A 72,089-nucleotide genomic window follows, 5' to 3' on the forward strand; every position below is an offset into this window, starting at 1 on the left:
AGAACTTTCAGTGAGTTTTTCTCTTCTTTTGCTACTGAAAAATTGCTATTTTCAGGAAATAATTACTGAAGATGTTTTAGTTCATTAAATTTAATGCATCATATACTTACTGTGGGTTAGGAAGCATGTTTTACTTACATTGCTTCATACACTTTTTAAGAAAAATAATATCTATTATTTATGAAGTCCAAAATATATTCCAGATATTTCACCTTTTTTATTTCTAATTTTCATAAAACCCTTCCAGATACGCATGTTATCTCCATTTTGGGTTTAGAAAGGCTAATTTAGAAAGGCTGAGATCAGAGCTCAGGTTTGAGTTCTCTCCTCTACTCCAGGCTGTCTTGGAATATTTGTCAACTTGATGAATCTGAATTCTTGATTACATAGTTTATGTCCCTCATCTCCTAGAACTTCTGTGGCCATCTCCAGAGCCAGCCTTCACAGGAGCCAGAGAGAGAGAGAGACCCACATTTTGTGCCTCCTCATTTCAAATGAGAAAAACTTCAGTTTCTTTCTTTTTTTTTTTTTTTTTTTTGGTTTTCTTCTTTCTTTTATGCCTTCACTATTCTTTGTCCTTTTACTTGTTCATAAACACTTATTTATTTTTAAAAATAAGTTTTCAATCCTACTTCCCACCTCCCTGATGTATTTTTCTATCAGTAAATGCCTGGTCTAATCTGAAAAATTTCCAAAGGCTCTTTAGGTAACTAGCTAAATTCCAAAAAGTTAATTTGTTCAGCTGGGGCTGCTAATTTGTGTGGCCTTCCTATGGGGGGTGGGGGAACATACATACAGTTTCTTAGAGTAGAAAACCAATAGATTCCAGCAAATTTATTCTTGGAAGAAACCAAGCTAATCTGTATGCCCCAGACAGCTCTGAGTCTTCTGATGGTCATGGTCATATGCTCGTACATTATCAGGTCATCAGAGACATGGTGGTGGAAAGAAACTATTGAAAACAGGTTTGGGGATGTATCCCAGGGATCAAAACTATGTACTGAGTTCTCAGTGGGTGCTACATGCTTTGTAAAGATGTATATATATAATATATCATATATAAGAAATATATAAAAAATATGATATATATATAATATATAATAAATTATGGCAGTAGGATGTGATCAATGCTGTATTATTCAGGGCCTGTACCGTGTGCTAGGGGAGCCCAGAGAGACCCATTTGACTGGGGCCCTTGATGACTTGATGAGGGGCCACCAACAGGGAAGGTGCGGTGGGCATTCTAGGTAAAATGAACAGCTAGTGCATAGCACAAGCCAGGGAAAGAAAGGAAAAACAAAGAAAGTTTGTGAAGTGCGTGATGTCTGCTTACTCTGGAATATTTCTCAAGTATGATAATCAGTGCTTGCTCTGTGTCAAGTCCTTAACTTGTGCTATTTCATTTAATCTTCAGCTAGGAAGTTAGTTCTGTTATTATTCCCATTTTACATTGTAGAAACTGGGGCACAGAGAAATCAGTAACCTTGAGAAAGCCCATGCTTTTATTACACCGTTAATAAGTAGTAGAATCAGGCTGTCTGACTCCAGAGGCTGTGTGCTTAACCCCATGTTATACTCCCTCCTACCAGGCCCTTCCAAGTGTTTGTTGAACTAGAATTAATATTAGTGTGGTTCCTTCTATGGGTGTGGTTCCTTCTATATTTTAATAGCACTTCACAAAATCTCCTGAGGAGAAACAAAAAGGAGCAGAGCCCAAAGGAAATGAAAACCCTTAAAGGTGGAAGAGAGAGAGCTGAAAACAGACTCAATCCTGGATTTAGTTATAGGTCTGAATACCGTGGTGGGACAGGAAGTGGTAAAGGTTACATCCTTAGTTAACACTAGAAGGGCAGTGAGTGCCAAAAAACATGGAAGGCGAGATTCAGACAAAAACGTGTCTCCTTCACGGGGATTAATGTGCCAACTTTTATAAAAGGAAGATAAAGGATCCTACTAGGGTTCAGGTAATTCGTTTCTTTTTGTGTCATGTGCAGCTTGTACGACTGTCAGCTGCCTTTAGGAACTTCATATATTCTTGGCTTTATTATTCACAGAGGCGATCTACATGGATCTGAGGCAATAAGCACATGTTGGAGCCTTGGATTCCAAGGGCTTTGAGCGAGCAGATTTGCGAGAAAAGAGTGAAAAGGAAACAAGGAGGAGGATGTTTATTTTTCATAAAGAAGCCCTGCCCTCACTTCCTGAACTCAGACCACTCTAGACTTTTTTCCATTTTGCACAATGTTTGCAACACGGAATAAATTTATTAAAACCAAACAAACTAGGCATTGAATTTTGGCATTGAGACTCAGACAGAAATAGAATCAGCTGCTTTTGAGTCGAGTCTAATGATTGATTTACAAACCAGTGGTAGATTAAGGCTGTGCTGGAATGAACTGAACCAAAGTTATTTTCATTCTGAGAGGACGATAGGGAGGCAATATGTCTGTCCTGGCGCCCAGGACAGGAACTAGTTAGTCAGTCGGTTCTGCCCTCCTTTTCCTTCACTTTTCAAAACTGAAAATGTTAGTTCAAGGAACCCTTACAATCACTTTTCCCACCACCTTATTTTATTTTATTTTTTTTTTGCGGTACGCGGGCCTCTCACTGTTGTGGCCTCTCCCGTTGCGGAGCACAGGCTCCGGACACGCAGGCTCAGCGGCCATGGCTCACGGGCCCAGCCGCTCCACGGCATGTGGGATCTTCCTGGACTGGGGCACGAACCCGTGTTCCCTGCATCGGCAGGCGGACACTCAACCACTGCGCCACCAGGGAAGCCCTCCCACCACCTTATTTTGCGTGGCGGAAACTGGGACTCAGAGAAGTAAGATGTCTTCCTCTTCTGAGCACGGGATCAAACAATACATCACACAGTTACCAGACAGTACCTACAAAGGGGGATTTTCCGTTTTGGCTCTTCTGGGTTGAAAACCCAATGTGGGAACAATTCAGTTTGCACACAGGTGAGCACACATTCTGAGTCAACTCTTTATTAATTGATAGACTCTGCGTTTAAGGATTCTCCTGTTTTCTCCCCTCTACTTCTCAGCCATTCGAGGCTGCCTTTTATGGTGCATCTGGACAAGGGTGTGTGCGTGTTTGCGCAGGACTAGTTCACTGGAGTTTCTTAGTCCGGGCCAAAGTCAATGTGTATTTTTATATCTCAGAATGCTTTCCATTCTTCATCTCATTTTACCCTGACTGTATACTTGTGAGGAGATAGAAAGTTACGATGAACTCCATTTTACATGCAGGGAAAATGAGACCGAGAGATGTTCTCAAGATGACATGCTGAATTTAATGGGCAAGTCCAGATTCAGACCCAAATGTCTCCTCTCTCACCTCAGTTTTCCTAACAGCAGGCCTCTCTCCCACCATTCCCTCCCATTAATATGAATTAGAAAAGTGTCTGATAAAGGAAGACTGGAAGGTACGTATGCTCCTATGCTCATTTTCACAAAAGATGCTTCTGGTTAATTTGTCCAATATGTTGGGCTAATTTTAAAGAGTGTTTGGATTCCTAAGAGTCACTTCTTTTTTGGACTTTGTTATCGTAAAATTTAACTTTCCATGTCTACACTAAAAGAGACAGATCCTTTCACATGCTTCTTTGGGGACAATCCATGCCCAACCCTTCTAGTGGAAAATCATTTTACTGTGACAGATGATAAAAGACTAGATGTCTTAAAAACAAAACCCATGACAGTCTTTTAAGAGCTGAGCAGAGGAGTAACTCTGATGGAAGGCACAGCTGCTTGGAGAGGTGACTTTTTCCTTAACGAGATTCCTATTCCCTTGGAGTTTCTTCCCTTTCATACAACTGTGACCACTTCGATCAGATCTTAAAGGCTCGATCTCTCCATAGGAAGAAAAAAAATGAAAGCTTTTATCTTGTTGGATTTTTGAGTATCTGTTTATTTAAGGATAAACTGAAACATGGTCAAGAATTTGTGGAGGTGCATGAGAAATTAATATTGGCTTCACAAATGAAACAGCCTTTGCTGTGGTTTGGGTTCTATTCCATTTTTGGTGACTAAGAGCTGTAACTATTATATGGTCTGTTCTAAATGCATCCCTTTTAAGATCTTGCTTAATGATTATCACAGCTTTCCTCATTCGTTCTTTACTTATCTAGCAACCAAATCCTTTTAAGTTTATTCTTAAAATTTTATCTCTTCTTGGAACTTGAGAAAGTTGTGTTTAAAATCGGATGTCTTGAAAACTATGTGAAAATTGTGTTTGTGACTTTTCGGAAATGGCTTTTGCTAAGATACTAAAATGTAACCAGAATCACACAATTAGAAAATGGTGACTCTCTCCCTGAGGAAACGCTGATGAACTTGAATATTTTGTAATTTAGCAAATTGGAAAATGAGACAGTGGAAGGAGAAATAGAGGGTCATAAGTTGATGACAATTCTAAAACTGTCACCCTTAGTAAGTTGCCATTTTAAGACCTGGTCTAGCTTCCATAATTATATCCAGTCTTAACCTCACTGACTGCCATCCTTTTCCAAATACTAGCTGGCCCCAACACAGCAATAGTTCTCTGACCCTTTAGCCCTTGCCTTACAAATCAACATCCCGTCATTGGCGAATACCACTCTTGCATTTCACAATCATGTAAATACCTTACCACAAACCACCTGCCTGCCCACAAACACCTAACATTTCCACTTACTGACTGACTTAGCCTCTTCCCCTCTCCAGCCCTGGTATATTACTAGTGGTGTGAAGGGAAAAGAGCAGGTGGAGTGAGCAGAATGAGTCAATCCAAGTAATTATTTCCCATTTTCATTCTGTGGCATGTTTGTTTGCTTAAGTGCAGTGGAGTGCCCTCTGGGACCAGTAAGATTCTCATGATCGTGGTGATAAAAGTGGAGAGTGCAGGACCAGGCCAGAACTTTCAATATACTCTTCAGTATGTATCTGCTTCCTCCTGGATACTTCGTTCCCTGACTATGCCCCCTTGTGCTATCCCCTCCTACTAACTCAACCTGCCTCAACATCTCCCCCATGTCATCACCCGGAGCAACATCCTAAGAAGAGGTAAAGATAGAGGGAGAAGTAGAGACAGAGACCATGAATTGTAGGAAAGTCATAAAGGAGGGACATCAGGGTTGGTAATTATTAACAAGAAAGTGAACATACCAGAGGGAATGAGGAGCAGGAAGTGGAGACAGGAAGGTAAGGCACCATTGACTCTGAACATAAGGGAAAAGATATTTAATAAGTGATATGATAGTGTTTACGAAATTGAGTTGGTATAAATAAGCATTATGGTCAGAACTGAGAATTAAATCTAATGTTAGTTTTTGCTCACTCACAAATTACTATTCAAGTCTTCGCTTTCCCTTTGTTGAGTATACATCATCATCATCTTTAAAATATTTGAATACTTACTGAGTACATTAGAAATTCAGACCATGTTGGAAGGAGTCATTGAGAGGACATTGACCTGTGAGCTGGACCTGGGCACCTGGAGGCTCCTCACCCACTCCCCTGTCCTTAGAAGGCACGTTCTGCCCACTGTTCTCATAGCTGGAGCCATTTCAAGGACACGGCCTTGAGAGAGTAACGTGTTGTTGAGGCCATCTGGACAGTATACATGACTGAACCCTGTTAAGATCTCTGTATAAACTTTTAAGATTCTGGTGGGCAGGTGCGGAGATCTACTAGTCTCTCGGCCACCCTAAACAAGCCTTGGATGAAGTCCCCTTGCTGATTAAAACTGCCACCTACTGACCTGGAGTGCTCTCTTTCTTCTGTCTCTCCTTGCTCTTAGTGTGCAGGGGCCAATTTTAGGTTTCACCTGGGGAGCTCTCAAGTTTGAGAACCAACAGACCAAATTCCCAGTCAACTTCATATTTGTCCTCTACTGGGAAACCAGATGGCTGGGGATGGGAAGGGGTGAAGTCAACATATGGGGTCTAGTCTGTTTCCTGAAACATCTTCGCTGCATGGGAGACACAATAAATGCTTGATGAAAGGATGAATGGGTGAATGACTATGAGAACAAGTCACTGGAAGCCTGCTCTAACCCTTCTTCTGAAGATAACATAAGCAAACGTTCACCCCCAATCCCAATTCAGTGAAGTAGCTATATATTTTATTTGATAAAACAAATTTATTATTTCCTCATTCTTTTGCATAGCATTGGTACAATGATTATGGTAGCCTGAAAGAAGATACTGTGGTGAGCAGATCACCCCCAACTTCTTTAGATCAGAAGCACTCTTCCCGTATGTCTGAGTCCATTCAGGCTGCAATAACAAAATACCACAGACTGAGTGGCTTATAAGCAACAGAAATTTATATCTCATGGTTCTTGAGGCTGGAAGTCTGAGACCAGGGTGCCAATATGGTTGAGTGAGGGTCCTCTTCTGGGTGGCAAACTTCTAATTGTATCCTCACATAGTGGAAGGGGAAGGAAACTCTCTGGGATCTCTTATAAAGGCACTAATCCCATTCACAAGGGTTCCACTCTCCTGACCTAATCACCTCCCAAAGAGCCCATCTCCTAATACCTAATCACATTGGGTGTTGGAATTTAATATATGAATCCTGGGGTCACACAAACACTCAGACTATAGCAGCCCAGCTGCTGGGTGTGTTGACAGATGACAGTTCTCAGCAGAATTCCCACTCACTAACTTCAAACCCAGAGATTGTCCTCTGCTAAGGAGAGTCATCTTGCCCACAATCACACCCTTTCCTGTGTGTGGCTTGCATCAAATGATCAACATCAGGGTATAAAGGCCCCGCCCCCATTCTCCAATTTGGGATAATTCTGCAAGGACATTTCAGCACCAAACAGCCCCATGGGATTATCTGGATATTGTGTGACTATATCACATCCCAGCTTTTCCTTCTGCCCAATCCTACTTTCTTCATTTCCTCACAGGTCCTAAGAACACCCCCCAATAAACTTTCCGCAAGGAAATTCAGTCTCAGAATCTTCTTTCTGGGAAACATGACCTGTAACACTACACTTTAAATTAATTAATTGATTTATTTGTTTATTTTTGGCTGTGTTGGGTCTTCATTGCTGCGCACGGGCTTTCTCTAATTGCGGAGAGCAGGGGCTACTCTTTGTTGTGGTGTGCGGGCTTCTCACTGAGGTGGCTTCTCTTGCTGTGGAGCATGGGCTCGATGTGCATGGGCTTCAGTAGTTGTGGCACGCGGGCTCCGTAGTTGTAGCTCACGGGATCTAGAGTGCAGGCTCATAAGTTGTGGTGCACAGGCTTAGTTGTTCCCCAAGATGTGGGATCTTCCTGGACCAGGGCTTGAACCATGTCCCCTGCATTGGCAGGAGGATTCTTAACCACTGTGCCACCAGGTAAGTCCAACACTACATATTTGTTAATTTTTAAATTCTTCACTACAGCTGGAATTAGGTCAAATCTCATCTATTTTTTCTTCCTCAAGCCCAGGCTAAAACCATGTTACTGTATTAGGACTAGTAGATCTAATGTAGAAATTGAATCCTGCTATTAAGACTTAGTGCAACTGTTTGGACAACGGCACATTAAAGTCTGGATTCCACACAATTTTTCAGAACCTATACATGTAGCTTAACCCCCTCATCCTTCACTCTCTCTTACCTTCTGCTCCTAGAGTCACTCAGATATTTCACTGTGAAGCTCACAGAAACAATGACCTCTGGTTGCAGAATGGAAAGAAAAAGAATGACACCCTGGCCTATCTTGGAAATGATTTGAATGAGGGTGAATGTCATGCTTGTTTACAAAGGTATGACTTTAAAATTCATTTGTTTCTTTGATTTCTTGAGTACCGTTTCTTCAAAAGTTCAAAACTCAAAAGAAGTTTTAAACATCCTTCTTTTTCTATTCTTAGGTCTCTGTATGTAAAAGTGCTGTAATTAGGAGCATGCGTCAGATATATCCCACTTCCTGTTCTATTTTCCTTGCTTAGGAAACCAGATCCTTCCAGAAAGGTGAAATAAATAGGACTGGTTCCAAACTCAATTGTGAAGTAAAGTTTGTCCATGATGAGCCTCTCCCCTTTCGTGGTAGACTCTGTCCCTTTGTTGTTCCTCTTCCCCAACTCTGGGGCTCCTCAGCCCACTGCCAGCCTCCCATCCATCCCTCTCCACAGCACCCCCTTCTCATTTATCCAGCTTTCTCTGTCCTAAAGTTCTCTGAATCAGTCTGATGGCTTCCATGCTGCCTGTTGTCACTACAACTGAAACTTCCCTGTTCTATAGCTCATCACCCAAGGCCAAATTTTCTCTCTTAGGAGGCAACTTTACCTGACATCCTTGTAGTTGATTAGTAAGTATTTAAATGAATGAATGAATATATGAATAAATGAACTGTTCTCTAATAATGCACCACTTGGTACCCATCTTATCCCTCCACACCCAAGGTATACGTGTGTTAATAAGGGTCTGATGAAGACAGTATGCCTTCCTTTGTAGTATGACCAAACTAGGTGAGTTGGGAGAGAAATCTCATGACGGGTGAGTGTGAGAGGATTGTATTAACCGTATGTTTCTGATGCTTTGACATCTGGGGCCTTGCTGACCCTGGAGAGATTGCTCCTCCCAGAGCTAGCCAATTCTAGAGGTCGTAAACAACTCATCTGCTAGTTTCTTTCACATGCAAATTAACAAGTCCATATTCTGTACCCATACCACCTCCTTTACTGAACTCTCACAGGGCTCTTACACTCTGGGACAAAATCCATTTGCCCTAATAACACCAGGGCCATGTTCAGGGCAACCAGCGACAGCTTCTATGGCCCAGAGTCTGCTGAAATTATTCAAACCAGCCAATCCTGCTTACCCTGCCTTGACTGTTCCTTCCCACAAAAGCCACAATGAAGGCTCTTGCCCATATTTCCTCCTTGTTTCTTCTGTCTCCTGACCAACGCTGGTGTTTCCCCATGTGGCCCTTTGTGACATGGCATGTGCCCTCCTCTTGGGAACTGTGAGTAACAAACTATCTTTTCAATGGCAATCATCTCCTGATCTGTTGGCTTCACCATACATGGATAATAATAAAGCCTACATTCAAAAAAATTATTTCAAAGAAGGAGGGGGTGTAGCTCAGTGGTAGAGCACATGCTTAGCATACATGAGGCCATGGGTTCAACTCCCAGCCCCTCCATGTTTGATTGATTAACAAAAACACAAAACTTTAAAAGTTATTTCAACTACTTCTCCTGAAGGAAGACTTTCCTTTGCCATAAGTTCTGACAATTGGAGAAATGACCATTACCCAGAGAAGACAGGGTAGCATTAAACCAAAAAATAAAAGTAATGAAAAACTTACTTAATATGTATTATCACTCTGGGATTTCAAAAACTCCTATGAATTATTATTGTATTATCTTGAGTGAACTGAAGTTCTAAGATAGAAAGTGTTTTTTCCAAGGTCACAAAGCCACAGGCACAGAAGAGGTGAGACTCAAATACAAACTTTCCTGGCATTGCTCTGACTCATGCCCTCCTCCCACTCCTGCCTTCTGTTGTAGTCTTCCAAACCTTCTAATAGATTTTACAAAGTTCTATTGTATAACATCACCACTTCCTTCATCCTCTAAGGAAAAAAGTATGGCAGTCTTGCCAGCTAGGACCAATAAATGACTCCACAATGAAAAATAGCTGTGATATATCTAGATATTTCAACAATAATATGGCCTTGGGAAAATGAATCTAGAGTCTTAGGAAGATAGTACTCAAAGACAGAGAAGATCTAAAGATGACAGAAGCTTATAATACTAAGTGTGATATTTAGTGAATGAATGAGAACCTTTATAAATCTCTTCTTTTGAAAGAAGTTCCATTCTTTGGTCATAACTCCTGTACAAAGAACAAGATTGACTGTGAAGAAGACAGACAAAAATATCTTTCAGTTCTGGAGAAACATAAACTGAGAAGGAATAATTAAATTAAATACCATAAAGATAAAAAGGCACGTACAAAGTATGTGTATGTATACTATGTTTACTATGTATATATGTTTACTATGTATAGTAAAATCACTATCTGAAGGTAATCAAGCAGAAAAATGCACTGTAAAAATGTAAGACCTATGGTCAGTGGTGACCATAGTTATTAGGGGGAAGACTTCAAGTAAAATATTTGAAAAATTAACTCAATATTGAATAAAATATAGCTCATGGGAATTTATGTTTTAGCGTTTACCAAATTCCTACGATAGTCTGGAATCCCATTATTTTAAGCAAAGAAAGAGGGAACTTTGAAAAAGAGGGAAGAGAGAAAATAATAAAGTCAATCAAATGACTTGGAAATTTTTTAAAAAGGTGAAAAGTTTGGATTATGAGTATGGAGGAAAGAGGATTAGATGAGAGGGCTTAAGACCAACCAGCAAGGAGTTAAAGGTACCATTTAGTGATGGTGATTGGCCGCTGTTAAGAATTTCCACTCAGTACAGGTAAGAAGAAACGAGCTTGTGTGGCTACTGGACCTCAGCTGGATATCAGGAAGAATTTCCTGACTGTAAATGTCAAGAGTTCTGGTTTGCAGTATCAAAGGGAGGCTTCTGGGATGTGCCTATCCCAGGAATATTTTTCAGCCTTAAGCAGGAGACTGTTTGGGTGGTTTTCAGTAGACCTGTGGATGGATGGGATGGGCTTCTCAGAATCTACTGGTCTCGTGTTGCCGAGGGGTGTACCATACACAGTTGCTTTCACAGAGTCCATGCCAGCAGCTGACTCCCAGCTCAGTGGCCATGGAGATTTCCCCCCAGGAAGGAACAACTAAGTCTTTCAGTCTCTGTTCCCCACTTGGACCAGTCCTTAGGTATACACTGTAGTTTTTCAGCTCTTCAGCACTTAGGTACTTTGCTTTGGAGCCAAGAGCCTCCTGGGAACAATGTCTCATCTGTGTGTTCACAGTAACAGCCTGTGGGCCAGAGACACTCAGCCAAACTCTCCCTCCATTCCACAAGGGCTGGATTTCACACTTCACCTGCAATAATCCACGTTTAGCCAGCCCCAGCTCGCCCCTGGGGCCAAGCTCCCCCCTCCTACCCCTTCTCCAACCTTTTACCTAATTTGATTCCCATAGCTCCTCTGCCACATTTATACCAATCCTCATGCAAAATGGTCTCTACCAGCTCCCATCCCACCCAGAGTGAACGATAACACATTAGTGGCTCATGGCCTGACTCTAACAGTAGATACAAAAGGGGGAGGTCCATTCTGCTGAGCTGGGTGGCGGGATATTTATAAGGGATTTGGTCTGCAAAGAGATGCCAGTCTTTTCCTATAACACGATGGCCTTTTATTTATCATGCAGCTGTTGATTTATAGGGGGAGTTAGGAACTTGAAACAAGAATAGAGTTTTTACACGGTCTGTTTCTGCTGAGTTCAGAGACTTGGAAATATCATTTGACTTCTGGCAAAAAGACAATTTCAGAAAGGCATTTAAAACCATCTTTTTGTCCTTGACCCTGAGTCAGAGAGGGACATGGGCTTATGAGGAGAGCAGAGTTTCAACCCTTAGACAACCCTACAAGATGTTGTGTGTAAGTCGCGTGCTGTATAGGAATTCAATATCAAATGATACACCAGAACAATCTCCCTCTAGGAATGTTGTCACTTCATAGCAGTAGCGCAGTATTTCTCATAAAGCCTGCATCCAGTGGTATGTATGACAGTGCATGGGCCTACTCAGTATGAATGCAGAAGAGAAAATCGGAAGGGTAAAATTTAAAAGAAAGGGAAAGTAGAGTCAATGAGACTTTAAGGAACAAACTGGAGCTGTGCGTGCACGCGCGCGCACGTGTGTGTGTGTGTGTGTGTGTGTGTGTGTGTGTGTTTGTGCATGTATGTGTATGTGTGAAGTCTGGTGATCCTGTTTACTGTCTCTGAGGTTTGGGTCACCCCTTTTTATTCGGCATAAAGTAGTTACTTTGTCCTACGCAGAAGAAGCAGGGAGAAATCAGAGTTCCATCTTTGACATCTTTTCTTCTGATTCATGATTTTCTCTCTGAAAAACACCATGAGACTGATATTCAGGTTTGGAGTCCCCTCTTGTTTTTGAACTCTGAGATTAGAAAATTGAGCTATTTAATTCCTCCTGAAAGTCCTAAATCCATCTTCAATTTTTATCTCATGAATCCTCATATGGAATTTACTTGTTTCCCATTGATGTTGTACACAGAATGGTAAATCCAAAATTCAGCTCCTTTGAATATGCAAGACCTTTCCAAAACTGTTTTTGGAGTTCTGTTCCCATGACTACATCTCAAAAAGCATCCCAACTCTGACCACCGTATCCTCCTATCCCTTTACTCTTTTCTTTTTTTACAGTGATACCATTTTTTCGCCTTTAATATTAATAAAGATCAGAAAGCTTGAGAACACATTGTGTGGACAAAGTTTGGGTAAAACAGACTTTTGTTTATATTATTGGGGGGTAAGAAACAGCTGGAAAAAAACTGGAAACAATCTAATCAATAAGAGAATAGTTAGATAAATCATGGTCCATCAATACATTAAAATTCCGTGTAGTTGGTTAATAAACTATAAGAAAGGTTTTCACATATAAACTGATACTTCATGTTAAGTAAAAGAGTCAAGCTGTACAATGATATACAATAGTGTATAATACTCTATCAATTATGCAAAAGAAGAGGCTGAGTGCATGTATTTATATGCACATTTCCTATCCTTTTACTCTTAATCAAATCCAGTGGAGGTCAAAGAATTTTTATTCAACAGGAAATTAAAGGGACCAAGAGGGGAGACAAACCTCAACTTGCTTTACCTGTAGTCTCACACTTACCAACCTCTTCCCTTTCAGGAATCCATCACAAAAGTTTTGCACGTGCTCTACTGAGACTTCCGTTATGGGCAGTGTATCCCACACATCGTCCAGAGTCTGGTAAATTGCCAACGCAGGCAGCTGAGCCTCCTTTAGTTTGAAAAATGATATCACCTTCCCATTTGTCTTCACACCACTGTCCACCAGAATAAAAAGAATCTGCAGTTGGAGAAGTTTGGAAAAGAGAGATCTCTCTGAGGCTCTGGGGAGGAAGAGACACCTTGTGATTGTTGGAGTTTACACTGATGGAATTTAGGGTCTGTGCCACACAGTTTAAATCTTCATTGAGTTAAAATGAATTTCTTCTTATTTTGCATTGTTTTGGTTTTTTATCCCTTTGATTGGGTTTATTTAATTTTAAGACCGTAGAACTGGAAGAGACTTTAGGGGTTAGCTAAGGGAGAAAGTATGGCCTATTGGCTAAATGTGGAGAATTCTTTTTAAATGTTACCTGTAATACTTTCCAGCTGTGTGACTTTGGGTACATTACTTAGCTTCCCTGAGATTAGGTGTTCTCTTTGGAAAAATGGGCTTTTGTTGGGGGAGATTGAATGAGAGAATGGATTTAATATTTCTAGTATAGTTTTTATCCTATAGTAAGTGCTTGAAAACTGTTAACTATTTTGTATTATTAAATCAAACCTTCTGTCCAAAGTGGAAATCTTCTTGATAATAGTCTAGAGAGTTATTTATGTTTAGTAACACTGAAAACTTCCAGTGCTAGGGAAACCAGAAAACCAGAAAGTCAGCTTGTTTTATTACCAGACAGCCCTTGTCATCGAGGCCTCTAATTCAATGCAGTAGCCTTGAAGTGGTTGAAGTTTTACTATTTCAGTAACATAAGCAGAACTGCACAAAGTAGGGAAGGGAAAGAAAGAAATATTTATTGGACATCCAGTGGGCCCACATCCAGTGGGCACTAGATACCTGACAGGTGTTTTAGATGAGAAATAAGTCCTGAGCTCTAAAACTTCAGAGTTTATAGCAAGGAGTAAATAAATCGTGACTAAAAGGTGATTTTAATTTTCAGTTTCTTTGGGTCTCTATTTTCTCTGCACCCATCAAGGCATTAAAAAAAAGAAATAGACTTACTGCTAATGGAAGATATGATTAAATACATCTTTAAGAGTATAAAATACATCTTAAGTTTTAAATCAGAGTAATGGGATTTATTATGCCCCAGTTCTCACTTTGTTATCTCTTAACCTGATGTATTTTCCTCATTTATCTCACTTCCCTGGTCCCATCTCCCTTTTTCTAGTGTCTTGTTGCTGAGTATTCAAAAAGGTATTTCCCAGTCCAGACTTACCTTCCCCTGGAAGAGCTTAGCTGCTTCCTGGTATCTGTGCAAGCTTTCTTCATACTCTGGGGAGGCCTTGTTCATCATCAGTAGAAGATGAATTGGAATCATACTATTAAATAGGCCAATTACAGTCTGGGAAATTGAAATGTATTGAAGTAGAATGAAAGTGAAAAGGAGGGAAAAAAAACATTAGTGACAACCGGTGAATAGGTACACTAGCACATAAATGAGAGCTGTCCATTCATCACATCAGGGGCAACTCCTCCAAGATGGTGCTGAGTCAGTCTCACCCTCTGGTTTTCATGCAACTGTGTAGTTTTCTCCTCCCCACACTGAATAGGGCTGAGCTGAGTAACCAAAGGGACGTTGCAGTAATGCTGGAGTGTGACTTCCAGGGTTAGGTCATAGAGGACACAGTGGCTTCTGCCTTGTTCTCACTCATATCACTTACTCTCTTATACTGGTCACTCAAGCAGTCTTATGAAGAGATTCACATGGCAAGGAGCTAAGGCCTCCTGCCAACAGCCAGCACTGACTTGTCTGTGATTGAGCCATCTTGGAAGCAAACTCTTCAGCCCCAGTCAACCCTTCCCATGCCTGCCTCCCTGACCAAGGGCTGCCACTTCACATGAGCCCCCAGATTTGCAGCACCTAACCCTAGCCACTCCCAAACGGTGGACCCACAGAAACTGTGCGAGACAGTCCATTTTTTTTCTGTTCTAAGTTGTTAAATTTTGGAGTAAGCTGTTATGCATCAATAGGTAACAAATACACCATGGAACATTTTAGTCACCTTTTAAACCCCTTTTCATGTTGCGAGAGGAGCCAGATGCACTTAAAATGTGGACTTTGCATGTCAGTAGTGTATACTTTTGAGTGCTTATGATGTGCTGGGCACTGTTTTCAGGTCTTTACGTGTAATAACTAATTTAATCCTCAAAGTCCCAGTTTTATAAAAGAAGAAATTGAGGCCCAAGATCTCCTAAAGTCCTGAAAGTGTTGAACTCCAGAGTCCATGGTCTTAATCAGCGGGATGTACTGCCTCATACACAGCTGATGGCAAATCCTCAACAAAACCAATTCAGCCCTCAGCATGGTTGAATTAGAGCACTTCAGGTCAGCCATAAGGTAAGCTCTTCAGGAGACCAGAAGCATTGGCCCTTTTTTGCTGATTAGAGATGGTCATTCCCCAGGAAGTTGTCGGTGATGGAGGGGAGGGGACAGCTGTGAACCAGAGGGAGGAGAGAAGATAGAGTGTAAAACTCTGGCACTGGTTCCCTTCATTTCCCTTTCCTGAAATAGTGCTGCAACTGTCGCTATTTTAGACAAAATCCCATTCCTTTACACCCCTCCCTTCTAAATACAGAAAGCACTGCTGTAAAACTAGGATGTGCACAAGAAGAGAGAATATGGTGTGTTAAGGAATCTTTGGGCAGAGTCCCAGGGTGGTGGGAGGGGGAGCAACTAGGTAGGATCCTTCCAGAAGCTACACACTCCTCTGTAGAGATTTTTTTTTCAGCTCTACTGACCAACATGTAGGTAAGGAGAGTCCAGTGAGTTCTTTCCCCAAACTTTCCCCCTGGAGTTTCAAACCAGGTCTTACATTTTAAGTTTGGGAGATTGGATGCTAAATAATTGTCTCTTGTTCTACTAGATCCTTCTACTTAAATTTAGAGCATGCATCTACTCTCCTAGAGTGCAGATGGAGAATAAAGCTTGAGAAGAGTCAAAAAATCAAAGCTGAGGAGTCAAATGATATAGTTGTCTTAGCAGAAGGGATTGAACACAGCAGAAGTGATTAGTTTAATTCTAGTAGATTAAACAGCTGGATTTTCACCTTGAAGCCAAGGATTGAGTGTGTGCCTTAAAAGTGCACAGGAGGCCAACTACATGGCTATGAATTTCTGCCCAGTTGCTACTGATACAAACCTCTGTACCAGCAACAGATGAGAAACAACTATAGTAGTGTGGGCAGGTCACCAGTTGAGAAAAACTACTTTTCGGAAATGTAAAAGTCACAATAAAAGTTGAACTTGCTTCTCTGAAGAAATTCTTTCATAATTTCTTCTTGATGTGATTTGCTGTCACTACTAATATGGAACTTAACAAATGTCATTGTTCTTTAAGATGAGAGATGGACCAGGCATCAGAGCTCAGGAAGGCTAGTCCTTGCGTCTGCCCTCGTTCGCCTGCAGAACTCCAGGACCCTGGACCATAAGCTCAGGGACCGGAAGATCATCTTTCCTGGTCACACATGCACTCCTGGCAGCTTTATAGACACAATGACCAGAATGATGATGGTCTAGGAGAAAAATGCCTTTTCAATTATTGCTGCCAACACCCCTGCGGTGCGTGTGTTTGGAATCTTACCAGAAGTGGAAATGGAGTCACCATTCCATGGAGAAAAACATGGTGTGAGAGGCGGACAGGAATTTAGTCAACAGGAAAAGGGGTGTTTTCTGTTGAAGGCTATGTGCGGCAATGGAAAAACCACAGGACCCAGTCAGACAGACCAGTCATAAAAAAATCAGGGACAAGTGGATAGTGCTGTCACTGAAGCTCATATGGCCTTGAGGAAGTTACTTCACTTTTCTGAACTCCCATTTCCTCTCCAGTAGAACAGAAATAGACAATATGAGCTAATGCATCATCAGTTAAATTTTCTGACTTAAAAGATGCCTTTTCCACTTACTGTGTAATCTTGAATGTTGTTTGGAACTTGAGAGTTCTCTATAAAATGGACATAATAATTTCCTCTCTTCTACCTCAAAGAATCTCTGTGAGTATTAAATGAGAAAATGGTGTGAAAGGGCTTTGTAAGTTCTAAAAAGCATGACATGCATATAAAGTACTGTGACTAGAGAGCGCATAGCATTTCTGAGCTGATGTAGATCACTGGAAGTCAACACTCCATCAGTCTACGATTTACGTTCAGGAAGGCAAAAGGCAGGACATGCAAGGTAATTCTATAAGCTGTAGAGTGTTAGAAGGCCAGCAGGACAGGTGGACCAGCAGCTTCACCCAAGTTTCAGGCAGCATGCAACACCCAAAAAAGACAAACCCAGAAAGAAACCTGAGACCCCTTGAGGGTCTAGGCTAGACCAGGAAATGTTAGTTACTAGTCCACAAGGAGATAGGCACAGAAAATGGGAATAGGTGTATAAAAACTTTAAAAAAATTTTACATTGTTGCGACATCCAAATAGGTGATCGGTGGGCTTTGTTTTTCAACATTTCATTGGTCTATTAATTTACTTTTATTGTAATTTACAAAAGTATTGGTCACCAATGCTTTAGGAAAACAAAATGGACCTTCAGCGTTTTTGCAGTTGTGGCGAGCTCACAATCTTGTTGCCTTCACTGAACTCTCTCAGGCAACCAAACTCAGAAGTTTTGAAGTAGTCACCTCAGCACTGCACTCTCTCTTTCTTACTAGTCATGTGACGTCATTTAACTTTTCTGTTTCTTTCTTTGTTGGGTAGGGACAAGTCTATCAATCTTAAGGGTTGTAGAGGGATGGCAACATAAACAACTAGGTGTTCAATTAATGGTGGTTAATATATATATATATATATATATATATTTTTTTTTTGTGTGTGTGTGTGGTTAATATTATTATTGGTCAAAAGATCAGGACTCCTGGAGGAAAGGATTTCTGCTATGAAGGCAAGTACCCTCCCTGACATAGGGACTTAAGGGTCTGCGGACAGGGGCTATTTACCGTAGGGTTATACTCTGTCACCAAGTGGAGGTTGTTCCTCTGAATGAAATGGCTTAACTTGGTAGCATCCATGCTTTCAATGTCTTCACTCTTTAAATCCAGTTGTTTGTTATCCACCTGGGTCACACAAAAAGGATAACATTGTCACTGTCTTCATTTATCAGTAAATGTTTCTAGACTACTTACCACATGTCAGGCACTAACTAAAGCTCTAAAGACAGAAAGGTAAATAGGAAATGTTCCCTGCCCTCTAGGAACACACTGTCCTGTGGGACACAGAGAAGTAAACAGAAACATCACACAGAATGCGGCTAGTGTCATCACAGACCCATTTGTCACCTAAGCAAGAGCAGAAAAACTCCCAGGAAGAGGCAGCTCCTGAAGAATGGCTAAGACTTGTTCAGATGAATGAGGATGGGGGTGGGATTTTGAATAAAGAACAGCATTTGCCAAAGACAAAATGATGCGAGATGCCCATTCTAGAAGCTGCAGTTTGTTTAGCTTGACTCTAGCAGTAGATGTTAAGTGCGGGTAGAAGAGAGACATAGACAGTGAGGTAGGCAGGGTAAATTCCCAAAGAGCCTTGAAGTCAAGGTAAGTAGATTAACCTGAGGGCAAGGGGAGACACTTACAGGATCAGATTTATGTTTTATTTATGTACCCTTTGAATGTGAAATAAAACACACATATAGAGAAAACCACAAAACAGAAAATATAAACCTCAGTAAATGATCCCAGAGCAAACAACTGTGGAACCACCACTCAGGGAAAGAAATAGAACATTGCCAGAATGCCTGAAGCCCTCTGTGATCCCTTCTAATCAATAATCCATTAGTTTTCTGCCAAAGGGACCATTATCCTGACTTATGATGACCTTCTTCATCCTTTCCTTTATAGCTTTACTTGCTTAAAAATGCATCTCTTAATGTTATAGTTTAGTTTCATCTTTTTAAAAACATTATGTAAGGGGAAACAAACTATTTTTTGTATGTGTATCTCAATTCTTTTGCTTAAAATTTTGTTTATAAGAGCCATCCATGTTATTGCATTTAGCTATAGTTTGTTCATTTTCCTTGCTCTATAATATCTGATTGTATAAATATGCAAAGCATTTATTCATTTTACTACTGATGAAAATTTAGACAGTTTTCAGCTTCTGGTTATTAAAATAAGGCTGCAATGAACACTCTTGTTCATTTCTCTTGGTACTCATGTCTCTATATCTGTTGGGCATGTATCTAGGATTAGGATTTGACTGTAGGGTATGTGCATTTTTTTTGTTTTTTGTTTTTATGTTTTTTGTTTTTTTGTTTTTTGTTTTGCGGCATGTGGGCCTCTCACCACTGTGGCCTCTCCCGTTGCGGAGCACAGGCTCTGGACACGCAGGCCCAGCGGCCATGGCCCACGGGCCTAGCCGCTCCGCGGCATGTGGGATCCCCCCGGACCAGGGCATGAACCCGTGTCCCCTACATCAGCAGGTGGACTCCCAACCACCGCGCCACCAGGGACGCCCGGATATGTGTATTTTTGACATGTATTTTGATGTCTGTTTGGGAGACAATGTCAAAGTTATTTTCTAAAATGGACAATAATGTACATTTGCATTTGTACTGTTGGAAATGTCCCACTGTTCCACATCCTTGCCAACACTTGGCATTATCCACCTTTCTAATTTTATTCATTTTGGTGAATATCTGGTAGTATCTCACTGTGGTTTCACTTGTATTTCTCTGATTAACTAGTTGTATATCCATTTCTTTGAAGTCTGTGTTCAAGTCACTTGCCTATTTTTCTATTGAGTTGATCCTTTCTTTGCTGATTTGAAGATGTTTTATATATTCTGGATATGGACCCTTTGTGGTTTTATACTATATATCTTTTCTCACTGGGGACTTCCCTTTTAATGGTGACTGCATATGAACGGAAGGTAATTTCAATGTAGTCAAGTTATCAACCTTTTCCTATAACTCGTGTGTGTTTTTGTTTTGTTTTGTTTAAAGTGCTTTGACTACACCAAAGTTTTGAATATATTCTCTTATTTTATCTCCTAGAAACATTATTATTTTGTCGTTCACAATGGATCTAAAATCTACCTGGGACTCATTTTTTCTTCCTTCTTAAAATGATGCTTAGATTCTGATTTTTAGCATTACTCTTCTCTAAAATACATGTTAAAAGCTCCATATTTCCCGTTATAAGGCTATGGATGCCTTCTACATTCATAAACTTTGTATGTATGTTTTATTATCATTCAATTCAAAATGTTTTCTAATTTCTGTTCTTATTTCTTCTCTAACCTATTGGTTATATAGAAGTGTATTTTTTAATTTCAAAATGTAAGATTTTGGGGTTATATGCTTGTTTTTGATTTCCAGCTTAATTTCTACATTTTATTTTTATTATTTGTCAACTTCTGTATATATGATATGTGTCCTTAAAATTATGCATATATTATAGTTTTTGAATACAGTATTCTGCATATGCTCATCAGGACACTTAGTTAATTTATAATTCAAATTATATATATATATATATATTTTTTTTTTGACTAGCTTATTCTCTCAATAGGGGAGTGTCAAAATCTCCCAGTATGATTGTGGATTTAACCATTTTTTCTTACAATTCTGTCAGTTTCTTCTTATATATTCTCAAGTCATGTATGCAGATTTAGAATTGGTAAATCTTCTGGGCAAATTAAAATTGTTGTCTTTATGAAGTGTCCTTCTTTATCCCTAGGGATGCTCATTGCATAAAAGACTACTTTGTTCATACTAATATACTTATACCAGCATTCTTTTAGAAGTGTTTACATGGCATATCTCTATCCTTTTACTTTCAACCTATCTTTATACTTTACATATGTCCCTATTTTTTAAAACATTGTATCTCTTGTAGAAAGCACATAATTTTATTTTTAAATCCAGTCTGATAATCTTTGCCTTTTAATTGGATTATTTTTATATAATGTAATTACTAATATATTTAATTAAATATGCATTTTTCCATTGGTTCTGCCTGTTCCAAATCTCATTTTCCTTCATTTTTGGCTTACTTTGAATCCATTGAGCACTTTTTATTATGCCTTCTTTCTCTTTTTTGACTCAGAAGTTACACACGCTATAATTATTCTCCTAAGGATCACCAGCATGTGTTACAACATGCATACTTTACTTATCAGAATCTAATATTAGCTGGCAATTCTACCTTCTTCTTGGATAATGCAGACATTAGAACATTCTAATACACTTTACTTCCTTCCAAATCAGTCCATGGCCCACACTCAAGACCTACAGGCCATTATTGTTCTGTGTGTTAATTCTAAATCTCACAAGACATTATTATTATTGTTATATAATCAATATACATTTACATTTATGCATATATTTACATTTTAGTTTCTCTTCATTTCTTCCTGCATTTTTGAGCTTCTATCTGGGAATTTTTTCCCTCTGCCCAGAGAACACATTTAGTATTCCCTTTAGAATGAGTTAGATCTGTTGGGTGACATATTCTTTCAGTTTGATTGTTTAAAATATGCTTATTTCACCTTTATTTTTGAAGGTTATTTTTGCTGGGGGTAGCATTCTTTGTTGAGAGTTATTTTCTTTCAGTTTTTGAAAGATATAATTATTTGTATTCTGCATTCCATTCTTTCTATTGAGAAGTCATCTGAGAATCTTAGTATTACCCTTTGAGCTTACTTTGAAGGTAATCTTTTTTGTCTGATTTAAGATTTTTCTCTTTTTCTTTGACTTTCTGTTATTATACTATGGCATGGCTACGGGTAAATTAGATAGATGATACATATATATAATTATATATGTGTGCAGGTGTATGTAATGTGTGTGTGTATATATATATGTGTGTATGTGTGTGTGTGTGTATTTATATATTCATATATGATCAGGGGCTGAGGTGACTCGAATCTGTGCTGCAGCTCTTGGGAGGGCTGATCTACTTATGGTTCATCGTTGATTTTAGGGTATTTCTCTTTAGCGTCCAAAGTAGAGCAAAGGATGTCTTACTAGTTTTACCTGCTACTTCCCCTTGTGGTCCCTGAACTCCAACATTTAATTTTCTGGCTCCTTGAATATTGCAAAAATGCTAATAAACCTCTCAGCCTCTCTGCTGCTCCTTCTAGAACTGGCTATGTCCCCCAGATGAAAAGCAGTCCAAATACAGGGTTCACCTTTTTGGGTTTCCATTTTATTTTAGATCTTAGCCTAGACATTCCCCCTTCTCTTGCTGGTTCTCCAAGGTCTTTCTTTAAAATATTTTTTTTGCTCAGCTTTTTCAAAAAAATTATCCTTAGTGGAAGGGATTATCTAGTTACCTGGTCTGCTATCCCAGATTTGCATTTTAGAGCTGCCTTTCCATGATACTCAGGTATGTTGAAAGATAGGATGTCATATTGCCAAGCATTGTTCCCAGAAGTTTCCCATTCCCCTCTCCCATCTACTCATGCCCATAGAGACAGAAGATAAAGCTTCCATCACCCATGGCAACTATGCCTACAGATAAAACTGTCAGGGCCAGATCCTGAACAATTCTGCTTCCTGAAATAGTCTGGGTCACTTTTGAGATCTTTGGGCCACCAACACTTGAACACTCCTTAACTCTTACCCTTTATCTGCTATCTTATATCGGTCCTACCCCATCAGATCTTGCCCTGGATCAGAGCCATCTTCTATTTTTCTCTTCTTTTCTTCCAGGTGGTCTCTCACTAGGTATAGTTAAAAGCAATATGAACCTCCAAGAAACCCAATGCACTCTTTATGGTTAATTTGATTAATTCTGAGTCTGTTTAGTCATATCTGGGTTTTTCTCTTATAATCCATTTGTGTTCAATTATTTGTTGAGTGCCTGCTGTGTATTAGGTACTGAGGCCCAGAAATGCTGACCTCACTCAGATGGCAATTTAATCACTTTATTTCACGATTGTTTTTCACAACCCAAACTTATGAAATACATAATGCCGAGGTACAGAAAATGTTTGTCTTTCAAAAACAGAATTTTGAAAAAAATTCAACGAAACCACAGGATGTTTTAAAAGGTGAACTATTTTGCATATTTAATTGCTTTAAAATTCACACAGTTTGAGTAGAAAGCTTGGGGCAGAAATATAAAAGCAGGAGAAAAAAGTCTTCCTAGGTGGAGTCCTTGCCCACCCTTCTCCCATCCCTCTCCTCTAGTCGATAGAAAAGAAAGTGAACACAAAGGATCTTAAAAGCTGCTTAAGGCCTGCTTTGCCACCTGGCATGTCTCCTTCCTAAGGCTTTGCTAATTGTGCAACCATCAAAATCATCATTATAATCACAACCAGTGTCCTTTTAATCTTTAATATGTTTAAATACTTCCTGATTATTTTTCTGGAAACTTGCAGGCCTGGTGTCTAAGCTCAGGGGACAGAGCTGTGGTCTGAGCCAGGAGTTCCTCCCTTTCTGCTCCCTTTTCCAGGCAAACCCTCACATTTCCCAGAACAAGATGAACAGGAAACTCCAGCTTCTCCAGGTGTTTCTGGACTTAAGGCATGCTGTATACTGGAAGCACCGCGGTTAAACGGTGATAACATTCTCTAAGAAGCAAAGAGCTTTAATAAAAACCACCCTCCTGAAGCCTTTCCAGTTGGTTGGGCTTCTTTGAACGAAACATACCCGATTATTTCTCTATTTCTTAAACCAAAAAACTCTGGAACGTTCATGTGTAGGGTTCCTGGAAACAACATTTGAAAGGAATTCTTTCTTCTGTAAAGGGAATTTATTTGCCTAATGCCCTGGAAAGAAAAACCCAACCCTGGAACCAAGAGTGGGGGAAAAATTTTTATATATTTTTCTAGTTTTTGGAAAGAATTTTCCTTGAAAAATCATATTATTTTTCTGCCCAAGGAAAGAGGCACCAGAATAAAAACAGTAAACAGTAAACCAGAAGGGTTGTCACCTTACAATATAATTTGAGGTTCCCCAAGAGAATCAGATGTGGATTATTTTATGTTTCAGGCACTGTGTGCTACCAATGGATTTCATCACTCCTTTTCTGTTTATTAGTATTCCAGCAATATTCCTTTGAATTCCGCTCAATTTCCGTAATTAACAACCCAACAGTTCATAAAACATATTAAAGTTGTCTTAGTTTACACCAGTTACAATATTAAATATCTGGGCTATCACGGAGAAATCATTTGTTTAACAAATGCCCTCATGTCTCTGGGTTTTTTTTTTTTTTAACATCTTTATTGGAGTATAATTGCTTTACAATGGTGTTTTAGTTTCTGCTCTACAACAAAATGAATCAGTTATACATATACATATATCCCCATACCTCCTCCCTCTTGCGTCTCCCTCCCTCCCACCCTCCCTATCCCACCCCTCTAGGTGGTCACAAAGCACCGAGCTGATCTCCCTGTGCTATGCGGCTGCTTCTCTGGGTTGTTTTTATAAGTTGCTTAGCTTACCATATACTTGGTAAATATATACTTTAGAAAAAATATTTAAAAATTTGATGTATCTTACTTCTTTCCTTTCTTATCAGTTTATTTTTATGCACTGGTTTCTTCTGATTCTCTGCTTGGAAAGGTGTATTTCTTATAATAGATTTCCAAGGAATAATTGTGAAGGGCATGAAAGGATGCCTCTACTGTGTTTCCATTACTATCCCATTGGGTCAAAGTTAGGCTAATTATATCTCTTTTTTGGCATGTGGGATCTTAGTTCCCCAACCAGGGATCGAACCTACACCCCCTGCACTGGAAGCACAAAGTCTTAACCACTGGACCACCAGGAAAGTCCCTATATTTCTTAAAATAGAAGTGATTGAGAATACTCAAAATGAGGTAAACATTCAAATAATATCTGAAATTCCAGTTTAGGACAGGCTCATGGTTTATTCAACATGGGATTACATCTCTGTTGGGGCAACATTAAGAGTCCTGTTGAGAGTGGTGAGAGTTGCTATCACTCTCACAAAAGACAAGCTCTGTCCTCACACAGACAGGTTGTCATACACAACTTACTATTGCTCCATTTTACATTTTTCCCAATCGCATGGATATAGTTGGCCTGCACTCTTTTTGCAGGTGATGCGTTCCATAAATATAGCATTTGCCAGTCTCTCATCTCTCCAACATAGCTGTCAACTCATATTCCCACTTATTATTTCAGCTTATTTCTAAACATGTTCTTACAATGGAAATTTACTGTAGGGACAAATTCTGAAATTTCTTTGCCAAAATATGCCATGCCTAGATTAGCTCTTGAGAAATAATCCTGGGGTTTGATTAAATAGTGCCAGGGAGATAGAGAAATGGTTTAGGAGAAAGTGTGTTTCTTTTCTTCTTTTTTTTTTTAAGTCTTTAGAATGAGGAGCATTAGAGTAAATAGAATCTAGGAGTAAAAACATCGGTTTTCTTTCTCCATTCATCTGTTGATGGACACTTAGGTTGCTTCCATGTCCTGGTTATTGTAAATAGAGCTGCAATGAACATTGTGGTACATGACTCTTTTTGAACTACGGTTTTCTCAGGGTATATGCCCAGTAGTGGGATTGCTGGGTCATATGGTAGTTCTATTTGTAGCTTTTTAAGGAACCTCCATACTGTTCTCCACAGTGGCTGTATCAATCTACACTCCCACCAACAGTGCAAGAGGGTTCCCTTTTCTCCACACCCTCTCCAGCATTTATTGTTTGTAGGTTTTTTGATGATGGCCATTCTGACTGGTGTGAGATGATATCTCATTGTAGTTTTGATTTGCATTTCTCTAATGATTAATGATGTTGAGCATTCTTTCATGTGTTTGTTGGCAGTCTGTATATCTTCTTTGGAGAAATGTCTATTTAGGTCTTCTGCCCATTTTTGGATTGGGTTGTTTGTTTTTTTGTTACTGAGCTGCATGAGCTGCTTGTAAATTTTGGAGATTAATCCTTTGTCAGTTGCTTCATTTGCAAATGTTTTCTCCCATTCTGGGGGCTGTCTTTTAGTCTTGTTTATGGTTTCCTTTGCTGTGGCACATATATACAGTGGAATATTACTCAGCCATAAAAAGAAATGAAATTGGGTTATTTGTAGTGAGGTGGATGGACCTAGAGTCTGTCATACAGAGTGAAATAAATCAGAAAGAGAAAAACAAATATCGTATGCTAACACATATATATGGAACCTAAGAAAAAAAAAGAAAAGAAAAGGTCATGAAGAACCTAGGGGCAAGATGGGAATAAAGACACAGACCTACTAGAGCATGGGCTTGAGGATATGGGGAGGGGGAAGGGTAAGCTGTGACAAAGTGAGAGAGAGGCATGGACATATATACACTAGCAAACGTAAAATAGATAGCTAGTGGGAAGCAGTCGCATAGCACAGGGAGATCAGCTCGGTGCTTTGTGACCACCTAGAGGGGTTGGATAGGGAGGGTGGGAGGGAGGGAGACGCAAGAGGGAAGAGATATGGGAACATATGTATATGTATAACTGATTCAATTTGTTATAAAGCAGAAACTAACATGCCATTGTAAAGCAATTATAGTCCAATAAAGACGTTAAAAAAAAAAAAGATACCTAGTTGCTGGGAGAGGATTTGGATTGGAAGAATAAAAACTATAGCTAACCTATCTTAAAAAAAACAAAAAAACAATACACTTTTATTATCTTCGGTTTTGGAGGTCAGAAATCCAATATGAGTTTTGCTGAACTAAAATCAAGTTGTTGGTAGACCTCCCAGAAGCTCTAGTGAAGAAAGACATTTTCTTGCCTTTTCCAGCTTCTAGAGACCTTAGCCATTCCTTGGCCCCTTCATCCATCTTCAGAGCCAGCACCATAGATAGCATCTTCTCTCCTCTTGGACCTCCTGTATCCCCCTCATAAGCATTGTTGAGATTACATTGGGCCCACCCAGATAATCCAGGATAATCTCCTCATCTCAGGATTCTTAATCACATCTGCAAAGTCCCTTTTGCCACATAAAGTAACATATTCACAGGTTCCAGGGATTAGAACGTTGAAATACTCATGTTTTCTCTAAAACATTATATGTTAACCAAAAACTAAATCAGATAATAAAAATACTTTTAAGAAATAGAAAAAGAGGGGCTTCCCTGGTGGCGCAGTGGTTGAGAGTCCACCTGCCGATGCAGAGGACACGGGTTCATGCCCCGGTCTGGGAAGATCCCACATGTCGCGGAGCGGCTGGGCCCGTGAGCCATGGCCGCTGAGCCTGCGCGTCCGGAGCCTGTGCTCTGCAAAGGGAGAGGCCACAACAGTGAGAGGCCCGCGTACCACAAAAAAAAAAAAAACAAACAAACAAACAACATGTTTAAATATCTTGATTTTGCTCTCTTAAGACATGAGGAATATTGAAGAGTTTTTAGGAAAGACGTGTCATGGTCAAATTTCCATTTTATATCCATCATTGTGATACCAACCTAGAAACTATAAGAAGTAGTAAAGGGAAATCTATTAAGAAGATATTGAAAATGTTTATGCCAAAGATGCTAAGAATCTAAGCAAGGAGTGAAATAAAAAGAGTGGAGGAGAACATAGGCTCAGTAGGGTAGGAGGTATGATTGGCAAAGATTAGATACTGAATGAACACAGCCATTCAGTAAGACAGTGTTTTAGAGGAAAGAACATGATTCAGCAGGTGCAAATGACAAATTCAGTTTTGACACAGTTAAGACTGCTGTGCTTATGAGGATATTCAAACAGTTATATCCAGCAAGCATTTGAATCACAGGAGAGGTCCAGGCTAGAGGTAAAACATTCCAAATCCTCAACAAACACACAATCGTCAAACATGAGAAAGAATTATATCACTGAAGGATTACACATTCATTCAGTAATTGATTCCTTCACAGGCATAGTACAGAGGAATTTAAGGCAGTGAAAATACTGGGATACAGTAATGATAGATTCATGTCATTATATATTTGTCCAAAACCATAGACCATAGGACACCAAGAGTGAACCATGAAGTAAACTATGGAGTTTGGGTGATTATGATGTTTCAGTGTAGTTTCATCAATTGTGACAAATGTACCACTCTGGAGGGTGATGTTGATAACGGGGGAGATCATGTATGTATGCGGCAAGAGATAAGAAGAATCTCTATATCTTTCTCTTAATTTTGCTCTGAACTTAAAACTGCTCCAAGTAAATATTTTTTCAAAAAGTAAAAAAAAAAAAAAAAAAAATTCATTCACATATTCATCTATTCACCAAACATTTATGAGTACCTGCTACATGACAGGCACTTTTAAATGCTCGGTGGTTGAAGTAATGAACAAGACAGTCTTTGGCCCCGTGGAGCATGGATTATATAACCTACATTGGGAAGAGCATTGAGTCAGGCAGTAGTATGGGTGGAGGAAGAGAATATCCCAGGGAGACGAAAAGAAGAAGTGGACCAGCAGAAGGAGGCTCCTAGGTCAAGGAAAGAGAAAATATTAAAGAGAAAAGAGAGGCCAACAACGTCCAATATGGCAGAAATGTTCAGTAAAATAAGACTTAAGCAGTATTCGTTGGATTTGGAAACATGGAAGCCACCCTGGACTGGATGAAAGCAGTTTTAATGGAGTGGTACATAACTAGGTAGTTTAAGGGCTTAAAGGAAGTTGGAGACACTGAGTAGAAAATACATTTAAAAGACAGTTGGATGAGGAATATGAGATAGATAGGATGGAAGTGAGAGCGGGAAGGACCTTCAGTCCAGAAATCTTGAAACTTTAACTTTTGCTGAGTTTCTCATTTCCAGTGGACTCTGGTCATTTTCACCTTGGTATTCCACCAACAATGTAAACTCAACAACAAAATAAAGCATCAGAAATCCCTATTTCTCTATGCCCTCACTAGTCCTAAGTACCCTGGTTTTCAACCTTGCCTCCTTTCCATAATTTTGATATCTTATCTTTGCAGGACCTGCCTTTTCTTTACTTTCTGCTGCTACCTCTTTGCTACAGATTCTTAGTACATGATCTATTTTGTCAGCCTAATAAAAGTTCTCTCTACTCTTGTCTCTTTGCCTAACAGTCCGTCTGACTCATTGCTGCCAAAATAATTTTGCGAACACATTTCTGTTCATATTATTCCCCTGATCTAAAGGCTTGAGGGGCTGCCTAGTGCCAAGCAACTTAAGTGCAAACTCATTAAGCTGGTATTCAAATTTCCTCACAATATGGTTCCAATCAAGCTTCTCTGTCTTTTATTCATTTGCCCAAAACATGTTCCCTGAGATCCAGTCAAGTTGGCCTGATCACTGTTTCCCAAGTTTATTTTTTTTCCCCCATGTTGGCCATGAATTCTCCTCTATTTTGTCCAAATTTTATCTGTTTTTTAATCCCAGTTCAGTTGTCTCCTTCATAATTTATTTTGGTCAGAATTCCTACCCTGCCTTTATCATTTGAACCCTTGTAATATTTTATCCATGGTGATGCTCTTTGTATTATGGATACGTGCATATTATGTTTACAATCTCTACTATATTTGTAAGATCTATGAAAGGGGAGAATATACTCAATGTGTTTTTATTATCATTATCTTGCATAGCGCACAGAGTAGTTGTTACCACATGTTTGATGAATGTAAGTGAACTCTCAAAGGTATGAAAATATAAAATTTTAGAGCTCACAATGACCTTACTGATGATATAGTCAAACCCTTTTATTTTATAGATGAAAGAACTGAAGCCAAAAAATGTTCAGTGACCTGCCCAAGTCACATGGCTGGTTGGTGACAAAGCAGTGCTCCAAATCTTATGTCCTGACCCTCAGTCCAGGCTTCTTCCCATTTCATGACAGCATCTGTTTAGGAAGCTTGAGTTGAGCCATCGTCCTTGTCATCATGGTCCCTGACTCAGGCAGCACCATTAGTGTTCAAGGCCTAGACTCTTTTCTGGTCTCAGAAGTCTGTACGTCCACAACCCAAGGAAAAACTGGGAGAAGGCTGGAGCTGCCCACCTGACTTACCAGACGAAAGAGGGAAATGGTGTTCCCAGTAACACTGTAGTGGGCCAGAACCTCGGAGGCAGTGCTGATTCCAAATGACACATCTTGGAAATCTTTCACCACACTGTGGAATAGGGACACTGCTGGTACTTCTAAATCCTAAAAACGAGAAGAAAAAACCCCACAGGTTGTTTTTGGAGGAGAGAGACAGAGAAACAGACTAGGGAGTAGAAATGTGTTCATTCATATCAGAAATCATAGTGTCCAGTGAGACAACATTGACCTCTAAAAATACAGGCTGGATTTGCAGTGACATGGTTGAATTTTCCAGGCTGGGTGGGTTAATAGGTAACTACAACATTGTGGCTAAGCCTGGGACTCCTGTCTGGCTTTACCATAGAACTTGCAGTTTACTAGTAGCTGAGAGGGGTCTCAAAATCATAGAGACCTGCAGAGTTGGGCTGCTCTGTCATTGATATACCAGAGGGGGCAAATGTTTGGGGAATAATTTGTGGAAGAAAAAAGAAATGCAAAAATCAGAAATAGGTGCTGTCAAAAGGGTCAAAAAAGAAAATAATAAAAATAAGAGAAATTAAAATGGAAGCTTAGAAGGTTTATTAACAAAGGCTTGTGTAGGAGGTAGAGGAACAGTCCTCTTTCCACTGTGTGCAAGCCATCAAGATACTGTTCATGGGTTGGTCCAATTCTAGAACCCAGGCCTGCAGGACAGAGCAGGGAAGCCTATTCTGAGCGATGATTCCAGTCCTTCTATAGCAAGCTGGCATTATCTCCCTGCTGTCATGGGACCTTTGTCCTCAGCAGCTCCAGGCAATACACTAGAGTGAACGTATTTGTCCCTGACACCTTTCTAGCTAGAGAAGGAGATGTGCTAAGAGAAAAGATCATGGTTAGCCTTGCATCTGGGGTCAAGCAGAGGGAGTTGGCACCTTGCTCATCCAAAAAGGTGTGTGGAGTTCGTTCGAGGTTATGAACAATTGTTCATCAAGGCTTCCTCTTTTTTTATTCTGCTCCTTAGAATGGAATTGCTCGTGGATCAAACAACGACACCCGGTGGTCATTTAAGTTATTGCACCCGACTCTACTTCCTTGGCACTCCTTCCTGTCTGAGGGTGGCTGTTTTTGTCTGCAGTTCAGATCTCTCATCACTGAAAAATTTGCTCCCCGGTCTTCCTACCCGACTTACATCTCATCAAGGCTATTTCCAGCTGTGTACACAGAATAGACAGGGTGATGATGAGTTGGAATTAATGAATGGAAGCAAGACAAGAAGGTCTGCCAGGAGAGAGCAGGGGCTTGATCAGCTGTGAGGATCTCCAGATGTTACCTCCAGACAAATAGAAAAATGCTGGAATGATGCCTTCTCCTTTATGGCTGCTTTTCTTAGCCAGGAAGCCAATCTGGAAGATGGAGGCTAACACCTTCCATATACAAAATGCCATCTTTATTCAACATTTCAGAGCAAAAAAAGAGGAAGAAGCATAGCGGACTACTTATTTGGTAAGAGGCTCTACACTGGAGGCAACTATTGACAAATGCGTTGCCTGCATGATAGAAGTTGGGTTACCCTGGCCCCTGCCTCAGAAATTCAGATACTGTCCGAAACTTCAAAGCATCCACAGATGGGGAGACCCAGTCGGCAGTCTCAGAACTCTTGAAGCAAGTGCGAGGAAGACATAATTCAGAGACTGGGAATGGCTAGAAATCGAGAGATCTTGATGGACAAGCTAAAAGCAGACTCTGTACCCCTTGGCTGCTAAGGCAGTGTCATCTGGCCAGCAGGTGACTAACGTGGCTCCCTTGAGGTAGAATATTTCTGGTTCTTTGGAGGAACGACAGTGGCGGGGTATCTGGACGAACCTGGAAGAAGCCTATGACCGTCACCTCAGCAGCAGCGATGAATTCCATGGCAGCCTGGACATCTGTGAGCCAGACAGGTTCCCGGGCACCGGGACCATCTAGGCAGAGACAGAGGAGGGTGGGGGGAGAGTGAGAGAGGGACAGAAGGTTTGGGCGTACTGAATAGAGAAGAAGCAGCTCTAAATCATAAGGGCATCTCTACTTTTTCTCTTCATACTAAGGCCAATGAGATTTAGCAGTTATCATTCCAAGGCTTTATTTATTTATTTTTTACTAACATGGGGAGGGGGGTCCCCACAAGATAGCCTATTTCTGAAGGAGAATGCCAGACTAGGGGAGGCAGATCTTTGTCTAGCATCTCCTGGGAAGTTTCCTAGGTTTGGAGGACATATACCCAGAGCCCTGTCATGTTCTCTTCCCTTCTTCCAACAACACTTTCACCCCATGGTGTTCTTTTCTTTTACCTGAGGATTCCTGAACTTCTGCAGCAACTTCCGGGGATAGCTTGCACATGAAGAGACATAACAGATACAGGCGTCTGAACGGCATGGCCCCCATTTTCCTGCTGCTTCTCCAAAAGCCCCGGCCGTGGTGTCTGAGGCTGCCCACTCTTCAGCTGACTGTGGTGTTATTCAAGCTCTGGGAACTTAGCAGCTGGCTCTGGGATGGGGGACCTTCAACTTCTGAGATAAGAGATGGAGTTCAGTGACAGGGCCTCAGAACAAAACCAGCTAGAAGAAAGTCAGGTCAGTTCATTTAAATAAAATATTCTATGCCGGGTATTGACCTATGCACTAGAGATACAATGATAACTGTGACCTGATCACCTCTCCCAGGCTAGATTGTTTATGTGAAAAATGGGCAAATGAACAGATCATTTAAATATAAAATAGAAAATGATTATAAAATTGGGAAACTCACAGGGTGCTAGGAGAGGATGAACTAAAGACATTTTAAACACTGGTGGGGTCCAGTGAAGGCTTTCTTCCTGCTGGGGATGCCTAAACAGAGTCCTGGGTAAATAAAATTTTACGAAGCAACGAAGGTGGAAAGGGAGTTTCATGTAAAGAGCCAAAGCACAGAGATGTAAACGTGGTGTGAGAGAGAATTATTAGTAATTTAGTATAACCAGAAAAGGGAATGATAAATCCAGGCAGAAAGGCACGCTGGGACCAGATCGCAGGGGGCTTTATATTCTAAGCGTAGGAGCTTGTCTTATTTCGTAGGTGATGGGAAGCCACTGAAAGATCTTAAGCAGGAGAGAAACAGTGCCTGATGTGGCCCAGGTGCCTGTGGAAATTCGAGAGATTCTCACAGGCAGAGGGATATATAAGTCTCCAGCTTAGTAGAAACTTCTATATGATAATACTATAAAATAAAATAAATTGAGATTTCCTACCATTCCTATCCTGAAAGCTCATTGCCCATCGCACTGGAACAGGGGAACGAGACTGTTCCCAATGATGTAACACCACGTGTACTGTGCTCTGCCCCAGTTCCTCTGAGGAAACTCATGAATGGGAACCATCCGGTTATCATATTTGTTTGAAGGAAGAAAGCAAAGAAATGAGGGTCTCAATCTGATCATACAACTGTTTTATTCTTGTGCTCTTGTGCTGTTTACAGTGTCTCCCAGTGAAGAAGAACCCCAGGGAGTGTGATTAGGGACCTTCAGTGAGTCAGCAGCAGCCACAGGAGAATCCAGGGGTAGGAAGGAGATACAGGGACCCAAGGCAAAAGGACTGTTAGTGCTAGTTTGCCCATTTCCTGGCCTCTAGTTGCTCGAATGGGAATAAAAGAGGGAATATTAAATGATTGTCTACTGGGATGGAGAACTGGGGAGATCTGGCTATGAGAGGGGATCAGAAGCGTGGGGGCAGGATTAAAGTCTGGGTTTTAAGCATCTTGTTCGGGGGACCACTGTGAGAGACAGTGTGGGAGAGGATGCAGCGATAAGAGAAGGTGGAGGTTGCTGGAGATGGGGCTCAGCTGTGATCAGGGAGGAGGGACGGGGCTCTTCTGGGTGGCAAAGGTAGGGAAAGGGATGGGCGGAGGCGCTCATTCTGTCCAGTCCTTCTTGATGGACAGGCTCCACTCCCAGGTAAGGTGGTCGTGCTTGTCATCATCCGTGAAGAAGGATTTGTTGTGGTAAGTGCCTCGAGCCAGCATGCCCTTGGGGGCCTCCTCAGTTGGAGTCAGAAACTCATACTCCTCTGGTCGAGGCCCGTAGCTGCCAACCATGAATGTTGCTTTATCCACTGGGAGGAAAGAAAATTCATTAGGGTGAAAGCCTGGTAGAGGGAAAACAAACACTGCACACTGAAGAATTTGGAGCACAGCTCCCCGTGATCAAAGCCAAGAGCAATGGTTTCCAATCATGGCTAAGTACCAGATTTACCTGGGGCAACTTTTTTTTTCTCTTAAAAACATTTCTTTTTTAAATTGGAGTTCTTTTGAATAAGACACTATTCTTTGACCCACTCCCAAAGGTTAGGGATCTGCTGTGGGTCCCAAGCATTGGTGTCTTTAAAACACATTACAGCTGATTTTGAGATTCAGGAAGGTGGGGAATCAGTGCCCTAAATCCATGGGGATCTAGACTCCTTTTATGGAGATGTAGCAGATTATACCATAAAAAAAAATCCCAGGGGTCAAAAGGTACAAACTTCCACTTATAAGATAAGTAAGTCCTGGGGATGGAATGCACAGCATGGTGACCATCGTTAACAGTACTCTAGTGTATATTTGGAAGTTGCTGAGAGAGTTGATATTAAAAGTTCTCAACACAAGAAAAAAGCATGGTAACTATGTGTGGTGATGGGTATTAACTAAACTTTTGGTAATCATTCTGCAATATATACATATATCAGATCATTACGCTATAAGCCTCAAAATGATACAATGTTATATGTCAATTCTATCTCCATAAAAAAATATCTCAAACTAGTTGAGACCTGAGCTCTGGCTTCAGCTCTGCAACTACCTAACACTTTGGAGCCTCTCTTTCTTTTCTATATAATGAACTTCAAGGGTCTTCTATATACAAACTATCATTCTATGAACAGTTGGAGGAGATAAGGTAACAGCTGGGGATCAGAATGAACAGAATTCATGGATGGAATAATTAAATGGAAAGGAAAACCCAATCATTTGGTAAAAGCAAAAAATAGTGATGAACTGGGACAGATGGTAAAAATAGCCAACCAAAGTTATTAATAGGTAACTGGATTATATATTAAGAATAGCAGGGATTAGAAAGTATAAGTAAAGGTAGGTAGGCAGGCAGGTGACATTTAGTTAGCTGTTGTTTTGAATAAGCTTGGAGGAACCACTACAGACACCTCATCGGCCTCTTGCCCGAGTGAAGTACCACAGTCTTTACGCCCAAAGGAAAATAATAAACTGAACTATTTTTTCATGAGACTAGGTATTGGAACGATCAACCAAGATCTTTCAGGTTAACAATCTTCTGTGGCATTTGAGTCACTGAGTGGTTCTCTATGTCATGCAAATTGATCAGTGCCTTCCCTAGCCCTCATTGATCGATTCGGAGGAATTGACCTACACATTATTGTTTCACCAGGGGATGCTGTTTGACACCTTCAGGTAAAAGGGAACTTTACAAGTGCTTCCATCAGCCTTCCACCGTTCACTTCTCCCTGCCCATATTAATGGAAGACAAATGAAGACAGGTTCCCACGGCATGTACCGCTTAGGTACAACTTGTCGAGAAAACTGCACGTTAAGTCATGTGATATTATTTGTTTCAGTTACAAAGCTTTTCTCGATTCTAGAAAGAGTACTTTTTTCTAGTTCTTTGTTTATGAAATTGAGCACTGTCCCTACCCCTCTGCCCCGCCACCTGCCCCCCGTATGCTGCTACCACCTGCCATCGGATAGGTCTTTCCTATCTTCGATTTCTGTGACACCCAGGTTTTATACTTGTGAACTGATTTTTTTTTTTAATTTTAAGACTACATTTATGTACTTTGATTCAAACTTATCTTCGTTACTCTTCCCCTTTATAAGTAATAAAGTTGAATTCCAGAAGCTGAATGCTGAAGGTTAGTGGCTGACCCACTCTTAACTAAGTTTCCTGAATGCAGACCTTGCCATTAATATGTAGGTCAGAAGTATATGTGTGCCTCTCATAGGGTGAGTGTCCATAGCTGTCATCAGATTCTTAAATGAGTTTAGGGCTAAAAGTTGCTAATAACCTGAAGTTTAAGTGTCGGTGAGAAGCAGAGTTTGGGACAGTGGGAAGTGTTGATACTTTACCTTTCACCCCAGTCCGGTAGGTGTGTTGAACATATTTCAGTCCTGACACAATATCCCTGTTCACCTGTAGGTGGGAGGGAGTCAAGCGATTCGGATTAGAAAGGATCTTTCATTTTCCCTCATCTTTCATGCTGATCCTACCTAGCTGAGGCTTCTCTGAGGACAAAAGGACTGAAGATTTGGTTCAGAATAAGTTACTACTGTCTTTTAGCACAGTGATGAGGTAGACACTAGAGAGAGGAGGTCACAAGACTCAACGTTACCAATCTGGTTGTAACTGTCTAATACTGTGATTTTTGGTGTAGGGGATGGGATGGTTGATTACAACATTGTCTCAATATTCTTCATTGCATTTCTCCTTCCTCAATGGTTCAGAGAATGGTCTTGATCTCCCCTCCCTGATATTACTGGCCAGAAGACCATCCTCATTTTAGGTTACAAAGGTACCCATGGAAACTATTGTGTAAATATCTGAAAACTCCTAACTTCAGAAATGATCCACCTAACATATGAAAAACAAACAAAGAGAAAAGTCGTAATGGAAAATCAGGTCTAGAAGGTGACTTTGCCTGGAATGTAACTGTGATTGGAGTCTAGAGATGAGGAGATGGGTCACAGGAAAACATCCCCCTCATATGTAAATAATGGGTGAAATCCATTTGCATCTGTATTTTGGATGGCTGTCATTTTCAGACGTTGTCTGAAACCCTGCCACTTTCCCAAGCCTTTCAAAGAAAATTTACTAAAGCAGAATGAAAATATAGACAGCCCAAGCACTTTGTTTTTCCATGATTCATTCTACCTAGGACTGAACTGGTCTCTCTGTTAATCTTATACAGTGGTCATGTTTATACAAACAAATTAAAGTGGCCATGGCAGCATTAGCTGGACGGCTTGGTTAATTGTTCACCGATGTAAGAATTAAAGCATCTTAAAAATAGGTTCTCCTCGACAATAGGTAGGACTCCCTTTTTGTTTGGGACAGAATAGTTAAAGCAATCTGTCAGCGCTACATTTTGTTTCGTTGGCAATGAGGTAGCATAGCCGTGAATACTGCCAGCTGAGGTTTGAAACTGTCACTCAGTAAAATCTGTAGCATGAACCTACCAAAAGCAGACAGAAAGAAAACAGCTTCATTGAAGAAACTGTGGTGAAATGAAACCCAGACTTTCTAATTCCTCTGACTTCCACATGTGACTCATAGAAATAGGAAAAATGAATGCATCTTTCTAGAAGTCTCTAAGCTGGTCTTCTGGGCCTAGTAGAAGATGTGGCCTGGTGGTTAAAAGACCAAAAAACAGGAATGGTGGCAGAGTAGTAAATAAGGGCTTCAAAATAAAGAGACTCCTGTTTTTCTACTGCTCAATAGAGTGTTCATTTAACATAAATATGGTTGAGACAGACGAAAGAGAAGTATAAATATTCCTAGTTATTCTCTTCCTCTGCCTGCACATCCCTCCCAGTTGTCTTTTCCACCCCAGGAAAAGACAGTTTACTGGAAGCATGAATAAAAGTGAGAGCCGGGCTTCCCTGGTGGCTCAGTGGTTGAGAGTCCGCCTGTCGATGCAGGGGACACGGGTTCGTGCCCCGGTCCGGGAAGATCCCACATGCCATGGAGCGGCTGGGCCCGTGAGCCATGGCTGCTGAGCCTACACATCCGGAGCCTGTGCTCCGCAACGGGAGAGGCCACAGCAGTGAGTAGGCCCGCGTACCGCAAAAAAACCCCCAACAAACAAACAAACAAACAAAAAAAAGTGAGAACCATGGAAATCACGTATACCACATCTCCTTGGGAGGCAGAAGGAAAAGGAGAAGAAACTAAAAGAACCATGCCAGTTTTTGGAGAGTGTTGTTAAGTTTTGAGGAAGAAAGAGAAGAACTTTGAGAGCAACTAAGAGAGTTAATGAAATTCTAGGGTGTGTTGCTGGTGTTATGAATGCAAACTTTCTCGGACATTTTTCAAGAGACATCAGTAAAGATTTAAATCACTTTCCAATTACATATTTTCAGTTTGGAACTGGTGTTTCTTCCTCGATCCACGCTGGGACAGGCCACAGGGAGGTTCGACTTTATGTGGGTTACACATAGAGAGTGACCTTTCCCTGTTAGAGACAAGGCCAAATCTCTGAAGTGGATGGGACTTGAAAACTGCTTTCTGTGCCCACCTTCTCCATCGCCTTCATGTGTAATCCTGACTGCCGAGGACCCAACCCCGGCCTTGCCACCCATGGCAGAAGCCCACGCACCAGACCTTTCCTTCTCATCTTATTCACGTCAACATTTTCTTTTTGAATTTTATTTATTTATTTTTATACAGCAGGTTCCTATTAGTTATCTATTTTATACATATTAATGTATATGTGTCAATCCCAACTGCTTATTAAATTGAAAAATTAAGGCAGTAGCATTAATGATTCGAAATTGGACTGATGTGAAACCCATTTGAAGAATGTTTGGATACAATGCCTTACTAAACTCTCAGGTGCTTTAGTAATAAATACAGGAAACAAGTCAGTGACTATTATAGAGTGTCTATTATAGAGTAGGCATCAACAAATATTTTCAGAAGGAAATTATTCTGAGGCATATTTGTATGTGGTGGGGAATGATTGTCCATGGACCCTGAATCATATCCTGAACCTCAGAGAAGGAAGGGCTGGTGTGCAAATAGAGAGGGCGGATGGGGTCTTTGTTGGTGGAGCCCAAGCCCTGGAGGAAGTGACCAAGTGGGAGTGAGGGGCAACCAAAGCACATATAAGCAATTAAATGCAAACAGTGAATTTCTAACTCATTTGTTTTCAAAGTCAAGGTTACTTTTCTCCTTCATTTTGGTTGCTCACTGGGATATGGGCCTATTCATTCTATGTCAGTTTATCTCCTACTTAGTTTTGCTCTTGTTTACCTGCTCTACAACTAAGTTGTAATTTCCAGTTATTTACCAAGCACCACACCCCCTGAATTTAGATATCCTTGAGCAATTAGAGCTGAGGCTCTAGCTGTTCTATTTTCTTTTCCTATTAATTGATTCATTCATTTATCTATTTCTCAATAAATAGTCATGAAATATCTACCATTTAAAAAGTTTTGCTTGAAATATTGCAAAGAAGGGATAGATAGTCTCTCCCTATCTCAAGGTGTTTAGGCTGAATAGGGGAGAAATGACACAAATGGTATAATACAAAGTAATGTGTGTCTTGTGGATGGGAGTATTAGAAGGTCCCAGGAGAGGGATCCCATTGGCTTCAGTGATCAAGGGAGAGTCCAAGGGAAGGGTCCTGGCTGGAAAAGGGCATGAAGCAAAGGTGCACCTGTAACAGGTAGAGCCCAGGATTGGGGAGAGGACAGTCCAGGGAAAAAAGAGAAATAAACCAAAAGTATGCCAACGTGATAATGCAAGAAATTTGATTTTTTCTTCCTCTGATTATAGGAAGGATTTAAACTTTATTAAAACATACAAAACCAGATACTTACTTTGAAGTTAATTTTGACTCTATATTCAACACCTTCCTTTAGCACAAAGGTTTCTTTTTTGAGGGCTTCCAGATCCCCTGTAGAAGTGGATTTTGAAAGAGTTAATTCTCCTCAGAAGGACACTCACAAGGAGATGAATGAAGTTGAAGCTCCAGAGCCATTTGCTGGGCTCCTCAGAGCAACATGGTCCACATGATCCTCAAGTCAAAGAATGTCTGAGATTAGTTGCTGCACAAACACACATTTGAAATGCCTGAAATCTTGCAGCCAGATGTGAAAGAAATGTGATAGAGCTTTTCCCCAAGTTTGACTGCAACCTTAAGGATATGTAAGATGTTATGGTTAAAGACTCTGCCCCCACCCCTCAAAAAAAGAAATAGGAGAAAAATATTATATGAGTGCCAGCTATTTTTTTTTGTAGATTTGTGGTGTTTTCTAGCTTTAAAAAATGTACTCATTTGGTTCCTTTTTATCATTCTAAAAAAATTTCACTTTTGTACTTAATTTTGCTTTTGCATTTGCAATTTCATAATATTTTTCTTAAGGAAAAGGAAACATCACTTAAGTTATAAAAGCTTCATAAAACTGAGATCTGCCCCTAATTAGAGAGGTGATCTTTCTCTGCTCCTCTCCCAACGTGATCCTGTATAATTTGACATTCGGGGTGACTGTGTGTGTGTGTGTGTATGTTTTGCACAATTCTGTGCACCTGCTTCATGTACAGAGTTGGTACCAGCATCCTGTGTATACATCTGGGATTCACCTCCATAGCTTTTTTGTGACAGAAAACTGAATTTGGTTTTCTTGCTGCTGGGAAAAGAGGACAGAGACCAAGTTTTCCCTGCAATATCATCAAGCCCTTCTGAACAGAGCAGGTTTCCTTAGCGCTAATTCAGACCTTATCTTGCAAAATGATGGTTGTACCTGGTAACTTTACGCAATTTCGCACAGGAAGAGGTCTGAGGTCCGATGAGAGAGAGAGAGAGTTTCTCTCTTGGAGAAAAGCTAGAACGTGGAGGTAGCTGAATGTATGCTCTAATGATTTCGGTTGAATAGGAAGTGTGTCTTAAACTTCAGTTTCCTCTCTCTGACAAAAAGCCCATATAAGGTAAAGAGTGGATGTGTCCTGTGTGAGGGGAAGCACCTTGCTGTTAAGCCTACTGTTCTAGAGTCATGCTTTATTCTGTCTCATGAGTCCAGTTTTTGAATCTAGTAATAATTTTTGGTTTTTTACTAAAGACCTGCCTTTCATGTCCCCAACCCCTAGCTCAGTGGCCCTTTCCTCATTCCTCCCATTTGCCAATTTTCCCCAAATCAGCCACCTTCCCCCGGCTCTCCTCATTTCCTCCAGACCTAAGTCTCAGGAAAGGACTTGACCCTTGTCACAATAAAGTGAAAATAAAGTGAATAATAATAACAATAATAACAATAATTATAAAGTGAAAATAAAGAAAATAACATGTTAATTTGTACATCTTTAGTGGGGGAAGTTGCTTCTTTAAAAGAATCAGAGCTTTAAGTTAAACAATGTGTATTTAACAGTGGAATTCCTAGCATTATTCAGGAGGTCTTACGTTTCTTCCTGTCTTCGGGTAAGTTCTGTAGCTGATGCAAGGTCAATATTTTCTCTGATGTTTAGATTGTATAAATATTACCATTTCAGAAGCATACAGCTTGCTTCTTAACATTTCCATCAGCAGTCTTTTTACACAAATAGTAATTCTCCTGCTACCATGTGGAGATAAAAATCTGAAGTAAATATGATACAGGTAGATATATCCAGTACTTACACCTGACCCCTTTTCAATTAGAGACTGGGCTTTTCATTAAGCACAGTAAATACTGTGAAAACTATGATTTGTGAACTGGACTCAGCATACCTTACTAGAATTCACTTTACTAGGATTTTTCTCTTTTTTTGCTGGGACAGAGGACAAAAACCAGTTTGTCCAGTGATGCCATTAGGCCCCACTAAACAGAACAGATGTGTCCACTTACCAGTGAGGTCCATGGTGATGGGTCCTGGGGCACTTTCACAAACCAGGGTAAGACGGGTGACAGTGACATTGGGGGCTGTTGGGTCTGCAGGATTCAAAAGGGAATGTAAGCACAGAGAGGAGGTATTTGCGTACTCTGTGTGTGTGTTTGTGTGTGTGTGTGTGTGTGTGTGTGTGTGTGTGCATTTAAAGTAGGAGAGAGACAAGATAACAAAGAAAAGGGATATCTCCATCTGGAGGAGAAAAGAAATGGAAGTGGCTGATTCAACATGCTTGGTCTTAGTGGCCTTATACATTCCAGTGATGTTATTTCTGCTTCAGATCCTTGTAGGTCCATCTCAATCCTCAATAGCAGACATTTCCTGAGTGGCTATGGGTACTCTGCTGGTTAGTCACGGCCCATCCATATCTTTGGGCCATGCCTTAGTTCGCCATTGCCTATGTGTATGTGGAAGAGATGGTTATTTAGGTAAGGAGTGAGAAGGAGAAAGAGAAGAAAAAGAGAGAAGGTGAGCAATCGTGGAGAGAAGACAATTCTGAGTGGTAGTCTGAAATTCCTTCTAAACCCTCCCTATGTGTTATTTTTATCTATGTCAATGTCAACTTGCACCTTATCTCCAAAGAAAACTTAATTATCTGGTCCATAACTTGATTTGGCACATAGAGATTGCACCTCACTCACTTAACCCTGGAAGCACTTGGTACACTTTCCTTTGCAACTGCTCCTGAGTAGCTGAAATGTCTGCCTTGTCAGTGCCCCTTCACCTGCCCCGCATCTCGGCACACACGCACCTGCTACCACAGGCCCGTCCCCCAGGAGCGTTTTCTTGTACTTCGCTAGACTTTCATCATCTTTGTCCATCTCCTGCAGCTCCTTCAGGGACTTCTGTGGTGGAGGCTTGTAATTGAGCTTGCCATCCAGCTCTTCATCCTCCTCCAGGTGTGGTTCTGGGGCCTTTTCAGTCATTTTGATCTAGAGAGAGAGGGAGGGAGAGAAAGAAAGAGAGAGAGAGAGGACGGTCTATTAGCCAAAAGTCAGTGGATATGAACGATGTTTGTGGGGCTGTTCTTAGCATTATTTTTGCCCTAATGAACTTGTGTAATTGTCAGTGATTTTCCAGATTTTCCCCTAATTCAGCCTCATTGTATTTCACAAAATAAGAATATAATGCATTCCAGGCTTTCCTTTCACATGCCTGAATGCTACCGTACTGGGATGTGTCCCTCCTGTTCACTGAATGAAACTGACAGAAAATAAGTAACTCTTTGGGAATCCTGTAAAACAAGTGAAACAACATAGTACAGCTGTCCCGGACCATAATGAGTGGCCCTAGCTCATATACTTATAGAAATTATCACAGTCCTCCAAATCCAGCCAGCCTTGCCAGTGTCAAAGTGCTCAGTGTGTACAATCCCAGTTATGATGGTTTCAAGTATGTGCCAAAAACAGTTAGCTCTTTCCCATTCATTGAATCTTTCCCTGAACTCCTGCAAGAGCTCAAAGGTAACTCATGAGAAGTTGTAGGTCCCTGTGATACCTGCCTGAGTGTCTGATTGGTTTTCACCCAACACTGCTAATAATTCCTTGAGCGCAGGTACTAAGTGTTGTGTTTCTCTTGAATCTCCCAAGACACTGAAATAGTTCAGCCATTTTATAAGCGTTCATTTATTGACTTAATAGGTTCTATATATAAAGATCTTCTGTTCTTTTGAAATGACACAAAATAGCAAAGGACTCTAAATTCCTCCAGACAAATTGTAACTGTGTCTTTAGTACTTTCTATCAATTTCCACTTCCCTTTTAGTACCTCTCTACCCTCTCGAGATTTCCCCTGACTGACCTTATGCTCTAAGACCTCACCTGGGCATACTCTGGGGTCTGTCTTCTTTCATCATCATTTATATTTACTTGTTTTGTGTTAAAACATTGAGGGAAGATCTAATAAAATTATTCACACATAAGTGTTGATGAATGAATAATAAATTTTAAAATTATTCCTCTTAGGGCATGTATAGTCAGAGCTTTTCAGAGCTGAAATGAACCTTAGAGGTAATATATTCCAAACCCTAATTTAATCATTGAGAACCTTGAAACCCAGAGGTTAAAAGAATTGCCCAAGTTCACATAGCAGGGTGAGATGCCATGTCTTAATAAAGAGGAAGAAATCTCTACTGGAAGAATTTCAGGCCCCATGGCTGGAAGCAATGGAGCTATTTGGGGGAAACAAGGGAGATATTTGGAGAAGGAGATAATGTCCTGATTTCCTTTTGCTCTGCTCTGAGGGTAACTCTCTTCCCTGTTTTGGGTAAAGGCTTTAGTGCTCGGAAGTGGCAGAACACTAAGTAAATACCTATTACGTCTCATCCTGAGTGACTCTTCAAATCTCTAAAAAGTCCCCTGAGAGTGAAGCTGTGTCTGGCCAAAATCAGTTATGGTTTTGAGTCTCAATGTCACTATTATTGGCAAGAGGAAGAAAAATAATTTGGAAGTGAAGCCAAACAAAAGCAGTTTTAACAGAATAAAAAAAGGGAAGGAAAAGAAATCATATCTCCTGGCTCATCCATCCTCTTCCAGCAAAATAACAAGCTAAACACTGTGACTCTTGGATCAACTCTGAAAACAGTATTGCAATGCCCAGGTCCACTTCCTATGTAGGAAGGAAGCATGTAGGCCTGTTCCTGTGGCAACTCTTGCTTCAGCTACAGAACCAGCTCCACTCAGAGTTGAGCCTCTAGAGAAGATCACAATAAACAGAGTGACTAACTCACCTCATGTTACAAAAAACACTCAGGGAAAGTGAATGAACCGGTTGGAAAAACAATGAAGGATACAGTGGGTGGAGGTTGTAGGTTGTGGGTAGTTTAAGGACAACCATTAAGTCACACATAAAGAGCAACCCAGAGGAGACTAATCAGATGAGACAGGTTCTCCTCTGGAGCCTGACCAGATATCCAGGGTAGAGGTCACATAAGAAACCTGCAAACAGAGCATCAGGAAAGCTATCTACAGATGAAAGCATCTCAGGCCCCATAGGCAGGACTTTCTGGAATATATTGCTTGGTTCTAACAAGTCATATGCTTGAAGTTTGACCATGAGATGATGACATCACAGAAGATCACGGTGACTTCAATAACCTAGGGAATTGTAATTCTGCACCCTCAAATCTCAATTTTGAAAGGAGAGAGAGAGAGAGATAGAGACAGAGACAGAGAAAGATCTGGTCTAGGACAGCATTTCCTAACTTCTCACAGTGTAATCATTGACAAGTCAATTTATCTGTCATCTAGAGCTTGATCTTTTCATTAGTGAATCTGAGACTTGTGTCACTTTTAAATTTCCTTGATTCATTACAGATACAATAATTGCTCTATAAAAATGAGCCAAAAATTTATTTAAAGGCATTGAAGATCAGAGGATAATGTGGGATTACTATATGAAATTGTAGAAGTCAAGAGGAGGAAATTCGGGACAACATGAAAATAATTTGGTCTAATTATATAGCATAAAAAAAAGAGAGATGTAGTCAGATGACCCCAAACCAGCTCACTCTGGAGAGGTGATTGGAAAAAAAGATGAAAATGTCATAATATGGCAAATAAAGGACTGGAAACCACTTCTTAGGGAAAGGCCTTTTGAAAGCAAAATGAAGGTCACAAATATATGATGAGCATCTAGTATTTACAAGACACTGTACTTTAGCACATACTGATATTTGTTATTCTCCAAAGTGGAGAAGACATTGGAGGAAGAGCAATCTAGCCATACCAAAAAGCCCAGCTTGTTTGACTGACGGTTCTTAATCTTTTTGGAGATTACAAAGCTCTTTAAAAATCGGGTAAGGGTCATGGTCCTTATAAAAGGAAAAAAGGAAAAAGCCCACGAAGTTGTGCATGCAGTACAGGGGTTCATGGACTCCTGAAGTCCTTTGTAGATTCCACTGAAGTCCATGATTAAGAACATGACCTTGAAACTGTAACTTTTGGAAACAATGAAGCAGAGTGTTGAGTGTTAAAGGGGAAGCTTGCTTGTCTCTGAAGCCTGGCCAGACCCATGACACAACTCAGCCTCAAGCCACGGAGCCTGTCTGTGAACCTGAAACGCTGGCCCTCAGAAGCAGGAGAAGAGACCATGTAACATCTGGATCTGACCACGAGCCCAGCAGAAGAGCGACAGTGCACAGGGGGCAGTTTTAGGGAAGAGTTCTGGGTCAATCTATCTGATTTTGGATAATTATTCCCTCACTGAACTCGGCCTCATCATGCATGAGTTTTCATTCTGGCTTTGCCACTAACTAGCTGTAACCCTGTGAGCAAATGTTCCAACTGCTGTGATCTTCCTTTCCTCATCTTGGGAAGTGAGGGGTTAGGGCAGACCATCTCTAGGTGCTTTCCTTTTCTAAGGCCTTTACCTGTAGTCAAGTGTCAGCTAAGTTAACATTCCGTTGCCTTATTTCACCGGTGTATATAAGAGACTACCTACCTCTGTTTTACTATTTCAAATTTATGTGAATTCCCCAAAGATCCTACATTTTCAATTTCACAGTTCATTTCCGGGGAACTTCAGATTCTCCCAAAGCCCCAACTGGTTTATATATCTTGACAATGGTTTCCCAGACTACCTGTGTGTGTATATTGAATTACAAATACAATTTTCCTTTTTTTTTTTTTAATAATTTTTACTGTTTTTTTTTTTTTTTTGGCCGCACCGTGCAGCTTGAACGATCTCAGTTCCCTGACCAGGGGTTGAACCCGGACCATGGCAGTGAAAGCCTGGAATCCTAACCACTAGGCCACCAGGGAACTCCCTCATTTTCCTCTTTTCCATTTTATGGGTGCTGCTGAAGTGAAAATAGTAATTTTATGGAAATTCCAGACTTTTTTCTAATCTCATCATCTAAAGAACAGCTGGTTTTGTAATTGATGATAATAATTCTAACAGTTATCACACGTAAGTGCTAAATGCTGTCATGAGGATTATCTCATTTAGTCCTCACCACAACCTTAAGGACTGCCGTTATCACCATTCCCTTCTACAGACCGGGAAACTAAAGGAGAGGTAAGTAACTTGCCCAAGAAGACTTTTTGTGAAAGTGGCAGAATGAATATCTGAGCCCGGTGGTCTGACCTGAGGCTCTACGCTCTGTCGCTCCAGCTCTCTTTATTAAGAAGTAATCATGAAACTGGAGAGCTCTGGAGAGCTCGTTTGATCATTGTGGGAATCTCCCTGGGGGGTGCACAGGCAGAGGTAAGTGCTGCTTTGCAAAACTCTGCAGGGCGGCTTTAGGCTTTAGCAAGTCAGGGAAGTGTCACATAAAGAGGGTTTTCAGTGCAACTAGGCTCCACGTCCCCTTGCGCAAGTCACTGAACCTCTGCTCCAGTTTTGGCCTCTGCAAAATGAAATCATTGTGTTAAAAGATCTCTGAGACCCCTTCACAATTCAGTGACCCTAATGCTCCTTAAGTTAAAGAAGGCTGTAAAGCAAGAAAGGGAAAGAGGAAGTGGAGGTGAGGCTGGGGAGTACCCAGCCCATCAGCACAGAACGTTCTTGTTGGGGTCTGCTCACCTCCCTCTGCAGCTCACCCCTGTTCCACAAAGAGCAGGGTTGTTTTGTTTGTTTGTAGGTTGTTTTTGACTTTGGTTCTTTACACAGTAGAAGTGAAATGGAGAATTATCAATGTTATATTTCATAAGGCCCCAAAGCACATATTTTTTTTTTTAATGTGCTCACCACTCTACTTATCTATTTCCTGCTTCACAGATGCCTACACATGTGAATTTTCACAGCAAACCCACACACACCCATGTTTAGTATTCAGTGAAACAGTGCCAAGATTTAGATGGGCTGAGGCAGCAACTTAATCCTCTCAGGCTCAATTAAAATGCCAGATTAAATTAGGGTGGGTACTCATGGCATGCGTGTAACATAGCACAAATCGGTGTTTTTGCTTACAAATTCAGTGAAATTTCCAGGACACTGAAAGGGAAATGCACTTAAGAATTTACCAGTCTCCAGGATGGAGCACACTCTACTGGTTCATTAATGCAGTTCTAAATCATTGGAGGGCAAGAAAAGGTAAAACTCTTGAGTTTAGATGAAACAAATCACCTAGTTAATTCATAGAAAGATGACCCTGTATGTCTCCTGGAACTTGAGCTTTGAGACCGATGGGCCAGAAATTCAAAATGTGTATCCACGACTGACTTTTTATGGGACTTGAGCCAGTTATTAACCTCATTGAGCCCAAGTTTTTCCACCAGTAAAGTGGGAATAATAATCTTTCTTTACAGGGTTGAAGAGTGGGAGAAAACATGAAAAGTTCTTGGACTGTCCTGGTCAATAGTAGATGTTCAATAACACTCTATTCCCTTCCTCTCCTCCCTTCCTGGTGCCGCTGTCTGTTTTGCTACAGTTTCAGCTTCAGCAAGGTAACTGACTGTCAGACACCAATGCTTTCTTTTGGATCTGCAGTGTTGACAAGCTCATCTCCTTCCTTCTTAAAAATAGATCTTGTCTCTTTGAGGAGTACGAAAGAGACAAGAAGTTCTGGGAACTGCAAGGATTGTTTATGAACTGAGTCAGCCATAAAATGGGACTGTCACTATTATATTTCTTTAAAAAGCCATTTAATTTTAGATTCTATTTATTGCTCCCTTTCATAAGTGAAGCCAAGGGTCACCCCGTGAATGATGGGAAATGACAGGAGACACAGGCACAGCTAATGGAGAGAATTCCCTCTGGCTCTGGAGCAAAGTACAGTGGAGACTTAACTCATGCCCTGAAGTTGCCAGTTGCTTCTTAGATGCACAGGTCAGGAGTATTAGATAAAAGAGTAAGGAGGAGGGAGAGAGAGAGACAAATGTGGAGGTCGCAGAAGTAGGGGGTTTCCGTCAGAGAAGTACCTACGTGAGCATCAGCTTTCCCTGTCATCTTCGTTTCCCAATGTCCAGGATATGCCCACTTTCCCCACATCTGGGGTTGCAGCTTTCCAGCAGGTCATGGAGAGCTGGACCCTCTCAGGGCTAGTGGAGGAGGATTTGGGTCTGCTTTGCTGTGTACGTGGTAATTTGGCTCATTTGGGGAATCCAAGTTTATCCTTCGGGACTCCAGAAGCTGTCCTGTTTCTGGCTTCCTTTCTGGTGTGTCACTGTTCCCTAGTGACCGAGAGGAATTGGTGCTTCCAGGGCTTCTCAGAGCTGCTCTTTACCACCCCCCACCAAGAACATCTGAAAGTGCAGTGCTGGATAAGAGGAACCAACCCCATGCCTGCCTGAGAGGACAGTGTCTTGTTACACTGTCTTGTTACAATAAACATTAAGATCAATCGGAGGAGGGTACAGGTTCCTAGAAGCAGAATTCTTTAGCATTTCCCTTGAAAGAATTATTTCCTGAGAAATAATACATCATTCCTTCCCGGACATTCATAGTACAGTTGGTCTTCTGCTGATACTGAGGGCACGGGACTCAGAGCATCCGTGGATTTTAGTATCAAGGAAGAAGGGGGTGGTCCTAGGACCAGTGCCCCGTGGACACCCAGATTCATACGCAAAAGGAGAGAGAACTCAGCGGACGCATTCATCTTTCCTGAGCCTCTACTGTGTGAAGTCACTCTACTTCCACAAACATTCATTTTAAATAATCCTCAAAGAAAACTGCATTAAGTCAGCCATTATTGGGCAAAAGACTACACTGCAATTATTGGATCCATTCACAGAGGTTTTAAATTAAGCATGAAAAGTTAGACAGAAGTAGAGACAATTTTTATAAGCACAAATGGTGAATATCAGCCCCTCTAAGAAAACCCAAGTGAATTTTTACAAGCTCTGGCTGTGGAAACCAGAGTGTGTGCAAACCAGCAGGGAGGGACTCAGTGATTCCTCCTTGAATGGATAAATGTTGAAGTTTCAGGAGTAACATGAGACCCATCTCTGGGGGTGCCAGTATGGACTCTAACCCAAGATCCTGGGTGACAGTAACACTGACCCAGGAACAAGGATGCTCAGAATGTGGGATTAAAGAATCTTTCTTCCACGGGCATTTCCTAAAATGTCCCTCTGAGGCATTGTAGCTACTGGTTCTTTTTTGCACCAGTGCGTGACCTTAGCCAAGTCATTGAACACTCCTGAGCCTTCCTGTCCTCACTGTGTCCTCTCAGAATTCAGATTTATAAATTTCTCATACCAGATCTGACCCAAAGAAGGCCCTCCACGTAAGTTGTTTCTCTTTCTCTATCTGCTTAATTTTTACTCCCCCCAAGGCATCTCTCTTCCTGTCAGCTGAAGTTTGGAATTTATTGTGCTCCCATGAATTGGTCGGGGCGCTCATCTTTCCATCTGATTGACTCTGCTGTTCTGAGCTTCCACTGAAAACAGAACCTTGACATTGCTCCGAGGATACTTCCTGAGGGACAAACTCACGGTCTCCCAAATAAGGACCGAATTCCAATGCCTGGAAGATGCCAGCCTTTGTTCGGCTAAAACCTGGTTATTCCACGTGTGCTGGATCTGTGCGGTATGGTTGGGGAATGAACTATTCTCTCAGAAGTCCACACATCTCAGGAAATAATAAGATGATCTTACTACGCCTGTGTCATATTTGGATTTGGGAGGGATCTTTCCTTATAAAGGTAACGAAACAAAGCAATGGCGAAGGTGAATGATGGTTGCCTATGACTGGACTCTCTGGGGCCAGCACAGACTGCTTGATTCTCTTTGCTTAATCATTCCTGCACTGAGACCCCAACATGCTAACCCTGAATTCAGTGGTTCTTGGTCTCTACATGAAGGGGTGACTATGGGACCTCCATGTAGGAGAAATCTGCATTCCTCGACCCTGAGCAGAAGAACAGCTCAGAGTTTATCAGACCCATGCCACAAGTTACCCTAGGTCCAGAGTTTAATTACAGACCACTTTCTAAAACATGCTGCCTAGGACATCCTCTAAAAAGGAAGAAAGTATTTCTGGTCACACCTAAAGCACTTCTCATGGCTGCCAGATTCAGACCCTGACATTTTGAAGGCCCACTGACTGGGGGTCCTATCTGAGTCCACTTGGATTTTTCTAGAATGTATCTCTTAATAAATTGTTTGGTGTCTTCTGTGTTTGCTTTTAGTTCTCTCAGAGGTAAAGAGCTGGTCTTTGGCAACAACAGCACTTATCTTTCTGCCCATCTCACTGGCTCTTGCTAATGGTAGAAATGCTATCCCTGTAGAGTGATGAGTAAATAGCCATGCTCCCCCTTGGATAATTAAATCCCACTGTACCCTAGGGGAGGCTTTCATTACGCATTTCTCTTACATCCCCAGAAAATTCTTCAGTGGAAAAGAGCTTAATATTTGACAACTTTGAACCATTTTTTTCTTTTCAACCAGTCTCTTTAAAGTCTGCCTATAAACAGGAAACCACACATCTCCACCCCAGCAGAAACCCACCATCCACCAACGCGTTTCGTATCAGTTTGGATCTACGGTCTTTTTGCTTCTGAGCTTGGCCAGATGCCGGCTCCAACCTTGGAGGAACCTGGCCAGGCACGCCCAGTGGGTACATGCAGAGCCTTTTTCCAGGACATCCAGAATTTATCTCCTGGGCTGCAGCACTCACCCTCCCTCACCGAGGTGCCTCCCCTGAGTCACTGCTGCCACTCCCGCTCTGCCGCTCTGACTTCCCCTTCTCTGCAGCCTCCTTAGGTACTTTCTTTTCATAAAGTTTGTTTTAAAGAGGCACAGCCCCTCTCAAAAAAATAAACCGTAGAGGACTGTAGTCTGGTGTAGAGATTCCTCCATTTGTCTGTGCTCACCTGTAGCCTCCCCTACCCTGAAGGTATTTCAACTTACATTCAAGGGTTCACGTCTCCGTCCTGGGTGCCTCTGTCTCTCAAGGCTGACTTCTGAGCACTGGCAGTTAGAACAGGAAGGAAGTTGTGAGAAAAAAAAAAAAAAAGTTTTAAACCTACTTGAAGAGGAAACCCTGGGCTGTCTCAAATCCTGTTCCTTTGCGCTGTGTATCTCTTGATCAGCCAACTCTGAACAGCATTCCTGACGATTCATGGCACATGTGAGAGCATGGCCACCCACGTGAACACGGATATACCTCAGTGTTCAGACAAGGGTCTGGAGCTTATAACTGTGCGCCCTATGGATAATTGTGTGGATATGTCTAAAAATCAATTTCCGTGCATACGCTTCTGAGGCAAGTGATCTAAAACCAGTAGCAGAAAATTCACATAGACCTTACTTTGTATCACTAACTTCTGTTCATTTGGGGTCTCTGCCAGCTTCCTTATCAGCCAGATATTTTGAAAGTTAGCTGGTAGTGAATGCTGGGTGCTAAGACATTATGAATTTTAACTACATGTATTTAGCCCTAAATCTTAACATTTGTCCTCAAGCTGAGCTTTACAGTTTTGTCGGTCATAATTTCAAGATGTAGCATGTATTCCAGCACAAACCGTCAAATGTTATTTATTGTAGTTTTCACTAATTTTTCTTTTAAATTAAAAGAAGCCAAAGCACTGTTTTGATTAAACCTCGGAATGCAGATTACAAAATAAAACTTCATTAATTCATAGTCTTCTAACTGAGAACTTGTGATAATTTAACAAGTGCTAAAACTGTCTTTGTACCTTATTTGAGGAAATGGCTTGTGAAGTAATTTAAATGGAAACAAGTTGCAGAGGCCATATTTAAATCATTTGAGGGAACAAACAGTTTTTAAAGCACCCAAGCCACATTTTCACTAGACGTTTCCATTGTTGCTGCCAGTAATAAATGCTTATTTATATTAATATTTCAATATTCAGTATTTACATTGTTCTAATATGTTAGAGCTGACTAATTATGCAAACTGACATTTATTATGAGAAACTGACATTTATTTTGTAGTCATTTAAATGTAATGCATTCTGTTCACGTCATTTAGTAAGTTGAGGCCACCAGCTGGATCTTATCCTTAGTCAATGGAACTGAAATAAGTAAGGAGGTGGTGGTCATTTGATGGGAGAAAAGAGATTAATCTAGAAAAATATGAAAAGGAAAACAGTATAGAATTAAAATTAATAAAAGTGAGGAAAACCAAATACAGATTTAGTCTATAAATTTCAAAATGCTGTAGATAGGACATAGCCTTTGAAACAAAGTATCTGACCGTATTATAAATAAAAGCGAATATTAATTTACACAGAAGATAGTAAAGTTTGTAGCTCAGAGCTCTCAAGAAGGGACATATTTCTTCTTTCAATAATATTTTTTGAGCACATAATTCCTCCAGGTATTGTTCTAGACACTGCATCTAGATACACTATTTATAAATACAAGGTATCTAGATACAGCAGTAGGCAACAGACAATCTCAAAATCTCTGCTCTCTTGTGGAATTTATGTTCTAGGGGAGACAGACAATTGAAAAATAACATAGAATAACATAGGTAGAGTTACCATATGATCCAGCAATCCCACTCCTGGGCACATATCCAAAAAAAGCGAAACCTATAATTCTAAAAGATACATGCACCCCAATGTTCACAGCAGCACTATTTACAGTAGCCAAGACATGGAAGCAACCTAAATGTCCATTGACAGATGAATGGATAAAGAAGACATGGTATATATATATAGAAGGTATATATAGACATGGTGTGTATATATATATATATATATATATATATATATATATATATATATATATATGATGGAATATTACTCAGCCATTAAAAAGAATGAAATAATGCCATTTGCAGCAACATGAATGGACCTAGAGATTGTCATACAAAGTGAAGTAAGTCAGACAGAGAAAGACAAGTATCATATGATATCACTTACATGTGGAATCTAAAAAAAATGATACAAATGAACTTATTTACAAAACAGAAAAAGGTTCATAGACGTAGAAAACAAACTTATAGTTACCAAAGGGGAAAGGAGGAGGGAGGGATAAATTAGGAGCTCGGGATTAACAGATACACACTACTGTATATAAAACAGATAAACAACAAGGACCTACTATATAGTGCAGGGAACTATATTCAGTATCTTGTAATAACCTATACTGGAAAAGAATCAGGTGTACAGAAGGATCTGTACACCTGAAACTAACACAACATTGTAACTCAACTATACATCAATAAAAAACAACAACATAGGTAGAATAAATTATTTGGAACAAGAAGGATTTGAAAACTTGGGAGTGGTAGATTCAGTGGATGCCACTACCCATTTCTCATGCTCTTAGGGAAGCCATCACTATTCAAAAAGGGCATTTTTTCCTTCTAAACCCAATATGTCCTCACAATTTTTCTTAATGCACTGCTTTAGGCACAGACATTGGAAGCTATGGAAACCTCTAAAAGTGTCTGTAAAAGAAATATGTATGTATGCAGTGTGTGTACATTTATTGGGGGAGGAGAGAGAATTCATAGCTTTCATCAAATTTTCAAGGAGGTCCGTGACCTCAAATGAATTAAGAGTTGTTAATGTAGAATAGAGCCTCTTCTTGATGATATAATGATGGACTTTCAGTAAGTAGGAGGACAATTGCCATATTCTTCTAAAATATCTTCCAGCATCACAGTCAGGGTTGGGATCTACCTGAAATTACCATTTCTCATTTTCTTCTGTTGCAGTTCATTTTTCACATGTATTTTTTATCTGATGAGAAAACTGAGATTAAGAGATTCCGTCAAGAAGATTAACATGGCAGACATCCCCCTTCTAGCCCATGCTGACAAAGATGTGTTATGTACCAAGGCCCCCATCTCCGTATCTGAGCTTCTGCAAGTGTACGAAAATGCCTGTCATGGTAGTAAGATACGCTTACTCTAAGGACCATAGGTCTGTAATGCCAAATGAAATCAATGGAACTGGGAAATTTGCACAGGAATTTCCGGAAAACAATCAAAACTTTTAAGTATTTTCCAGCTTTCCTTTGCTGCTATAAGGATACTGAAATGTAAATTCTAGGCAAATTTTCCATGGTACCTTCGCCACGAGCCTGAAAAAGTGACGGATGACTGCAGACTGTTGAAACTTCCCCTTTCTGCAGAGACATATTTCGTTTTGTTTTTTTTTAATTTAAAAAGCATATATTAAGCATTCTGTTAACCGGCATTTTTCAAGTGCCTTCTAGGGACATCATATGATGCTAAATAAGGCCTTCCACAGACTTAAACTAGATGCATTTGAAATAAAATAGATGTAAAGTTCTATATCTAAATAACTAGAAAAAAGAAAAGGAAGTTCTAAAAGTTGAGAATAAAGAGAGTTGAGATTGTCTTGGAAGTTACTCCCAAGGCTGTAGCAGACAACAGATTTAGCAAACAATCAATAGTGTGATGTGTCAGATGGTGGGAGGGTGGACAATTCAACTTTGGACCCTCTCAGTAATACTGTCCTGATCACATGTATATATTGTACTATTAGAATGTGGGCTAGCCATGCTAGATGACACATGGAGTATTATGTTAATGCAGACACAGTATTTCAAGAAAAATGTTGGCTAACTACATACGTTCTAGATGAGACCAACAAGCTTGGTGGGGATGTGGCGGAGGGCTGACCAGAGGGAAAATTCTAGAAACTATCAAAATAATTACTGAAGAAACTAAGGATGTTTAAGCCAGGAGAAGAGAAGTTCACAGTGTTGGTGAAAATGCTATTGACATTGCAGAAATCACCAAAATCAACTCTAAATACATCCATCGTGACCAAAAATTGTCTGAGCTCAAAACTAGCATTATTCTCTCATCATTCGATGGAGTAAAAACTTGAATGTTTTAGTTCCCTCCCTTCTCCCCAAATTAGACCATGCACTGCGAGGTCATAGCACAAGGCCTGGAGTCTAACGGTTTCTTGCCTTCAGAGTTGCCATCAGGATCTGAGTTTGAGGACTGAACTTGTTCTTAGGGAGTCTTCTCTTTTGGCCTAGTGCTTTTATATTAAACAGAGAAGAAGAACGACAATTCAGAGGGCTAATCTCGTTTTTGTTTTGTTTTTTTAAATTTAAAAAGCAAATATTAAGCATTCTGTTAACCAGCATTTTTAAAGCACCTTCTAGGGACATCATATGATGTTAAATAAGACCTTCCACAGACTTAAAACGAGATGCATTTGAGATAAAATTTCTGCAGGGAAGAAATTTCTCTCTGCCAGTGACAAGTTCTGAGAGAGTCACAGAGTGGTAGGAGCTGTCGTCTTGGACCAGAGCTTTCACCTCTTCGGAGCAGTTCCTCAGAGCTCTGTGAGAGGCTGACTCCCAGGCTACAGTCCTCAGTAAGACCCCCGGATAAAACTTAACTCACAAATTTTAGGCTGTGCAAATTTTCTTCAGTCGACAGACATCTCAAAGGAACTCTTCAACTTCAGTCCTCAAAGAGATGTGGGATTTGCATCCCACCATTGCCTCCACCCACCCGCACAGACATATTTCTTGGAGGCTACAAGTAGGGAAAATAAACTCTCAGGGAAGACTTTCTGCCGCAAGAGGTATTCATTCTGCAATGTGTCCTTGAGGCCCAAACAGCACCTGGGGTGGAGCGGAGAGCTGCAGTTCAGGCAGATATCCTGGCTCTGTGTCTTCCTGTCCTTGTATCCTTAGGACAATGGTTTCACTCCTCTGAGCCTTAGTTTTTTCTCTTCTGTAAAAGAAGGCTGATATCCAACTTCGGCGTTGCTGGAAGGGTTGGAAATAATGTGTGAGAAATCATATAGCAGCATCCCTACTTCAGAGTAAGTGCTCAATAAATGGTCCAGCCTAAGAAAATCATCACCACCATCACATTCTGATCCTTATTACTGCAGAGCAAATGTTAGAATAACTAGAAAAGAGTCATTTTCATCTCAGTGCTTATAATCAGCCTGCATGCATATCCAATATTACCTCTTTCGCTGAACCTTTCCACTGCTGATGCAAAACAAGTGTGTAATTTTTCTCTGAACCCCTAGAGTGTGCACTGTTTATACATATATAATTTAGTACCTTAGTAAACACTGCCGTGTATTATTTAGTGATTATTTTATGAATATTAGTCTCATTTCTCCACCCAAATACAAATTGCAGGAGGAAAGGTCTGTGTTTTACATAACTTGTAGTCTTTGGAATGCCCAGTGTAAGACTTGACCAAATCATGGCAGAATTGAAGATTTTTAGTAGAAGTGTTTCTATCTAAACTAGACAGAATTACCTACATTCTACCCCTGATTCCGTCTCCTTCCTGTGGTGAAAATATTGCCTTGGGGAAGGATGAGTATGAGTATGGTCACGTGTCTGCAGGGGTCAATGAGACCAACCTTTCTTTTTCTTCCTTTCTTTCATATATATGACATTTTAACTACATTATTCAGGGTTCCATAGCCTTGGCATAAAGACTCATTTCTTAATTCCACAAACTCTTAATCTTTCCCAGTCCACAGCATGCTACGACCTGTGCACAGGTACAGAGATAAACAAGACACAGAACTAGACCTGTGCAGCTAGTCCTTGTTGCCAGGGATGTAATGGGGGAAAACAGAAATAAACAAATGGAAAACTTTTTGTGAGCCTAGGAAAAGTAATATACATGGGGTATTATAAAAGCACTAAGTAAGGATATCAGAGAAGGCTTCTTGGAGGAAGTGACTACAATGCTCAGTCTCAAAGGATAGTAGGTGTTGGGTTGTTGACATGAGGAGGGTTGGAAGGGGAGGAGAAGGCATTTGAGGAAAGCGGAAACGAGCAAAGGAGTGGCATCCTAAAATAACGTGGTATGTGCAGGGGATTACAAGGAAGCAGCTCAGGGTGGCTGGACCTCAAAGTGCACATTACATAGGGCGGAGAAGCATGCCTGGAGCAGGGTAGGTGCAGGTCCAGGTCACAGTGGACCCCTTACACTATGTAAACAAGGAGCTTGGCCTTGATCCTGTCCGTGATCAGAGCCATTGAAAGTGAAGGAGGGACAGGATCGATTTTGTGTTTTCCTTTGCAGTTTACTCTGGTAGCTGTGTAGATGGATTCGATGAGAACAAAACCAGTTTGGAGACTGTTTAGGCCTGAACTAGAGACAGAGGTGATCAGATTCGAGAAAGATTTAGGTGCAGTTGGCATGGCTTGGTGATTAATGAGATGTGAAGGATGAGAGTGAGAAGGAGTGAGGAATCACAGATGACTTATGGGTTTCTTGCTAGGATGAGTGGGTCCTTGGTAGGAATACCAGCTGAGATAGAGAACACAAAGGAATGAACAGAGGTATTGGGGGAGTAATGACTTGAGTTTGGACATGTTGAGTATTGAGTTTGAAAGACACTGGGTCATTTCTAGGAAGTGATTTCAGACAGTAAGTGTGATGTATAAAACTGGATTTCAACCTTAAGTTAATGATTTACGCTTCATCAGGCTATGGGCAGTCGTTTAAACCAGGTTACCCTAAGTGCGGTCTGAGGATCGGCAGATCAGCATCGCCCAGGAATTTGCTAGAAATGCAAATTCTTAGGCCTGATTTCAGAACTATTGTATCAGAATCTCAGGGGTTGGGGCCAGGAAGCTGTTTTAAAAAAACTCTGCAGGTAAATTTAAAGTTTGGGAAACACTGGTTTAATTATGTAAACGGATGAGATCTCCCATTGCTGAACCCACTTTTTTTTTTTTTTTTTTTTTTTTTTGCGGTACGCGGGCCTCTCACTGTTGTGGCCGCTCCCGTTGCGGAGCACAGGCTCCGGACGCGCAGGCTCAGCGGCCACGGCTCACGGGCCCAGCCGCTCCGCGGCATGTGGGATCTTCCCGGACCGGGGCAGGAACCTGTGTCCCCTGCATCGGCAGCCGGACTCTCAACCACTGCGCCACCAGGGAAGCCCTGAACTCACTTATTAGTTTTAGGAAGGTTTTAAAATATAGAGTCCTTAGGATTTTCTAATCATGTCATCTGTGAATAGAAACAGTTGTTGTCCCTTGTTTCCAGTCTTTGTGGTTTCTATTATTTTATGCCTGATTGCACTGGCCAGAACTTTCAGTCCCGTGTTGATAAGAGTGAGGAGAGCAGACATCCTTGACTTGTTCCCGAGCTTAGAGAGAAAGCGTTCAGCCTTTCATAATTAAATGTGATGTTAACTGTAGGGTTTTTGTAGATAGTCTTTATTAGTTTCCCTCTATTTCTAGTTTTTTGAGAGTTTTCATCATGAATGTCTGCCAGATTTTGTGAAATGTTTTTTCTGCATCAGTTAGTAGGATCATAGAATTTTTCTTCTTTAGTCTGTTGATATAGTGAATTATGTGGATTGAGTTTTGAATATTGAATAAATCTTGCGTATATGGAATAAATCCCACTTGGTCTTGACGTATTAGTATTTTTATATATTGCTGTATTGGATATGCTAATATTTTAAGGAATTTTACATCTAAATTCATGGGCGATATTGGTCTGTATTTTTCCTTTTTACTGTTGTTTGATTTTGGTGTGAGAAGTTTCATGTGGGTATGGGTGAAGGGGTCAATTGTATGGTGATAGATGGTAACTAGATAACTAGACTTGTGATGACCACTTTGTAGTGTATACAGATGTTAAACTGTAATTCTTACACCTGAATCTTACATAAAAAGAATTTTAAAAACTCATGAGAGTAAAACTGGCCTCATAAAATGAGTGGGGAAGCCTACCTTTCTTTCTATTTTCTGAAAGAGAATATTGTATTTTTTTTTTTTTTTTTTTTTTTGCGGTACGCGGGCCTCTCACTGCTGTGGCCGCTCCTGTTGCGGAGCACAGGCTCCGGATGCGCAGGCTCAGTGGCCATGGCTCACGGGCCCAGCCGCTCCGCGGCATGTGGGATCTTCCCGGACCGGGGCACGAACCCGTGTCCCCTGCAGCGGCAGGCGGACTCCCAACCACTGCGCCACCAGGGAAGCCCGAGAATATTGTATTTTTAATGAAGTTATTTTTTCAAGCTTGATAACGTCGTTCTGGAGAATCCCTTAGCGTGGTAGGTGTTAAGGGAAGGAGGGACTGGCCCTGTGCATTCCTCCTCCACATTTAGAGTGTTCCTCTCTAGGGTCCCTTGTGCCTTAGTAGAGTGGGAAGCTCAGTCTAGGAGATTCAAAATGTGGAGGAGATGCGTTTTTGACGTGTGTCTTCCGACTCACTGGTATTTTAAGAAACACTAAAGAAAGATTAGAGATTAGCACTTGTGTAAGCAGCTTATAGGACAGCTAAAATCTTAATTACTTTCTAATTACTTAGTACCTGCCCTTTAACTCTTTTCCTGTATATAATTAACAAGACTTTCCCATCCATCAGAAAGGATTAAGAACTAAGGATTATAGAGCTATGGAACAAAGATTATTTTTTTAAAAAAGTATTTTATGATATTTAGATTTAAATTTGACATATAGGAAGACTCACTCTCTGTGGTGTACAATTCTATAGGTTTGGCCAAATGCATAGAGTTGTATATCCACCACTATGATCTAGATACCAAATCATTCCATAGCCCTTCAAAAATTCCTTTCATTTCCCTTTATAGTCAACTCCTCCTCTCACCCCCTGGCAGTCACCAATCTGTTCTCCAGCCCTATAATTTTGCCTTTTTGAGAATATCATAAATAAAATCAGACAGTATAGAGTCTTTTGACTTTGGATCCTTTCACTTAGCAAAATGTGTTTAACATTCATCTATTAAATAATGTTATTACATTTATGTCACTCCATCCATCTATAAATCTTCTATTTTTCTTTCCCCCTAGCAAGGTTCCTGCTGGCTTTGTTTCTTTTGTCTGTGAAATCCAGGCACACCCAAGCTTCTTCCAGGAAATTACTTGGTTATTGATCACCTTGTTTATAGCTGCGTGACCCTACTACCTGATTGATAAGATCTGAGATAGATAACTGACCAAAAGTTCACCACACTAGGCAAGGCAGTGACCAGTGAAGTGACCTGGTAGAAGAACTCTGTCCAACAGAGGCAGGGGGTGTTGATTGGCTAGTCTACTCCAATCCTCTAAGACTCAGTAGAAGTAGTGGAGGCAGAGCAGAAAGAGAAGCCACTTGGAACAGGGAAACACGATGCACCTCCTGAAGGTACCAGGTGCCCAGGTCTTTAGAACTGCAGGGTCTTGAACAATGTTTCATTCTCCACATAGCCTTGCCGAAGCTCACCGTGTTCCTTGTCTTTCATACGCCTCCTTGTATCCCATACTTTTACTCTTTTCATCGTTGTTTCTTTCTAGATGTTCAACATTTTCTTCTTCTGTCATTTCCTTTCTGTTTCAAGAACTTCCTTTATTATTCTTTCAAGGTATTTTGGTGACAGATTCTTTTCATCTTCCTTTGTCTGAGGATGTCTTTATTTCCCCTTCATTCCTGAAGGATCAATTCACTTGATAATAGAATTCAGAATTGACAGTTCTTTTCTTTCAGGATGTGAAAAGTGTGCCACTTCCTTCTGGCTTCCACTGTTTCTGATGAGAAGTCCTCTGTTCTTCACCAAAGAAATGGAGAATGTGGGAGGGTTTGACAGATAAGCATCAAGACATCCATGGGTCTGGTGTGTAGGAGTAGAGAAAGATGTGAAAAGTAATGGAGACAAAGGAGGGAGTGGAAAGACCCATCCAGAGACAAAACACCCTGCTGCCTCTGCAAGGTGTTTGCTGTCTTCAGAATCCTCTAATTTTGGTAAATACCAAGGGAAAGATTACTGAAAAAACCCCTTAAGCTGGTTAGCTGCCTATGTAACCTGCTTGGGGCTGCAGGTTAAGAATCATTCCCTGCCTAGAAAGGATAGATTGACATTCTTTCTCTATAATCTCATGGAGTACAATTCTCTTATAAGTAACAATTTAGAGAAGCACACTGTAGTTCACCAGCAACGCATCAGAGTAACCAGCAACACAGGCATCTCGGTCCAGGTCTGCTTTGTTGTAGTGGAGTAGAAAGATAACTGAATAAACAAGATATTTGCAGGGCTGGGCCTTGCTCCTGGCTCCCCTACTCACTTTATATGCAATCTTGAATAAATCGTTTAATTTCTTTATGACAAATTTGTCAAAAGAGCTTAATGATGCTGGCATATGAGTCAAGGTCTATTCAAAACTGTATAAAGTGATGTACAAATTCATATCAGTGGCTCAATGCGATTGGAAGATGGGTGTCAAGGGTCCCACTGAAGGGGATTGTAGTCTGGACCTCACACCCTGAAGCGTTTGGTGCGAAAGATCCAGCAATCAATTCTCAAATAAATAGCATCAGTTAAGAGTTCCCAGCTATCACTTGTGCTCTTTCTCTGTCACGTATCACTGAATTTTAGGTTATTCCTGATCTGTGGTTTCATCTGTCTGAGAAAATGCCTATAACACCGATTAGGGAGAGATACTGGTCTTTCTCAATGGCACTGCTCCCATGATCAATGTCTCCAATGAAGCAGGGGACACTGTGAGAATTATGTGATCATCTGTGTGTGTGTATATGTGTGTGTGTGTGACAGAGAGAGAGAGGAGAGAGAGGGACAGTATGCAAGGGCTTGTGTGTGTCAGGAAAAGGGAAGAATGGGGGGGTAAGGACTAAAGGTAACAATGGAGAAGGAAAAAAGATTTTGAACTACAGTCTGCAAGTCTCCCTTGGAAATCAACACTTTGTGTGTGAATTCAATACTTATTTATGGACAGGAGAGAGCCCAAGTCCGTTTGTAAGAACATCCAATTAACAGAAAAGCCTGTCCTAGTCTCACCCCACACTCTTGCAGCTTCTTTGTACCTGGGCTGATGCTCCTAAGCCTATGATGATGCGCTTAGGTAGCCTGAGGGTATTAGAGAGATAAATCAGGATGCAAAGGTCCTTTACTCACCTACTGTGAGGAAGGCAACTGGACAGCTCGTTGGAGAAACACTCAGCTCTGTGAGTATTTCTCAACTTCTGGAGAGTTTAAGCAGGATATAATCAAAGGGCTTTTGTTTGCGCGGGGTGGGGGGGTTCAATTTGGCTCTAAAACAAAGAAATGGAAGAAAACAACACACTGAACCTGTGGGCCTGGACCAGGGATGGGGATGGAAATGGGAGAAAACATGGAGGAAATACACCCAAACTTCCTTATAATGCCATGTGACAAGCTAATGAGTGAAATTTGCTTATTACAAGGTCATTGCAAACCTTGATTACTAAATTCACTTAGAAGCAACCCAAAACTGACCCTCCCTTTTGGCGGCTCCATAGCAAACAGTTTTCTGGGAAAGGAGGGATCTGGGGCACTAAGTGACCACAGAGCAAACAGTTCTTTACTCCCAGGGTGTGCTTGAAAACTAAGTCCAGGCACCAAGAGGCTGATGTGGGAGCGTGAGGGTGAGGGGAATGATACCAGAACCAGTGGGGGAATGACCGCAGTGCAGGACAGGTGTGTTAAACCTTCTCCCTCCGAGGTTAACATGTTTGTTTGCTCCTAGCTGAAGCAAGGTACTTGCTGGATTTTTGTTTTTGTTTTTTTCACGGCTTTGGTTTGGGTCTTCCTTGGCTCTCCACATTATTAGATTCTCTCTGCCTCAGCGGGACCCTGGGTGACGTTTATAGGTCCAACCACATCCGTGGAGGAAATTGCTCCTTCACCTATATTCGCCCCATCCTCGCCCATATCTTTGCTGAGAAAGAGGGAACTCGAAGCCTAGGGCGGTAATAGTAGCATTAGAGAACCTGACTCAAGAATCTTCAGAAACTGCCCTTCCTTAGCTGGAATTTACGGAGCATCACCTGTAGCTTCCTACAGCTGAGCTCTGCTGCCTTGGGTCTAAGGCAACAGTAACCTAGTTCCCTCAAACCTATGCCTTGAAATCTTACATTGCTGCATCCACTTTCTGCAGAGGAAGAGCTTGTAATTTTCAAAAGGGGAAGGGCTAACCGTGTTTTTTTTTTTTTTTTTTTTTTTTTTGTGGTACGCGGGCCTCTCACTGTTGTGGACTCTCCCGTTGCGGAGCACAGGCTCCGGACGCGCAGGCTCAGCGGCCATGGCTCACGGGCCCAGCCGCTCCGCGGCATGTGGGATCCTTCCGGACAGGGGCACGAACCCGTGTCCCCTGCATCGGCAGGCGGACTCTCAACCACTGCGCCACCAGGGAAGCCCCCTACCCGTGTTTTTAAAACAGGGAAACCATTCTGTCTCGCGAAGGAATGAATTACTTGGCACTTTGGGAGGCAAAAATGTGAAACCTCTGCTTGCAGCTAAAATCAAGTCTGATACTAGATTCAGGATTATTCAGCTTCCAGGGATGCCCTTGGAGTTCTTAGGAAAGCACAGTCAGGATAAGTTCAGCTGCAGGTGATACCTGTGGCCGACAGGACTGATTTCCAAGGCAGGACAAGGTCATATTTGTTCTGCTCATCCCAAAGATGTTACAGGGAAAACTGGAGGGTAAATCTATGACAGAAACACCCTAGGGATTGGTTGACTGTCCTAGGTACTCAAAAATGAAATATTGTACTCAAAATGCACAATAAATGTAAAAACAGTTATTATTCATAGCGCAAATCCTGAGGGCCATGAGGATTCAGGGATTAGCCAGGCAACTGTTACATAACTCTTTCCAAGGGCAATTCTTTTATGTAACGCATCACACTTGGAATTAGACAGGAACTCCGTCCAAGCCTAGAGAAACTTGCAACTGCAATTTCAGAATTATATAAACATGCAAAAGAAACTCACCAGAGAAAAGGGGAAGTGTAATCAGGGGTACATAGAAGTCAAGTGTGAATTTTAAGTTCTCTGGGGTTGCTGTTAGGGTTGTCAAAGGAATCCAAAGAAGTCCTCTTAAGACAGAATTTTGAGAGCAAACATAACTTAATAGTTGGGGCATTTGAAGGATGCAGAGGATTTCCCAGCAAGTGCAGGTAGCAATTACCTCTCTGGTGCTTGACAAGGACCCTTCAGCAGATGGCCTGGAGGAAGGGGTGTGGGAGTCCAGGTGAACCTATGTCGAAACCATCAATTTGTTTGCAGGGCTTCCTTGACTGTCAGAAGGTCTACTATAAAAAGGTTACTCCTTTTTGAGTATTTTTCACCGAACACTCTACGTTATTCCCTCTTATTTTCCCCATTACCCTAAAAAGAAGATATTATTTGATTCATTTTATAGATGGAGTGAGACCTAGAGAGGTTATGCAACTTATCCAAGGTCACATAAACAGTTTTGTGGAGCAGGAATTTGAGATTATTTCTATTTGATTCTAAAGCATCTACTCTTTACACTGTTTTGCCCCCTAAAGGGTGATTTGACTGACTAAGGTTACCTTAGCTTAGACCCTCACATTATAGACTTTGGATCTAACATAGTAGGATCCCAGTTAGAGTTGCCAGATAACATAGAAGATGCCTAGATAAATTTGAATTTCAGATAAACAACAACAAGACAAGTTTCTAAGTATAAGTAAGTACTGTGAAATATTTGGGATATACTTATACGAGAAAAAAAGTCATTTGTTGTATAGCTGAAATTCAAATTTAACTGGTCTTCCTGTATTTTTATTTGCTAAATGTGGCAATCCTAAACCTAGTAGGCTCTCTAGATTAAAGAAAGGAAAGTTTGTAGTTTCTTATTGCTTTGAAAGAATTGGTAAGTCCAAAAGCTTGATCTGAGGGAAATTCTCCAATTTTCCTCTGTGGCTTTGGCGGAGCTGGGATGTGTCTGTTACTGATGGCACAGTCAGAGAGTAACGCTTCTCTCGGCTGCCCGCCAAGCCATTCCCATGGTCCCAACCACACTTGGGAGAGCCACGAACTTTGCCTGTTTACCAGAGCAGGAGAGGGCCTGCAGCACAAGAATTGGATTCAGGGAGTAGAGGAGCTGGCAGCATATTTTCTAAAGCCACTGAGGGCTTTATGAGGTGAAGATCAGCTGACGCTTTACATATGGTTTGACGGAGAAGGTCACAGGAATGTCACAGGATCTCAGGACCCAAGTTTCAAAGTATTAGTTCTCTTTATTTATTTATTCACTCATCTGACAAATATGTATGTGGCATACCTACTATGGGCCGGGTACTGTTGTAGGTTCTGAGGCTACAGAAGTGAACAAAGACTGAAAAAGCAGCCTCACGGAGCATTTCCAGTGGGGGATTAAGACAAGATCCATTGCATGTGTAGGTGATCCAGGACCCTGGCCAGCTTCACCATCCCTGGTTCCAGCTCACAGAGTAGTCAATGTGTTTTTATTGAACAAGTTGAGGACTGGCCAGGATCAAAATAAAATAGTAATTGGGGAAGAGAAAATAGGGAAAAATAATATCTTGGAGGCAAGGAGTTATTAATAATTTTACATGATTTTGAGAGTAATAAGAAAAACTTAATAAAAGTTACACAATATAAGTTTTGAAGGGTGTGCAGTGTGGCAGAGAGAGAGAAAAGATGGTTAGCATGAGCTAAACATTGTTGGGAACAATTGAAGTTAAGAATATTAGCATAAATCTATAATGAATGAAATATGGAAATCTATGAAAACAAGCTCCCAGGCGGTAGATTATGGACAGGCTGGCTCCAGGTGGGAGATTAAGGCTGTTTGGAAGTTCTGTGGAGGTTTTTCAGAAGCTTCCTTCCCAGATTAAGTGCTATCGACTTTTGTTATAGAGTAGGAGAAAGAAAAGTATTCTTTAGCTTAGCATAAATCATGCTAATTCGTTATTACATGTTATTATAACATGTAATAAAAATTTGTTATGTTCTTTTATTTGTACTTGAAGAATGACTATGTACATTTTTGCAGCTAAAATGAAAGTCTGGGAAAATTATATTGGATAGCTCCTTGATTTAGATAGGAGAAAATGTTGAAGATTTCTGAGGAATATGTGGCTAGAAAACTTTATATCTGGATGTGGAGTTAAAGCACACACTTACTACTTAATCACCCCACACTGTCTTCTGTGTACTTGTGTGTGTGTGTGTGTGTGTGTGTATTGGGATGTATTGAACACTTCCGTGGTGTTGGTACACCAGGTTCAGAGTTTCCCCTATCCACACTACTACAACTGTCATCCCCAGAACTAGGAAAGAAGTCTCTGCATCACATGAGAAGTAAATAAAATAAGGACCATAAAGAACAGAGGCCATAAAAAATGGGTCAATAAACATTCAGAGTCAGGTTATTTTACAGCTAGATGGAAATATATGTAAAGCTTAAAGAATTTTTCAGTGCTGCAAAGACTATAGACATTCTTTAGTTCATTTCCCTCCCTTTATAGATGGTAGAACTGGTGATCAAACAGAAGGACATCATTATACTAACTTCACATAGAAAGTTAGTGGCAGATTTATTGGAGCAACAAATCCATCCAGATTTTTGAACTCTCTCAGTTGCCAGTTTATATCCCACTCTACTGAGCGCCTCCCTTGATGTATACCACATTCTCTTAAAAATCCCTTTAAAAGATAACTTCTCCCTTTTGGTGTCAACACAAGATTCTGAGCTTCTTTATCAAGGTGTTTTTCTCCCCACCTCCAGTCTATCGTCAGGGTCTAATACGTAATGGTTCTCATACCTTGAAGGGTCTTCTTTTTTTCTCTTACTGCCTAAGGAGCCTGAAAGAAAACCATCAGCCCCCCAACGACCAGCAGAATGAGTGACAATTCTACTGTGGCCCCTCCAACTTCAAACCAAGGTCCCACCACCCCACGCAAAGGACCCCCCAAGTTCAAGCAGAGGCAGACTCGTCAGTTCAAGAGCAAGCCTCCTAAGAAAGGTGTGAAAGGGTAAGACTAAAAATTAGACTTTCTATTGTTTTTTTCCCTCCATATGGCTGATTCACTTTGTTGTACAACAGAAACTAACACAGTATTGTAAAGCAATTACACTCTAATAAAGATCTATAAAAAAAAAGAGTGCTTTGGCTTTAAGAAATTAATGCTCACAATATTAAATAGACTTATAAAAATTTCCAACCCCACCCTCTGTTTTCCTATCTAAGAGAATCTTTGCTGAATCATGGTTTCAGTCCTGGAATCCTTTCAACAGGAAAGGATTCCTGATCTACAGCCAGAATCAACATGGAAAATGGAACCTTCACAGTGACCTTCAACTTGACCTTTCAGACTTTTCTTGACCACTCTCCTTCGCTGATGTAACCTGTGCTTTCATCTGGAACACAGAAACACTGGCCCCTTCTAGAACACACCGTTTATTTTTATGGCTTCAAATCTTCTCTCTTCAGTTCTTTGTTTTTCTCTTTCTCTTCTTGGCAAAATCTTGTTTATTTTCAACACACACTCATGTTAATTTCTTCTGCAAGCCATTGCTGACCCCCTTAGACAAACATTATCATTACTTCCATGTTTGCATTTTGTACATTCAGCGACGGTAACTTGTGTTATTTTATATCACATTTATTTCTTGTCATCTGTTCCCTGAGACTGAGATCCCTCAGAGAAAATTTGTGTGTTTGTTTTTTTCCTTAACTCCCAGGGCCTAACACAATGCCAGGGACATAGTAGATGCTTAATATGTACTTTTGGATAAACTAAACAAATGGATAAATTAATCATTTTAATGACTTTCATATTGCTTTCTCATTCTAATTTCTATTTTAAAAAGTGGAGCTTGACTAAATTGCCCCACTGATCTCTCTCTTTTTTTTTTTTTTCTGGCTCTCAATTGTCTTGAGCTAAATTTTTACAGAGGGGAAACTATCCCTCCTCTGGGACACATTGTCTAAAACCTGCCTGCGTGCCATTTCCTTTGTGCCAGCTCAATGCAGACAGAAGGGATTTCTCAAATACAAAAACTTAAACTTCTTCTTCTTTCTCTTTGAATCAGGAAACTCTTCACATGACTTGTTCCAGGATCCTTTGGCTCCGATATCAGCTAATTTCTCTTGTATTTTTTTCCATAGGTTTGGAGATGACATTCCGGGCATGGAGGGACTAGGAACAGGTGAGCCACCCGAAGATTTCAGTGACTTTCATCCTTGGGATTTCACCTTTTTTTCTACTTCAGGCCACATGGGGTATTTGAACGTTACCAGAAATACCTAAGGCAGCAGATTCTTTAAAGACCTGGAAAAGTGGGGTTTTAACTTAACTTCCAAAATAAGTATGTGTATGCCCAGAGGCTAAAACTCTAAAAGAAATCAGACTTGCCCCAAAGTTGAATGAATCTTCGTGTTTTGTTAAACACTCTTGAGGGCGTACAACGATGAATTGTAGTCTTTCACGGTAGAAGGATTCTTAGAGCGAGTCTAGACCAACTTTATTTTTCAGAAGAGAAATCTGAGACATAGAGGAATTAAGTGACAATCTGAGACCAGAGTGAGGTACTGGAAACAAGGGTGGGGCCAGGAGAGCCTTTTCACTCTACAGGGCCAACCACTCCCTCACCTACTTCCTTTTTTCACACATCCTCTGGCACCCAGAACAGGGCCCTACATACTGAAAGTATCCGGTACAATATTTTTTAATTGGCTAGAATTTTTATTTGTTGGATAATGCATGCAAATTACTGCACATCCTTTTTTAAAAAATTATTTATTTTATTTATTTATTTTTGGCTGCACTGGGTCTCTGCGGCTTCACACGGGATCTCTCTAGCTGCGGAGAACGGGGACCACTCCTCGCCGCGGTGCGCGGGCTTCTCATCGCGGTGACCTCTCCCGTTGCGGAGCTTGGCCTCTAGGGGCGCGGGCTCGGCAGTCGTGGCTCGCGGGCTCCAGAGCTCAGGCCCAGCAGTTGTGGCGCAGGGGCCCAGTTGCTCCACGGCATGTGGTGTCCTCCCAGACCAAGGCTTGAACCCACGTCCCCTGCACCTGCAGTCGGACTCCCAACCACTGCTCCAGCAGGGAAGTCCCCTGCATGTCCTTTTAAAAATTAATAGACGTTATTTTTTAGAGCAGTTTTAGGTTTATAGGAAAATTAAACAGAAAGTACAGAGTTCCCTCTGCCACCTTCCTCTCCCTGTACATCGTTTCCCCTATTATTAACATGTTGCATTATCGTGGGGCATTTGTTATACTTCATGACCCAATATTAATACATTGTTATTAACTGAAATAGCTTGTTCATTCTCTGTGTTGTCCAGTTCCTTGGGTTTTGACAAATGCACAATATCCTGTATCCACCATTACAGGTTCATACAGAATACCTTCACTAGCCCCCCAAATCTCTTGTGCTCTACCTGTTCATCCCTTTCTCCCCGTAAACTTCTGACAACCACTAATCTTTTTACTGTCTCTATAGTTTTGCCTTTTCCAGATGGTCCTACAGTTGGAATCATATAGTATGATTTCTTTCACTTAGTAATATTTATCTAAGCTCCCTCCATGTCTTTACATGGTTTGATAATGCATTTCTTTTTATCACTGAATATTTCATTATATGGTTGTGTCACAGTTTATTTGTGCTATTGATAGGCATCTTGATTGCTTCCAAGTTTTGGCAATTATGAATAAAGCTGCTATAAACTTCCTTGTGCAGGTTTTTGTGTAGCCACATGTTTCCAGCTCATCCAATACACTTTTGATAAATGGTGGCACTCATAGCAATCAGTGTCCTTTCCGGGCAACTCTCAGTTTATCTACTTTTTATTGTCTAATGCCACTCCTCGGATCTCAGATAGAATTTCTAGCCACTTTGATAAAGCTCAGATGCTACTCTTTTAAATCAAATGCTTCTCTATTTTGGCCAGGTGTGTATAAGACCAGCAAATTCACTTTTGACTCTGGAATACATCCTTAACTCTGCCAACATATTTGGAACAGTGGCAAAAGGTTTATACTGATGGAAATTCTGAAGTCTTTGATCTGGTTCTAGTCTAGTCTCTACAACTGTGAGATGTTTTGCTGGGTGTTTAATCACTCTGGGTATCAGCCAGCTTCCCTGTAATTTGGGAACAATAATATCTTATTGCTGATGCAAGAGACTGGATGAGATGATGCCTTGAGATCACTTCTCAGTATGCGGTAGGATATAAGCATTTCAGAATGTAAAGGAGCTTAAGAGCAGTCAGAGAAGCCCAAGAAACACGTCTGGATTGGTAAGGAGTAAGGAGACTGGATTTCCAGACCATGGGAATTTAAAGCACCCCTATTTCTCACTTTAACCCTTGGCCTAACTAAAATTCCACCTTTGTTCCCTCTTTAGTGGTTTTGTGAGACTCTGTGTGATCAGAGAGCTACACTCCCGCAGGATAGCCCCAGTCAAAAGCCTTGGATCATCTCCCCAAAAAGGACGCAGAATAAAACCAACACAAATACGTTGGGAGCCTGTTCTGGGGGAATCAGAGCCCTGCAGAGGATTAAACAACTGGTCTGATCCTTCCTGGGATGAAGGGCCATTCTAGACAACTTGCCGGTCATCTAGACAGCATATGGAAGGGAGGGGTGAGGGGTCTCTGCCTGAAGGATGCCCTTTTGAGCAGAAGAGGCTCTCCTAGGGGTGAGATTGGCTTATAAGTTCTTTTTTCCCTTGCAGATATCACGGTGATTTGTCCTTGGGAGGCATTCAGCCACTTGGAGTTGAACGAGCTTGCTCGGTTTGGGATCCTCTGAGGCACCAGAGGTTCTGCCACTCTCAACAGCATCTGCTGTAACTTTGGTTACTTCTGCCCTATTGATCTGCCAGAGTCTTGACATAACAGCTGTCGGAAGTGGTTTCTTTGGCTTACACAGTCGTTTCCCTTAAGTTACTATTAAGAGTTCTCTTAGTGTCAGACTCTCTCATGCAGTATAGTTTAGCTCAGAAGAGTGGGTGAAATCAACTTTTTATAGGGCCTTTCAAACATTACCACTTTTTCCTATCAGCTGGTTAGAAGTCATCAGTATTTCTCTAAAGTTTAAGTCTTTCAAATCTGTTTTTGCTAGGCATTAATTATGATTGGTATTAGGCTTTTAAGATACCATTTATGTCACTCCTCTACCATTTTCTTTAATAAAGGAGATACCTCGAATCTCATGATGAAGTTGTATTAAATGCTATATGCAAATATCTGATGTCCTGTTCTGAGACCCAATTAAACAGAGAAGGCACAGTCACACGGGAAATAAGCACAGTGCATGCAAAGGAGCACAGGGTTAAGAGTCAAGTTCCGATTCTGCTTTATAACTTTGTAAATCACGGCCTCTCTGGGTCTAAATTTTACTGGACTAGGTTATCCCTGAGATCTGATGCAGCTTTAAATTGTACAGTTCTGAGTTGGTGGCAAACTGGAGATTTAAACTCAAGACTCTGAGCCTTCTGAGTGCCTTGATTCAGTGGATTGAAAAGATTTGTATCCTTTAAAGTTTAGACTCAGATGCAAAAGATAGGTAGCGGAATCGGAAAAATAAAATAATGGTTTGCTTCACCAGTGAAGTAGTGTCAGATGTAATGTGCACATATTTCCCCAATACTTTCAAGGCAATTGTGCAATTCAAGGGCTGCCTCTGTCTGGCTTGGATGCTTTGGGTACTAGCAGCATTAACGTCTTCATTTCAGTTTTGTAATTTGTGGCAGAAGAATGGAGTAAATTAACTGAAAAGAGAGGCAGGATGATAGAGGGGAAAGAGATTTGGGTTCTAATCCTGCCGCCATCATTTTGGGCAAAGATCCCACTCTTGGGATCCTCCAGTTTGCCTGAATTAAGTAATCTAAGGTTCACGGTAGCGATAAATTCTGTGACTTTGAGCACGGGAACGAGAGACGCTCGGCACTGGAGAACATTTCTTCGGCTGCAGGCTCTGCACTCACTGTTTCGCACAAATGACATTGTTACCTTCTGGCCAGAAATCTAAAAGCCCAAGGGACACATCTGGATT

At 40.9% G+C, this 72,089-nt stretch overlaps 3 protein-coding genes across 3 annotated transcripts; 1 reads left to right on the plus strand and 2 right to left on the minus strand.

Moving 5' to 3' along the window:
• Positions 1-11,932: 11,932 nt before the first annotated feature.
• On the minus strand, positions 11,933-32,644 carry ERP27 (endoplasmic reticulum protein 27; the record flags this gene model as incomplete). The annotated part of the gene is made up of 8 exons (XM_082849538.1): positions 32,567-32,644; positions 32,110-32,328; positions 31,646-31,743; positions 29,789-29,926; positions 17,841-17,957; positions 14,127-14,252; positions 12,779-12,976; positions 11,933-11,980 (listed from the first exon to the last, which is right to left on the minus strand). The coding sequence occupies exons 2-8, from the start codon at positions 32,201-32,203 to the stop codon at positions 11,933-11,935; spliced, it is 819 nt and encodes a 272-aa protein (XP_082705664.1). The 5' UTR covers positions 32,204-32,328; positions 32,567-32,644.
• A 559-nt stretch (positions 32,645-33,203) lies between these two features.
• ARHGDIB (Rho GDP dissociation inhibitor beta) lies at positions 33,204-51,327 on the minus strand. Its single transcript, XM_082850496.1, has 6 exons — positions 51,224-51,327; positions 42,184-42,364; positions 41,393-41,476; positions 39,395-39,471; positions 35,924-35,987; positions 33,204-33,903 (listed from the first exon to the last, which is right to left on the minus strand). Exons 2-6 carry the CDS (start codon positions 42,356-42,358, stop codon positions 33,704-33,706), a joined length of 600 nt encoding a protein of 199 aa, XP_082706622.1. The 5' UTR covers positions 42,359-42,364; positions 51,224-51,327; the 3' UTR covers positions 33,204-33,703.
• A 15,582-nt stretch (positions 51,328-66,909) lies between these two features.
• On the plus strand, positions 66,910-70,844 carry PDE6H (phosphodiesterase 6H; the record flags this gene model as incomplete). The annotated part of the gene is made up of 3 exons (XM_082849519.1): positions 66,910-67,059; positions 68,196-68,236; positions 70,768-70,844. The coding sequence occupies exons 1-3, from the start codon at positions 66,926-66,928 to the stop codon at positions 70,842-70,844; spliced, it is 252 nt and encodes an 83-aa protein (XP_082705645.1). The 5' UTR covers positions 66,910-66,925.
• Between the last annotated feature and the right edge of the window lie 1,245 nt (positions 70,845-72,089).

This window comes from Leucopleurus acutus (genome assembly GCF_964270905.1).
Source record: "Leucopleurus acutus genome assembly, chromosome: 11".
NCBI lineage: Eukaryota > Metazoa > Chordata > Mammalia > Artiodactyla > Delphinidae > Leucopleurus > Leucopleurus acutus.

What these genes read in the sequence shown, in the direction of transcription:
- ARHGDIB (XM_082850496.1), bottom strand. Translation starts at nt 42,358, where the DNA reads ATGACTGAAAAGGCCCCAGAACCACACCTGGAGGAGGATGAAGAGCTG. An exon ending in GGACGGGCCTGTGGTAGCAG is followed by an intron (nt 41,477 to 42,183) that starts GTGCGTGTGTGC and finishes TGAATCCTGCAG; the next exon opens with ACCCAACAGCCCCCAATGTC. An exon ending in CTACCGGACTGGGGTGAAAG is followed by an intron (nt 33,904 to 35,923) that starts GTAAAGTATCAA and finishes CTTTCCTCCCAG; the next exon opens with TGGATAAAGCAACATTCATG.